This window comes from Ictidomys tridecemlineatus, chromosome 8 (genome assembly GCF_052094955.1).
Source record: "Ictidomys tridecemlineatus isolate mIctTri1 chromosome 8, mIctTri1.hap1, whole genome shotgun sequence".
Lineage (NCBI taxonomy): Eukaryota > Metazoa > Chordata > Mammalia > Rodentia > Sciuridae > Ictidomys > Ictidomys tridecemlineatus.
This window is the reverse complement of record NC_135484.1, coordinates 135,131,113-135,203,201: the sequence shown is the minus strand read 5'-3', so window position 1 is coordinate 135,203,201 and position 72,089 is coordinate 135,131,113. Positions and strand designations below refer to the sequence as shown.

At 41.2% G+C, this 72,089-nt stretch overlaps 1 protein-coding gene across 2 annotated transcripts; it reads right to left on the bottom strand.

Moving 5' to 3' along the window:
• Positions 1 to 28,098: 28,098 nt before the first annotated feature.
• On the bottom strand, positions 28,099 to 54,978 carry LOC101957938 (serpin B6). Of its 2 annotated transcripts, none has more exons than XM_005335172.5 (7): positions 54,889 to 54,978; positions 39,049 to 39,223; positions 37,314 to 37,466; positions 34,345 to 34,462; positions 32,852 to 32,994; positions 28,986 to 29,141; positions 28,099 to 28,654 (listed from the first exon to the last, which is right to left on the bottom strand). In XM_005335172.5, the coding sequence occupies exons 2-7, from the start codon at positions 39,211 to 39,213 to the stop codon at positions 28,250 to 28,252; spliced, it is 1,140 nt and encodes a 379-aa protein (XP_005335229.2). In that variant the 5' UTR covers positions 39,214 to 39,223; positions 54,889 to 54,978; the 3' UTR covers positions 28,099 to 28,249. The 2 variants fall into 2 exon arrangements, with proteins under 2 accessions (XP_005335229.2, XP_077876569.1); XM_078020443.1 differs by having other exon boundaries at positions 37,314 to 37,462; positions 39,045 to 39,223; positions 54,889 to 54,964.
• Positions 54,979 to 72,089: the final 17,111 nt, after the last annotated feature.

Below are 72,089 nucleotides of genomic sequence, written 5' to 3'. Positions count from 1 at the left end.
ACAGTGAAAATTTCAAAGCATTAGCTGAATGGCATTCTGCCGCTATGCACATGGTCGCGTGACACCACTGCTAATTATCCTGAAGCACAGGAATAGGTAGATGGAGGAATCTCTCTGCAAGTTTAAGGGATCACATATTCATCATCATCATCATTCCTTCCCCCTGTTGTCACTACTGAAGAAAGAGCCTGTGCCCAGGGGTCCTTCTTCCTTAACCTTCCCAAAGCCACTCTTAGCCACCCTCATCGGACTGCTCAGACAGCTTCCTGCTGGAGTTATCATCTTGGTCCTCCTGTTCTCTGCGTCTTCATCTTGCTTCTCACCTGCATCCTTCCCCCTCTGCAGCAGCATCTTCAGATCCTTTTCCAACTGCATTTTCTAGCAGATACTTTTCCAGATACACCTTCTCTTCTGAGTCTTCACACTCTTTTCTGGGCTTTCCTCACTGAACATTCATCATCTTCAGATAATGATCTTTCCACGCCATTTTCCTCTCCCTGTTTTCAGGATAATTTTTCAGTATTATTTTTGGAGCCATCTTCAAGTTAATTTTCAGAGTAGTCTTTAGACTTTCTGAAGAATCTTAAGACTTTTTCCAAGTACCTTCTTAGAACTATCTTTTGGGGCTTCTTTTCAGGGGCTAACTTCTTTAGCATTTTTTTTTTCAGAAGCATTTTCTTCAAAATCTCCCCATCTTCTGCTTTTTTTTTCCCCCAAGCATTTTTTTTCATGAATAGGTCCTTTAAATACCATTTACTGTGGCCTTTTGAACATCCATCCTGGATGTGCTAGGGTACCCCCAAAATGCTTTACTTTAGAAAGTCCTGCTCTTTAAGAGGTAAAGATGAAATTGGAACCCTGAATGCCTTTGTTGGCCCCAGGAGTATTAAAAGAAGTCTCCCACCCTCTTAGCTTTGCAGTCTCTTCAACCCTATCCTCTGCAGATCCATCCCATGCCTTGAGGGGAATTTCTAGCCACCAAATTACCATCCACCAAAATTTGAATGCAATGACCCAGGATGCATTCCTCCAGGATGCAGAGGTTAACCACTGAGGCATCTGCCAAAGAGAAGGAGCCTCCTAATTGACCCAAACTTCACCTAGTCCCAGGAGGTGCGCCCTCAGTATTTATTGGAGAGCAAGGGCAGCACCCTCCTTATGCATCCAGCCCTGGTTCACAGACAGCAGATTGTGACTTTTGGCAAGAGTCTAGCACCCTGTATAATGGGCATGCATCTTCAGGGGAAAGAAATTGTGGACTTCAGGCCAATCAGATATGTTTAGTGTATATTGCTTATTCCCTGGTTCTTCTACTTCAGTGGTTGCACAAACTGGCCCTGGCTCTTGATAGGGAACTGTAGGTTAGGATGACCAGGCAAGGCCAGGGAGACCCAGGAGAAATACCCTAGACAGGCCCCTTCTCCCTGTTGGCTCAGGATATATTTAGCAGCACAACTCCCCTCCCCATCCCTTGCTCAGTGGCCTGCAGCCTTCAAGAGCCTGGAAGGTAGAGAGACTACAACACCCACCCTTTAGAGCCTCATCCTGGGGTCCTTGTAGGTTGCTAGACCCAGACTATGAAGAATTAGGAAGTCCTCCATCCTCTCTTAACAACTCCAAAGTGTCAGGGTAAGAAGATGGGAATTTCAAAGGTAGGACTTCCCACTGCCATACTAGTTCCTCAAGACCTATTGCCCTGAGAGATGATGTCTTTAACTTGGCCTTGCATATGCCAAGAGCATTAGTTCTGCCTCCCAAGCAAAATTGCTTGCAGTTTGAGAACTGAGACCTTACTTAGATACCATCAGCTCATCACCTTCCTGTACTAATCACTGTTTCTTTAAATCTTATTGCTGAAAAACTTAAGAAGAAAATAACTTCAGTGTCACCAGGGCAGCAGGAAATTATGGTAATAACTGTTTGAAAAAGAAAAGGAAATGACTGAAGATTGACTGTGTAATAAAACTCCATTTCTCTCAAGCACAGGCCCCTGGTGGACTTACAATGGTCTCTTTGGTAGTTGAGAGTCTGGGTGGAGGTTGGTAAAAAAAGAGGAAGGATATGTATGTTGCTTAATGTAAGAAAGTCTCAGGAATTGGGGGGAAATTTTGGTGACTCCGGAGCACAGTTGTTGCCTTATTCCCTGGGGAGACAGCAGCAGGCATAAGTCTCAAGACAGGGTAAACAGCCCCAGAAAATCCTGACAGGTCAGGCATGAGGAAGGAGGTGGTTTGTGAGCTGTTCAACCCATCCTGTCCCACACAGCCCTCCCACTGACAGGTGTGTGCTCAGGTGACAATTTTCCCCTTAAAGGAATGTATTTCTTGGAGGGGCTGGGGTTGGTGCTCAGTGGTAGAGTACTTACCTCGCTTGTGTGAGGCCCTGGGTTCAATTCTCAGCACCGCATATAAATAAATGAAAAAAACAAAGGTTGATTAACATCTAAAAATTTAAAAAAAAATGTGTTTCTCTTCTTAGAATATTCCAATATAAGGCACTTGCCTGGTACGGTGTTAATTGGCTCAGTACTGCGGAGAGCAATCTGTCCAGAAAAAAGAGTTTGACCACAGCAGACCATTCTGTTTACAGGAATGAATTCTAGCACTGGAATTGCAGTTCAGTGGTAACATTTGCCTAGCATGTGCTAAGGCCCTGGGTTCCTCACCTAGCAGTGAAAAGAAAAAAAAAGGAAAAAAGAAAGAAAGAAAGATTCATTCTAGGGAAGTAGAAAGTAATTTTATTAATTAAATATTTTCTTCTTTAGCAATACTGTTTATAATAGAAAAAATAGCCAATGTAAATCCTTTACTTGTGTTAATAGCTCATTTAATCCTTGTAACAGCCCCATGAGCCCTATGAACAAGTTACTATCCCCACTTACAGGTGAGGCAAAGTTAGGGTCATAACTTGCCCAAGGATCATAACTATAGAGAGGCAGATGTAGGCTTTGAAAACAGACCATGGCCACCAATTGTGCTGTTATGTGGCAGATGTTATGAACAGTTATCTTTACCTGTCCTACATCGTTTCTGTTCCTTTTGATGGCAACATTCTGATCTTCCTTGGGGAATTGTCCTTTTGACAAGACACATGTTTATGGGCGCGACCTCTCCTCTGTACCTAGGAACAGCCCCTGACAGACCTTATCTATCACAGTGAAACCAGAGTTTCTCTGCTTCTCCTCGCGGGTGGGGTCTGCATAAGCCGAAAGCATCTATAGCCATGAAAGACTGTTTCTTCTTCTACCATTGATCGACATGATGCAACTCTCAGTGACAGGCTGTGCCCTTCAGTGTTGCAGCAGACCCCAGTAGCTTGCTGCCAATTTCTTCTGTTTGGGTTCTTGTCTTGTGAATTCAAAGAATGAAATCCAAAGACCCATTGATGCAGAGGAGTGTAAAAGTAGAATTTATCAAGTGTGAATAGTGCACAACTCCCACGGGCAGCAGGACCTGGTAGAGGTTGCAGCTTGAGAGTGCTAGTCTCAGGGTTCATATAGCACTTGGGTCAATGCTGTTGGTCCCTATTTATGCTAATCAGGGTTTGGGAAAGTGCTAGCTTCTGTTGGTTAAGAGTTATGCTAATCAGGTTTGGGGAAAGTACTAATGCTATTGGTTAACCCTTGAGTTCTATTCAGGTCTGCTCCACTTCCATTTTTCTCATTGTTTGCCTTCAATCCCAGCTGCCCAGGAGGTTGAGGTTGGTGGACCATTCATGCTTAGGGGTTCAGAGCTGCAAGTGTAGAGTGGGCATCTTCACCAGCCCAGACTGGGCCTGGCTACCACTGTGCAACAAGTCAGCGTTGGATCACACCCTCAGGCTCACACTAGCATGGTGGGCTCTTCATGACAGGACCCATGCTCAGTGCCCCACTCCAATCCACTCTGTCTGCCATCTCACAGCTCCCAGACAAGGGCTTGGCTTCCACAGTATTCCATTGCCCAGCAATAACCTAAGCAGACAATGAGATTAAATGCAGGGATTAATTGGATCTACTGGGCAAGAGAAGCCTTTCATGATTTGGGACTGGAAGCTGTGAAATCACATTATAGAGGGTGTCATCCTGCAACAAAAGTCCACACTGAGACAAACTTATCCAGGCTTTTAACCCCAGGAATGAGTTAAAATTGTGTCTGGTGACCCTGACATAGGTTCTGGACAATTCCTTCTTTGTTATGTGGGACTGATATGCTAAAATGCAATGCATACAGTCATTTGTTTCATGAAAATGTATTGAGGGTAAAGCTTATCAGGAATCAGATCAGGTGTTATTTTCACTCAGTTTTGACCTTTGTGCTGATTTCTCCCAGCATGAGCTAGCAGTCTGTGAGATGGATTTATTATTACCTCCATTTTACAGATGGGTGAGCTGAGACTCAGAGTTGAAACAACTTGACCAGCATCTCACCATTACAATTGGCTGATCAGAGATTAAACCAAAATCATTTTTTTCCAGAGGTTGTGCTCTAGATCACCCAGGCTAAGGAACCCGTCAGTGGGAACAAAGTCATTTTTAGGAAATGACCTTCATTGATTCTTAGGGAAGTTCATAGTAAGACCATGAGGAATCAAAGCTGCCACCTCCCCCTGCAAAACAAGAGACTAATGTTTTATGGGTTGGAGTTCTTTTGCCAAGTGGCTGGAATGGGGGGAGGGGTCCTGGGAAGAAGGGAGGAACTTCCTTTTGGTGGAATGAGAAGGACATCATTACCTTAGGTACATGTATGATTGAACAAATGGTGCAACCTACATTGTGTACAAGCAGAGAAATGAAAAGTTGTGCTCCATTTGTGCACAATGAAACAAAATGCATTCTGCTGTCATGTATAACTAATTAGAACAAATTTTTAAAGTACCTGCCAGCTTTCATTTCCTGTTCTATGGCAGACAAGGATTTTGAAAATCCCTCCCACAGCAGCATGTAAAACTTACATGCCAGAAAAAAACAGAACATTACTAAAATCATGGGAAACATCCAAGCATATTCCCCAACTTCTCACCCCCACCAAAGAAAACTAGTTTCCGATAGCAGAGTGGTAAGCAAGTGTGGAAGCTTAGGCTGCCTCAGGGTCTAATGCTGACACCAATAATCTGGAAAAATGGGAGTGAAAAGAAGATGTTGGATGTGTGTAATGTGGGCAGCTGAGTCAAGACCCTTCACGCAGGGGCTCCACGCTTATAAAGAGGTGTGAAGAATACATCTGCTCTTAAAAGGTGACAGCAGGTAGCTTGTCTTATCTCTTTCTCAGCTCTGGGTAGAAAAAAAGATCTGTATTATAGAATCTTGGATTGGACTTTATTCTACCCACATCTATGAAGTCAGGGAAAATCTAAAGAAATTAAGTAGCTCCAAATGATAGCAATCAATCATTGGTATAGGTTAAAATTCTTCCTAGAGAAAAGCATCACCTCATGCCTGTGAGGATATCCGCTGATTAAGATCAGCTTAATATAAACCCTCCAAAATTACCAAACACATGAAGAAACAAAAAACATCATGAATGTGATGCAAAAACATCAGGCCAGGACCTTCAAATATTGGTATTATGAGATCTGGAACATAAAATAACCATGTATAAAGTGTTTGAAGACATGGTCACCACCAAATCTGAAAAATAACTGAATATAGCATCTATAATTGAACTACATAAACATTGAACTTAAAGACTGAGTAGGTTGATGTTAGATTAGACACAGATGAAAAGAAAATTAGTGAAATGAAAGATCTGAATAGATAAGGAAAGAAATGAGAAGGATGAAAGATTAAGAGGCATGGAGAATAGATTAAAGACCTGATCTTGTTTTAACTAGATGTCTAGAATGAGAAAATGGGGGAGTACCATATTGCAAAAAAGACAATAGCTGAGAATTTCCTAGGATTTATCGAATACATTAGTACTCAGATTTAATATGTGATACATATTAAATGTGCTGCAAGTAGGACAGATAAAACCAATATCAGACATACATGGTAAAACTGTCTAACCAGGTGCAGTGTTGCACTCCCAGAATCCCAGCAACTCAGGAAGCTGAAGCAGGAGGATCCCAAGTTTGAGACTAGCATCAGCAACTTATTAGGGCCCTTAGCAACTTAGCAAAAACTTGTCTCAAAAATAAAGCAAAACAATCTGAGGATATAGCTCAATGGTGAGGTGCTGCTGGCTTCAATCCCTAGTACCAATAAAAAAATACCAAAACTGTTCATTGTAAAAGAACACATAGGTCACCTATGACAACAATTTAACTGACAATAAATTTCTCAAGAGCAATAATGGAAACCCAAAACAGTAGAATAGTATCATTGATATATTGAAAAAAAAGGAGAGAAATAACGATAAATCTAGACCTTTCTTTGAATTATTAGAATAAAATGAAGGTTTTTCACAAAAATAAAAAAAATATAGTTTGCTATGAACAGACATTACTAAAGGAATTCTAAAAAATTGTACATCTTTTAGGACAATACTTCTAGAAGTTGTTCTAAAATGCAAGAAAAAATAGTGAACATGGTTGAATGTATACAATGATTGTATAAAACAAAACAAACAATTTAATTCATAGGGTTGAAAATCTAATATAACATGCTGGATAAAAATAACATAAGATAGAAGCTATAATCTAAATATTAAAATAGCTGATTCTTCCTTTTCTCCGGGAGGAGGATAAAATTAAAACCCTAACTATAAGTTTTAATTGATATTTGTGTTTTCAAGTTTCTAAGGCAAACACTAAAATGATAGAAATCAAGTACCAAATTAATAGAGGGGGGAAAAATGGAGTAAAAAATGCAATCATCCCAAAAAAGGTAAGAATGAAGGGGAAAAAATGGTAAAATCAGGAGAAATTGAAGGTACAAAATATGATGGTAGAAAAAAATCCTAATATATCTATAATCACTGAAAAAGGTAAATGGACAAACAGATCAGTAAAAGGATTAGATTGTATTTAAAAAATGGAATTTAGCCGCCCACAGTTTATAAGAGACATATCTAAAACAAAAATCCAAAAGGCAAGGACAAAGAAACACTGCAAATGTAGTCACACAGCAAGCAGCACTTCAGTCCCTGCGAGACCACACATTTGACAGTGGTCCTAAGGTACAATGGAGCTGAAAACCTGCTGCTACCTAGTGACCTGGTAGCCTTTGTCAGGTTGTAGTGTAGCACTTTCCTCATGTTTATAGTGAGACTGTAGAGATTTGTGCTTTCAGACATATCTTTGGTAAAGATAGACAATTTGATATTTAAATCCATGTAAAATTTTAACTGATATGTTACCTTTTTTAGTGCTTATAGATATATTTGGATTTTTTTCCAACATCACATTTCATACCTTCAATGTATCCTGCGTTTACTATTCATTTTTCCTCCCATTCTAATCTTCTTTTGGATGATTGTAGTTGTTTTTAATTATTATTATTATTTAGTTGTAGATGGACACAATACTTTTATTTCATTTATTTTTATGTGGTGCTGAGGATCAAACTCAAGGCCTCGCACATGCTTGGCAAGCGTTCTACTGCTGAGCCACAATCCCAGCCCTGGATGACTGTAGTTTTTAAATTCCATTTTTTTCTCTACTAATTTGGCTGCCAATTTCCTTGGTCTTAGGGCTCATCTTATCTAGAAACTTGAATACACATATATCACTTGAAAACCACAGTTAACCATGAACTTTAGCCTCCTACATGAACTGCAGTTCCTGTCTACTTCACCTCCAGTCATATAAAAGTGTAGCACATACAGCATGGACAGTTGAGGGTACTTGATAATGATAGGAAACAACCGCTACTGGTTTATGTGTTTTCTATACTTTATTGTTATTTTAAAATGTACTCCTCCTACTCATGAAAGAAAAGTTTAGGAATGGGGATGTAGCTCAGTGGTAGAGAGTCTGCCAAGGCCCTGGCTTTCTTCCCTAATGCTAAAAGACAAACAAAACATCAACAAAAAAGTATTGTCAGGTAGTATGCTGTGTTATGCCAGCAGCAGCCTCCTCCATCTACATTTACCCTGTCCTTCGATTGCACCAAGAATGATGACCATAAATGCATCATCCAGGTTTACATAAGTGCACTCTGTAATTTTTGTACAATAATGAAGCCACCTAATTGCAGATTTCTCAGAACTATCCCCATCCTTTATTGGGGGTGGGGGAAGTACTGGGGATTGAACTCAGGGGCACTCAACCACTAAGCCAAATCCCCTGCCCTATTTTGCATTTTATTTAGAGACAGGGTCTCACTGAGTTGCTTAGCACCTTGCTTTTGCTGAGTCTGGCTTTGAGCTGGGGATCTTCCTGCCTCAGCCTCCCAAGCCACTGGGATTACAGGCCTATGCTACTGCACCCGGCAGAAGTACTCCCATCTTTACCAACATATTCCTTTACCAACCTACTTAACTCAAAAGAAGGAGGATAGTTGTATTAATCTGTTAAGTCCCAAGTTTTCAATTCTGTGCATATTTTAATGAAATTGACAGAGGTGCTCTAAAATAGGTGGAAAGCATAATTTATTTATTACATAATTTATTATCAATAATATTAATTTATTATTATTTATTACATAATTTATTATCATTTATTACATAATTTATTTATCAATAATATTATTTATTACATAATTTATTATCAATAATATTAATAGTGTTATTAATATTAATGAATATATCACTAATCATTCATCTCCTTTTCTCAAAAGAAAAATATATAGAAACATAAATATTGGCTGGGCATGGTGGCACATTCCTGTAATCCCAGCAACTTGGAAGGCTGAGGCAGAAGGATTGCAAGTTCAAAACCAGCCTCTACAACTAATTGAGGCCCTAAGCAATCTAGCACGCCCCTGTTTCAAAATAAAAAATAAAAGGGCTGGGGATGTGGTTAAGAGGTTCAATCCCTGGTACCAAAACAAAACAAAACAAACCATAAATACTTATTTCAAAATTGCCATCAGTGGTATGTTTTGGGGTGTTCTGTAAATGGGACAATCAGACATAATGAGTTAATATCAAACAGAATTAGACAATAGAATAAAACTATTATTAGAGATGAAAGTCTCTGTAGTGATGAGAATTTTGATTCAATTTGAAGTTAAATTGATTATAAACTCTTATCTATCTGGTAAACAGCTTTGAACTACACAAAACAAACATTAAATTGTAAAAAGAAGTGCAACAAATCCACTATCAGAGTGGGAAATTTCAACAGATTTATAATAAGTGCTAGTAAAATACATAAAAGAATAAATAGCTGAACTAAATTGATGTAATAGGTATATAAAAATCACTGCACTGAACAGTAGGAAAATTCATATTTTTCTCAAGTATTTACTGAAAAATTATAAATATTCTGACATCAACAAATGTCAAACAATCTGTAACACAGAAAATGTTCTTTGATAAAAGTTTAATGAATCAGAAATGGGAATAAAGATAACTTAAAAAAATGCCTAGCGTGAAACTTGACAACCTTCTTTTCATAACTCTTGGATAAAAGTGGACATTACAATGGAAAATTTAAAAATTGCTTAGAACTGAATATAATGAAATTACTGCATTATTAAAATGTGGACTAATCTCAGACACCCTTAAATGCTCATTAGTGAAAAATAAAGACTGAAAATAACCAAGCTGAATGTCATATTCAAGAGATAATAAAAGAATACATACACACTCACAAATAGAAAGTATTTCACACAAGATACACACATTAGATGCCACTCTAATTATTAAAAGGAAGTTCAAATTAACAACACAATGCTATACCATTCTGCATCTACCAGTCTAGCAGAAATCTTAGTTTAGACAGCCCCAAGTATTAGTGAGAATATAGATCAACAGAATTATAGAGTATTTTCACATCTTACTACTAATCAAAAATTAGTTAACCATAGGCACACATATCAATATGTATGTATTTAATAAGCAAAAAATTGAGTGAAAAATGCAGGATATAGAATATCCCTTAACAAAGAATAAACACACTTCAAAGAAAAAGCTACTCAAGGATACATACTTATGTAGTAAAATCACAAATATTCAAGATAGTTGTGTGTTGGGAGGGGACAGGCTTTTAAAGGTATTATTAATGTTCTATGTCCTTAGCCAGGTGATGAGTACACAAGTGTTCCTTTTACTGTTTTTGAAGTGATAGTTATAGAACACTTTCACACAGGTGAAATCATTTGTGCTGAGTAATAATAAGATAAATCTAGATATATGTTTTCTAAAAAAACTTTGGTTACAGAACCTCAGGTATGATAAGTGTGTGCACTACCATCAAACAGTGCACATACACATTATTTTAAAATCCCTTTGACACCAAGGCAGGCTGGAAAGGTTGCGTGAATATGAGCGAGTTGTCCCTCTGGAGTGCACATGGGCATCCTCTGGGGGTTGGAAGGGCTCTGATCCATCAAGCCACGCCCAACCCTAAGCCATACAGGTCATAAACCTCACAGTGAACCCAAACAGCAGGGTCGGAAAGATGAGTGCTACAGGCCAGGTCAGACTTTTCAATTCACGAATCTTTTGAGGTTTGGAAGCAAAAATCCTGAGAAAATCCCCAGGGGTTCTTGTACAATTTAGAGTAGGAGCAGGTAGCCCAGCTACTGAGGGCATTAGGGCACAAAGAAAATACATTCTTTGATTTCTAAACTGATAGAGCAGATGACACCAAGTGCCTTTGAAATGGGGCTGCTTTACTGTGCCATAGCCACACATAGCCAGCAGGCGACAGCAGGGCCCTGTGATAATCCGAAGGCTGTTAAGGACACTGGTTCCTCCTATTCAGGTTGAGAACACACCTCACACCTCTGCTTTATCAAAGTGCACCCCAGGAGAAAAGGGTTATAGCTGCCAAAGAACCCAGAGCTGTCAGGAGATCCTCCTCTTGGACTCCTCTAAATCAGTCATAAATAAAATCTTTAGGAAATAAACAAACAAACAAAGTCACTCTTGAAAGACTTGAAACATAACTTTGGGAATCAGGATTTAAAATAATAACAATATTTGATTCTCAACTCCAATGCTTATAAAAAGCGTAAAGCAGATTATTTTAGCATCATGTACAGTATTTTCTCTTTAGGGCCTGAAAGATCATTCTAAACCGGGAATTTACTATTTTAATTGTCATTGCCCTGGCTCACACTTCAACATAGTGGAAATATTATAAATATTCTGACTTCTGGACAGAGGATATTTGCTATTTCATCTTCCAGAAGGACAATACATTTTTCAAGGATTTCTGGAATGTAATGCTCCACATCAGGGAGAGGTGAGTGAAGGCAGAGGAAGTGGAGGAGAGCAGGGAGGAGAAAGAGGCAGCCAAGACGTGTTGCTTTGTGCTTTGAAATATATTTCCTTTAGCATTTTGGAAAAATACAAGACTGGGATTAGTTTTTAATAACTTCTAGTTAATTGTGGTTTTCTTAGTATAATGTGAGGCTTTGTCTTAAGTCTGTTTGTAACACTATAACAGAATACCAGAGACTGGGTGATTTCTCATGAACAAAAATATTTTTGGCTGATGGTTCAGGAGTCTGGGGAACTCAAGATGGAGAAGCCACTTCTTGCTGTGTCATTCCATGGCAAAAGGCAGAAAGGTAAAGACATAAAGAAATCAAAAGAGAAGACGGGGGAGGGGAGAATGAGATTGCTCTGGCCCTTTTATAAGGAAACCCCTCCCTCAGTAACAGCATTAATCCATTCCTGAGGGTGAGTCATCACATGACCGAAACACTTTCCAACAGGCCTTATCTCCACATTGAGAATCAAATTTCTAACACATGAACTTTGGGGGACACATTCAAAGCATATCAGCCTGGGACGCGTGGTTCCCTGAACTGTTTTATTATGATATGGTCACCTCCTAACTGGATGCCTAACTTCTAATAAAGTATCTTTTATTAAGAGCTACAGCAGACACTGTAGCAGATCTTTACAGGAGTCTTCTTATCCATCAGATGCATCTCAGGATCCCCAGTGGATACCTGTAGCCACAGATAATACTAAACCCTATAGATACCATGTGTTTTCCTTAGGTCAAGGATTTCCAACTCCTCACTTAAATGAAGGACTGTAGAGCTTCTCTTTGGTGTGTTTGACTTGTCAGCATCATTTCTCTTGTACTTTGAGGACATTATGAAGTAAACTAAGGGTTATTTGAACCTTAGTTTTACAACCCAAGGATTGATTGCCATGCTGTCATGTTAAGTATGGCCACTAAGTGATTCATAGGCAGATAGACTATACAGTGTGGATCCCCTGGACAAAAGGATGATTCACATTCCAGGCAGGATAGAGCAGGACGATGTGGGATTTATCATGGTACATAGAATGGTGCACAAGTTCATTGAATAATTTTCAAAGCTGGTTGACTGCAGGCAACTGAATCCACAGAAATAAAAACCATGGATAAGGAGTACTAATACACTGGTGGTTCAGATTTCTGCCACAGTGGTTCCTAAGAGCATATGATGGATCAGAGCTGAACTTCAGACAGAGCCCACTAAAAAAATAAAACCACATCAGTTATTTGAGCAGAGGAGATTTAATATAAAATTTTCTTTAGGGAAAGGAGAGAAATAGCATGAGAAAAAGAGGAATCTGTAACCTCAGGCCAATGACAAGTGAATGATGAACAGTCTGGGGTCACCAGAGACCTACGTGCACACACATACACAGACTTCAGCCTTTTGACGAGGACAAGGCTGACATGGGAACAAGCTGACCTCTGGCAAAGGCACTGACTTGAGGGCAGCTGGCCCACAGAAGCTGCCTGCCACAGCAGCCAGGTATGAGCAGGCTAGATGGAGCTGGTCTATATAAACAATTTGCCAAGTAATCATACAGTTGATTGAGGTTGCAGCATTGTGACTACTGAAATGGCCATTGCACAGGGACAGCTTGAGGGTGAGGCTAGAGATGGTCATCGTGGATTGTTGGGCCCCTACCCTGATTATTCCCTTCCCGAACCTGGAAGGGAAGTGCTTTTCCACTAGGTCTTCACAGCGTCTCAACTGTGCCCTCTACTGCAATGCTGCAGACAGAGAGTGAGTGCAGGGAGACAAGCAGTGAGCTAGTGCTGGCCTGGTCAGGTCTCTGAGTGTTGGGGGACCAGTCTGTAAGCTAGTTGTTCTAAAATCTAAACTCAGTGGTCTTGTGAGAGCCACCATCCTGTCTTGGCTTTGGTTTCCCTTTCTTCTGGTGGCATTTCTGGTGCTAGCTAGGTTTTGGCTTTTTCTGGTGACTGTTTCTGGGCAGCCTGTTTGGTGGCAGCATCAGTTTGGCCATTCCATTTTTTTTGCCACTGAACCTTTGTAGTGGACAATTGCCACCTCCTTTGGTTGCCATACAATTTATGGAAGTTTTAAATTTTTAGCTGGGTTCTTGGTCCCTATTTTTCTGTGGTAAGGAGTCCTCTTCCCTTGTTGAAGACTCCATGGACATGAGGAGTAGGAAGTCATCCCCACACTTGGTGTAGACATAGGCTCAGTGTTGGCTCGCTGGTCTTGGCTGAGTTCTAATGTCCTGTTAATGTCCCTATTTCTGCTCTTTGTGCTGTCCATCCTTGGAGAAGTGACTCCATTTCCATCCCTTTAGAGTCATACACCACAGCATACCCACCATCCTCTTTTTATCTTCTATTAAATTGCTTTTATTAGTCTAAAGGACCAAGTCTGGGATTTGGAGTGGGCTGTCAGTCAGGTCTGGTCTGCTGGAAATTATTTTCTCTACTATTTCCAAACAGTTATGCTCAGGGGCCCTGCCTCACCCACTAGGAAGGTAGCTGACTTTAGAGTTTGTATAACTTGCAGTTTTATGAGTGAATTCTCATGGAGTGACCCTTGAGATCAGGTCATTTGTGAAGTATGAGCACATGGTGACCTTTGTGCAATAGAAGCACATGGTGACCTTTGTTATCCTTCAGGGTTACAACTCAGTGTGGGACTTTAGCATTGAGTTTTTGTTGCAGTCTCAGCTTGTCAGCTTCCCTCATCAGCAAAGTAGTGACTGCGGGGGGCTCTAACTCAGGGCCCCATCTAGCTGTGACTGAGTGCTCTATCTCTGGAGGTATGTCTGAACTATTCTGCTTTTGACAACATCTGTCAGATTGGATAATGCACATTCTAATGGCCTCATTTTAGTTGAGATAGCTCTATAGAGGGTCTATTTCCAAATTCAGTCATTTTCCAGGATCTGCAGGCTCCAGGGCAGCATCACACTTGCTCCCAGCTTCTGGTGCGACCAGCAACCCTTGGTGTTCCTGGGTGTGTAGGTGCACCTCTCTGGCCCTTGCCCATCTTCACGTGACACTTTCCCTGTACTAATGTCTTCACAGATCACCTTCCTCTCTGTGTTTTTGTGTCCATTCTTGGAAGGACACCAGTCCATTGGCCAAAGGGCTTCCTACTTCAGCATAAGCTCCACTTAACAAATTATGAGGGCAGTGCCACTATTCCCAAAGAAGGTCATATATGGGGATCTGGAACAGAAACCATCCACCCCATGCAGAACCCACCAGAGGCCTCTGATCAGAGTTGACAGGATGTGGCTTATTTCCAGAAGCATCTCTCTGACTGTGGGTGCAAATTCTAATGTGTCACAAGACCCTCAGTCCTTGGTGTTCTCATCAGTACCACTTGAGTCATATGAACTAGAATAATCTTAATGCCCCGCCCCCTTCGTGACTCCTGTGCATTCCCTCTGCAGTCATTCTTGACCTGGTGCAAGCTCCAGCTGTGTGGTACATACTACATTCCCACTAGTCCAAAATGCCTATGCCAACTGATAAACATTCACTCCCAAGTATATGCCAGCATTTCTAGCTGTACTTTCTGGGATCCTCTAGGAATACTGAGGCTCTGTCACCAGATAGGAGCAAACAAGATATTCCAGTTCTGGTGAATCATTTTCCATGCTTCCATGCTTTTCTCCCTAATGTGGTGGGTGGCAGTGGCTCTTTCCTATTTACTACCTTGGTGTGAAACTTTGCACTCACTTTGGGACAGGATGGAGGCCCATGTAGTGGGGACAATTCCACTTATTGGTGCAGTGTTTTTTTTGGATTTAGCCCAACTTCTAGATCTAAGCACCACAATACATAGACCCCTTGACCCTGTCAAGAGGGGAGTGAAGTAAGTTTCCTAGAGCAGACCAGAGAGTGTGAGTGGACTCACACCATCATGGTGGCCATGTTTAGTTCCATACATCTGTACATGTTAGCCCCAGTGTTTGTCATTTTCTTTAGAATTAAAGAGAGAGACAGGTGACCTTGGGCCATGGGGCCACCAGTGCTCCTCAGGGCCAGTGCACTGACCACAAAGCCCAGGTCTTCTGCAGTCCATAACTAGGAGCTTCAGCCATCTTTATGCCTTCTGCAGCAGAGACACTGGGAGCTCAGCCACCAGGAGAAATGCACCATGAGTAAGGGAGGCAGAGCAGGAACAACTGTCCTTGGGGTGTGCTCTCATCCAGGGAACACAAGCCACATTTCTCCATGGTCCATGTACCCTGCAAGGGCTCCAAGATGGGGAACTTCCTTCTCCTCTCAGCCCAGACACCGAGAGTGTGAACACAGAGCCTTGACCGCACACAAGGACATCTCAAACAATGAGAAGATTACAAACTGTCAAGTAACTTCAAGGTGGATTAAATCACTAATCAGGGCAATCTGGTGTCACTTTCCCAGAGACTTAAACACTCAGAGACAGAAATAACTTTTTCTTTTGGAGGTTCTATGATGGCTCCTCTGATCTTAAGTGTCCACAGAAAGAGAGAGAGAGACAGCGAGAGCCTGCATGTGCTGACCCCTTTTATTGAGGAGAAGTCATTCAAATGAGGCAAGGGGTCAGATTTCAGGGGGCTGAGTCTATCTTCAGGATGTCCACTGTCACATGTTGACTGACATCTAGGTAGGCCACACCCAAGGGCAGAGTTAAGACAAGGGGGCACAGTAAGGGCATTTCCATGGAACATTCTATCCCCAAAAGGGCAAAGGGTAATATCACAAAGGAAAGCATAGCATAGCTCCACCCATGAAAGACACATTTCCATTTTTTCAACCCTAAAGATGAGGCTATCTCTCTTTGGTTACCTAAGCAACGAGATCACAGGGTGACCAACAGTGCCACACCAATCAAAAGAGGAGGCAAACTCTGGTCACATGCTATGTTGGCCTCCCACAATCCTGGTCCAGATAGTGCTTGTGGCTGGTTGTAAAATAATTGCACAACCCATCATTCGTTGTGTGATTTTCAGAGATGATTTTTAAAAACTTGTGCAGCACCTAGGCTGGAAGATGACTGTAAATAGGTGCTGCCCAAGTTTTTAAAAGGATGTCAGAGTGAAAACCACCTGGAGGTCACACTTATAGTCACTTTTACTCCTTGTTTGTTAATTATAAAATCTTCAGTTTTCTTCCCCTTTGCCCAAGGGAAGTTGGCCTACTGTGTCTTGTTGTGTCCACAGTCACATGAACACATGTATGGATGTGTACTCTGGAAGGTGGCAACAAGCTCTCCTGTCCCATTAGTGGACAAGAACCCATGTTTTCCACCTGATTTACACAACCCAGATTATGGGGTTGGTTTGCTAAGGGCCTTATAGCTAGGGATGCCAGGGAGCTTCCATGTCCCATACAACCAGCTGTTTGCTGGGTGACAGGGGATGAAGGGTGACTCTGAAAGCAGGAGTGAGAGCTGGTCAGCTGATAACACTTAGTGGGCCTCACCAATGCCTCTCTGTCATGAAATGGGAAGGGTGTCCAAATTTCGGCTTATGCCTCCCAGAAGTAAAGGAGTACTTCACCAGGGGTAAATGCATGACTGGGGAGCTTCCTGAGATGGCACTAGTCCAGGTCTCACCATTTCTGCCAGGAATCTGGACAACAGTTGGCTTTGTGAAACCTCATAGACCCAGTAACAGAGCAGCTGCAGCCCGGGAGCACAGCAAGTCTGCCACAGTGTTTCCACAGAGGAACCAGAGGCAGTGCAATGGGAAGATGGATCAGGCAAGGTCAGTGAGAAAGAGATCAAATTATTCACACCACCTTAAAGGAGGGCAGGTCTGAGATACTCACACTGCAAATGAGGCCTTGAAAATTGTTCCGAGAGCCACAGTGCCAGAAGAAAGGGATAGAGGTAGACTCCCCTAGCTAGCTTTTGACACCCTCTCCCAGGTCATCAGTGTTGCCAGAAAGCAGAGAACGCACAGGGAGCCAATGGAGCTCCATGGAGAGTAAGCACCTGCACAAGCTTTGGCTCCATGCAGAGCAGACCTGAGGCACAGGCAGGTGAGCAATGATGTCAGGCAGGGAGGCAGGGAGGAAGGAATTCTCCCATGAGGACTGGAAATTGGGAGGACAAGAAACTCCCAGAGGAGCAAATCAATCATTTTTAAAAACAATTTTTTTTTGCATAAGTAGCTTATTGACATGGTTCAAGATACAAATGCTCTGCAAACTGTCTCTCAGCCACCCAGTCTTCTTATCTCTCTAGCACATTCAATGCACATATGGACACAAATCTTTATGCTCACTTTGCTGAGTGCACAGGGTGCTAAGTCAGCACCAAGGTGAGCACCTTTCTCTTTGTCTCTTTTTCATGGTTCTGGGAGCCTCTTCCATCTTGGGAAATAGAGTTACAACTTTATCCTCAGCAGTACACCATGACCCACTGCAATGGCATCCACTATATTTAACCAGTTCCCACCAATGGATATTGAGATAAAAGATATGAAATAAGGCAAAAAATGTACCACATGGTACCCTGAGGGATCTCGATATCCTTTAAAAATGACAGAAAAGGCTTCCTGTTGGTGAAAATTGATTCAAGGATTCAGGGAAGACAGAGGCAATAGCTATATCCTCTGAGTGCATCTGGGGTCTCTGCCAACTATTCTGTAGCTTATGCCAGCAAAGAGAATGCTGGCCCATGGCATGTTCCTTGTGAAAGTTCCAAGGTCCTTCATTCACCAGGATGGATATGTGTGGTCATTATGGTTAGGCATTTGGGATCACAGACTTTGGTTTAGTTTGGTGTGTCTGACAGCACCTCCATCTGGGTTTGGATGAAATATCTGGAGATGGAGGAAGGAGGGATGAGTCCTGTCCACAATGAAGCTCCTGACCCTCAGTTCCTTTCTGTAAGTGGTGCCAGGCAATCCTGCCAGTATTCATGTATCTCAGACTCATAGAGGAGAGCAAATCCTAGAGTGAGGATGAGATGAAACCACCATGTAAGGATTCTGGCTGTGGAATTGTACAAGGCAGGGTTCCTCTAGTGAGCAAACTACCAGAGGGTAATAGGTGCCCTGTTTTCTACACTTGGAATATTCTACAGGTTCTCTGTGGAACTCATAAGATCACTAATACATGCTCAATGCCTAGCTGCTGTGGTAATATCCTTGAGAGGAGGCTCTGTGCTAGAGTCTTATCAGCCTCAACCTTAATCTCAGATACTCAGCTTTTGGGAATAAAGGAACTCTCTTAGACAACACCAATGTGTCACTATGCCTAAACCTGCCCACATAAGGGTAACTTTATACAATGATCAATATGTACTAATGATGTCAATGACCTAATGTAACCTATGGATATAAATAAAGCTGGCAGCTCAGATGAGCAGCACTTTTACTTTGCTCCTACACCTTGCTTCTATCTCCTTTTGTTTTCTTTACACCACTGCCCTTTTGGTTCACTGTACTTTAGACCTTCAGGCTCCTTAGGGATAAGTGCCTGTGCCTCCTGATTCTGATGCTGATGTATACAGCAGCAGGGGTTCCTCTGAATACCAGCAGGTAGGTGGCAACAGCAGCTCATGTAATCACCATGCTGCTGCTACCCATGCTGTGTCTGCACCTTAAGGACACAAAATATCCCAGGATCACCCATCCAGAGTCCATGGTGGGAATGGTCCAAGGAGTTCCAGTCCTTCGATGGCTGAGTATGCAATTTATGATACCAGCCCTCAAGTAAATTCTGACTAATAGACTTCTTAAGTACTGGGTGAGAATTGCCATTGCCATCTCCAGCACACCCTGGGCATGAGACAGCCGTGGGGAGACCATGGAGGCCAGGTCAAGGGGGACTGTCCATCCTGTGTCCCACTCACCTGCCTTCCAAGGCTTGCTACTTCCTACCTCATTCCCATCTCCCCTTCCTCCCATGCAGGGTGCCATATAAGATGGTTGCTCCTCAAATCTGAATTTGTGAAAAATGACAAGAATCTTTAAGGGACAAGTGTGACCCATGCAATGTTTGGGTGTTGTACATTTCATATGGCAAGACCACTGTTAGGGCAATCCGCAGGGATGGGCTTGGAGTTCAAAAGATATGAACCAGACAACAAATGTCCAGTTGGCATTTTGGACACCCCAAAGCCATCAGAGCTGTCATGTGACTCCAGCCTCGGCCAGCAGTCTACATGTGGGCTGCCTCCTGCCCTTGCCCATCTTCTGGGTGTCCGCCTTGATTCGGTCCAGGGATGGCAGTGTGGTGCTGAGGGTGCCTGGGGACTTACTGGGACTGGCAGGGGGCTTCTCAACTCCTAGACCTTACTTTTAGTTTCCTGATTTTCTGTCTTTAGACCTAATAGGAAGTGATCAGCTCAGGAGAAGATAGTCCCTGATAGTGCTCTGTGGAGCAGTGCCTAGATGGTGACACATGGCACAGAACTCACAGAGAACTCCATGCAGAAGTCTGTCCAACATCTCTTAGTTCTGATCCCAATGGAGATTTTCCTATAAACACTAGTGTTGCTCCCCTGTGCTGCCTGGAGAAATGGCTCAGGCCCAAGGAGTGTGCCAGCTGCCTCAGGGACAGTTGATCTAAGCATCAGAGCACAGCTTCAGATTTTAGCCACAGAGGGTTGCGGGCATGACTTACAGTGTCTTGTGCTTCCCTGCAGTCCTTCAGCACCTGTGTCCTGGGCATCTGCTGGCAACAGGGTGATCTGCCTGTGTGCCTCCACTGTGCTCTGCTTGCTGTTGTATGGAAGGTGCCCAAGACACATGTAGGACAGCCATCCACATGCTGGGTAGGCAGCCCCTCCCTGGGCTTGCAGTGGAAAGTGGGTGCCAGCTAACAGGGGGTGTGGGGACTGACTGGACAGGTGTCACCAAGTGACTGTGAGACCATGGAGCCCCATAGGAACACTTTACTAAGGCCCTAGTCTCACCCTAATGAGAAGCCCTTCTCCAGTCATTGCATCTGGGTCCTCTCAGCTCAGGAGCCTCCTGGGGTCCAGGCAAGTTGGCCTTGGACCTGCTAGGCTAAGGCGGCTAGAGACCAGGGCAGCAGTTTCACCCAGACAGATGTGTGAGCCCAGCTTGTCACTCAGAGTAGGCCCCACACCATGCCAGCTTCCAGAGTAGACCCCAATCCACTCACACTGTGTGGAGGTGGCTAAGCAGGAAGCAGAGGAGGAACTGTGACTCCTCTGCTAGAGGCTCTGGGTGCCCACAGCCACTCCCTGTCCTGGCTTCCTCCCCCTGACACAGGTACCCAGGGACTTTCTCTGCTTGCTTCATCCTTTTTTAACCTTTACCACAGATGCCTTTGTGGCTGTGTCAAGCACCCTGTTGAGAGCCTGGAGGAAGGATGCTCACAGCTTCAGTGGTAAAGGATGGATGCTGGGTCCCAGGCCACCCAGAGCTGCCAGCCCAGCAGAGCTTAGGGAGCATCGAATTGTGATGGACTTACAAGGAAAACTGTTAATTTTTTTAAAATTTGTTGTTGTTGTTGATAATGAACCTTTATTTTATATTCAGTGCTGAGAATCGAACCCAGTGACTCACACAGGCTTGGCAAGTGCTCCACCATGGTGCCCCATCCTCAGCCCCTAAACCATTTAATCTTTCTCTTGGTTTCCATGTAAAATTAGATAATTCCTAATTTGCAAAGGATATTTAAAGCCATGGGTTGCTGCAAAGCACCATGAAAAACTAGGCCATAGAACACCCAGAAAACCATTTGCTAGAAGAAGATCTTGGTGTAATACATTTTGGTGAATTCCTTAGCTACACTGGAATTTTTACCAGCTTTGATTTGGCTTGGAAACACAGACTTTGAGCTTCAGTACTTGCTCAGAGCAATTAAGAAAGACAAGATTTTCAAAAATAAAATGTGTCACAATATATTATAAAATTTGGTAAATAGTGAATTTGTGTCTAGAAATAATGAAGTCAAGAGTACACCATAGAAAGAAAAGGCCTGTGTCAACAATTGGGGCCATGGCTAGGGTAGTCTGCAGGTCACTGCCATGTGCTGAGGCTGGCTCTGAGATCACTTATATCCAAGGCTAAGACAGAAGCCTGGGTCCCATGAGAGCTATTACTTGACAAAAGTCAGCATAGCAGCATTTTAAAAGAAGTTGATGTTCAGGTATTACATTGTAAAAGGGTTTCCATGTGAGCCTAAGCAGGGAAGATGAACCAAGCAGAGTGGGCCCTGTCTTGGAGAGGTGGCTTGGTTTCTTTCTATGACAGGGTGATAAAAACCCAGGGCCCTCTCTGGGGAGGTGGCTGTGAACAGGTTTGAGCAAGGCAAGCTCCTGGGGCTTGAGCAAAGAGCTTTTGAATGGGTTGGGCTTGGTCATTTCCTGCTGCCTCTCCAGGAGACTGGAGCCTTCTACTCCTGGGTCTGCACCCCACAGCCTCCATAAAGCTGCTCCAACTGGCATTATACACAGCAAGGTAAAGTGCTCAAAGTGTTTTACTGAAGTGAGAGACATGCTAGAAAAATACGTGATGCAAAATAAGAGTGAGAGAAGATTATTCTAGTTTCATGTCCAAACCAATAAGAAGAGAGGACTTTCCCTCCACCTCCATTTCCAGGCCCGATTCTAGGTGGCTGCTTGTGGCTGGGCCCCAACTCCAGCCACCACAGAACACTGTCTCAGAGATCCCTGAGCACCTTGTCCCAGGCCTGTGATACAAAACACCTGAATCTGGGGCTGGAGGTGGCACCTCTCTTCCTCCCCCACTTGTCTCCCCTCCCCTGGTGTCAGCACCCCAGAAGAGGCAGGGAATGCAGGAAGGGGTGCATCTGCTGGAATGTGAGTCTTAAAAGGTGAAAAGTCAAGGGGCCAATCCACCCCAGGACCTGAGGCCTTCTGGCAGATTCCAGCATGTCAGCTCCTGAGGGCTGTGGCTGGTGATGGGTGCCCCAGAGTGGGCAGAGCTTGAACCACAGGTTAACAGAGGGGCTCAGAGAACCCTGTCCTGCAGGTTCCATCCGGTGGCATGTCTTTTTGGTTTTATTTTGTTTTTGTTTTATTGTTTTGTTTTCGTAGCCAGGACACACTAAACCACTGAGCTAAGTCCTCAGGCTTTTTTATTTCTTCATTTTTGATTTTGAGACAGGGTTTCCTATGTTGCTTAGGGCTTCACTACATTGCCGAGGCTGGCCTTGAATTTGCCATCCTCCTGCTTCAGCCTTCAGAGCTGCTGAGATAGGATGAGTATACCAGCAAGCCCGGCTCAGCCTGGTGTATTAAGAGCATACCTCTTGTCCTAATTTGTAAATGTTTCCAGGCCACATGTCCTTCAGCTTGTCGCTATGAGTCATCTCTTTTTCTAGGGAAGACTGCCAACACAGTGCACCCTCACCTCTCTTCCCTACTTCCTCCCTTTTTCTTGGTCATTCTGTTTGCAGACATTAGGTCAAATGAAAACCTACCAGGACTTTCCCACTCGTTGCTTTGCAAAGTAAGAATTTTCACTCAGGAATTCACAAGCTCACTCTTCGTCCACTGTGCTTTGTTGACATCCGCCCACCTGGCACTTCAGGCAGAAGGAGCCATCCTACGAGAAGGGTCCTTTCTTTCCAACTTGAGGCAGAGCTGGGTTCTCCTCCTCTCCAGCTCTGGACCTGAAATATGACCAGTGACAGGGGTGGAGACTTTGAAAATGTGACACCACATCCACAAGAGCTCACCCGCGTGTGAATCCAGAGTGAACATGTGGTTCCCATATGTTCAAGTGCATGCCAGATCCATGCACGCAACACAGAGGAAAGCATGACATCCTGGAAGCAAATTCAGGATGTGCCCATTAGATATGGATACAGAGCCAGGGCCTCATGCACAGACCCCTGGTGAGAAATGCCTTTGGCCATGCTGTCCTCTCTCCAGAGTTCTTCACTTACCCTCCCTCCTCTGTCCACCCTCCTCTGACTCCATTTCAAGGCCCAGGGTTCAGTGAACATATTGATTCAGCCTCCCAGCAGCCTTTCCTGAGACTCAGTCCTGTTGGTTTAGCTTCCCACACTAAGCCCACAGAGGGCAAGTAGACTTATCTCGCCCCAGATGATCCTTGTCACACAGGAATGTATCTAGTTAGCATACTAAGAAAAACAACTATTTATCATGAAAAGCCAAGCATTGTCCTAGATAATGAAGAAACATTGCCCAGATGAGCAGAACTTTGCTCTTGAGGAGGTTCTATTCTTCTCCCTACTGTGCAAGGAGTCCATGGTGGTCAGCTGTGGTCAGGGCTACAAGATAGAATCATGCACTGTTGTGTGTGGGGAGGAAGCACCCAGCTTCCCTGGCAAGGAGAAACTTGCAGGAGGAGCTCAGCCTGTTATATCAAAAGAGTTGTCCACTGCAGATGCAGCCTGGGAACCCAGGGCAGCATTTGGCCCTGGGGTAGATCATTGCTGCACAGACACCAAGTTAAGGACAGTGGGTTTTCTCTAAGCAACACAGGACCCTGTGCTAGTTTCCTAGGTGGTGATCTGAAGTGAAGTATCACAAAAGTGGGTGGCTAAAAAGTGGTAACCTGGATCCATATGGTGGATTGACATCTCCTCCCCTGAAATGCCGTGCAATCCCTGTCCAGTACCTTTCACAATTATGAGATGATTTGGGGTGAGGGGCTGTGTGTCAGGGAGTAAGGCACCCACCACTTCTCCCGGAAGGCTGCCCCTGCCCATTGCCCAGCTCTTCCTTACCTGCACACAGTACCATGAAGTTGATGTAAGAGGACTCTGAGATGTCCCCAGCCTTCTCATATGTGACTTCTCCAATAGTTGCCACTCACTCAGGTCACAACCCACAGGGAGGGGTTTTGGTCAAGATCATAGCTAAAAGTCATGACTACACTGACTCAAGGGGAGATTCCATCCGCTCAGGTCAGGGGGAGTGAGCCTGTCTGCCCTAAGTCAAAGCAAGTGAATGCTCTACACTGGCTCAAGGCAAGTGAGTTCCATCTGCACTGGCTCAGGTGTGTGAGTCTCTCTACACTGCAGAGGGAGGCACAGTGCTCTAGGCCTTGGAGAGGATGGAGGTGGGCCCCTGCTCTCATCCTTAGGCTCCACCTTTCTTTAAATCAGCCAGTATTTTAATCTTTGGAACAAGAATTTTATGATACAATTGGTCTGAAACAAATTTATTCAGAAACATCTCAGAAGAATGGGGAAAAGGACGAAGGGCAGGGCAAAGTGTCTCAGGCAGAACAGTCTGACGTCTTCCACAGGTGGAGACAGAGGAGACTCAGGCCCTGGGCTGGCATCTCCTTGCTCAGCTCTGCACTCCTTGGATCCTCGTTGTTTATGGATGTGGCATGTTTCTTCTCCTTGTCTTTGGAGCCACTTGATTGCTGACATGGCCTGCAGCAGCAGAGGCTTCAGACACAGGTAGCGGTCCTCCTCCTCACCAGCTTCCAGGCATTTCTGTGGCCATGGCCTGGGCCTGTGGGTGTATCTTGGGAGGAGTGGCTGCTGCCTGTCCTGGCCCACCTAGGGAACATCATCCAGGGATCGGACGTCTAGGACCCAGAGTCAGACTGGGAGGCTCCCTGGGAGTGGGGCCCTGCAGGCAGGAAGTGGAGAGGAATGGCAGGCAGGCTGGTGCATCTGATGCCCTTGTGGCCTGGCTCTTGAGCCTCCTCAGGCAGCTGAGTGTCAGGGGGCAAGGGGCAGTTCTGTAGGGCATGCTCACTGGCGCTCCTCTTGGGGAGGGCAGGGCCATGGGAGAGATCCTCAGGGCATGGATGAGGCATGACCCTGGGAGGCACAGGCTTCCCCTGGATGTGTCCCCTCCCACGTGGCCTTTCTGGTGCTGGAGAATTAGGTAGATTGCCAGGGCCACTTGGAATTTCCTCTTGTCCAGAAACACCCACGTTTCGTATGGGTCATGTCAAACAGGATGGTCATGATTGCGGGGTCTGGGTGTTTGTGTTTGGGTAGTGCCTCACTACAGTGATGGGGTACATATGGCTCACCCAGCCTCAGTCATGGGGGCTGTAAGATTTGCTTGATCATAGGCCCTTCTTGGGGTTTGCATTCAGTATTTTGTGGATGAGCTTTCCTGCTTTGATGGGAACAGAGTAAGGGACAAGGTATCTTGCAAAATGTGCACCATTAGAAGTCCTTTCATCTGCCTCATCACTAATAAAGTCTTCCCAAATGCTTAATTCAAATCTCCTGATTTTCTTGAACTGGACCTCAACATTCATAACAAAATCTGTTCCAATGGAGGCTTCCATGTAGATGGTGGGAATGAGGTTAAACACACAAGCAGTTACAAATGCTGTTCTGGCATTCAGACTGCTCACCTTAACCTCTTGCTGCACCAGATTCACCCTTCAGCTCAGACCACAGCACCCTACCTTCCTCACACTTCCTCTGATGATCTTTCCTGAATAGCCTGCCCCCATGTAATAGAAAAGCAAACTTTTGATTCAGAAATGTTAGGAACAAAACTGAGCCAAGGTGTGGGAGCACTTGCAGGCAGGGCTTTAATTGTGGAATAAGTAGGATTTCCACTGAAGGGAAACAGCACTGATGGAGGAACCAGACAGCTTCCCTAACAAAGGGAGATGGAAGGTTTTAATTGATATGCTGGGGTGGGCTAGGGTCTGGTAGTTTAGCACTGGCTCAGGGCATAGTTCCTGAAACTATTGTTTGAATGAGACTCAGACACCATGTAGTACCAGTAGAGTTGTACCAGGATCTGTTGAGCTATGCTTGAAGCTGCCACCATCATCCTGTACAAATGTCCTGTCTTTGTGGCTTGATCTGGGTCTTAGAATAGCACAGAAGGACCTTGGATGCTTGTACTGCTACAGCTGGTGGAAAAGCACCAGGGTTGCAGAGTAGAAGAAAACACATAGCAGCTCCCACCACCAATCAGTATGTCTACAAGCAGAGGTGAGTGGAATTGACCCAAGTACTAAGGCAGCAAAGGGGGCAGAGATTAGTATGAAGACAGAGATAACCAGCCTCTTCATTCCATCCCAGTCACCTATCAGACACCTACTGCAGGCCCAATGAAGTCAATGTTTCAACAGAAGTGGCCCTCAGGTCCCTGAAAAGTGACCTAGGCCACCTTTATCATTATAACCCACATCAGAGGTGTTATCTACAGTAAAGCTACTAGGAAACCAATAACGAATCCACTCAGTTGTGTGATCTCCAAAATTAGTGATTTTTAAGTTGACTAGGAACAGGCAAAGCTAGAGGCTTGGCTTCAGTTATTCCCCTAGTAATAATTCCATCTTGTGTAAATATTCAGCTTCTGTTTTCATCAGTCTTGATGATAGATCTGTGTCAAAAGCACACAAGAGTAGAGAAAATATGCTATGCTACAAAGGGTGACAGTTTATTGTACCCAGGTGTTCGTTATTGTCTCATGTTTTGTCCCCAAAGTTCTCAAAATCATGATATAAACTGATCACACTCCCCCATGAAATCCTTGTTCCAGTGCCCTTATTTCTTCAGAAAATACCCAGAGTGTCATACAGAGGAGGGAGAAGGATGATATTGTTTGATGTGATTTATCACCACAAAGGTTCCTGTTATGGAGGCGTGGTCCTCAGTGTGGAGATGTTGAGATGGAGGGAAGCTTTAAGAGGTGGGGCCTCACAGGAGGCAATCAGGTCATGAGGGCACCAACCTTGAAAAAGATTAACACAGGTCTCAGGCAACTGGGTTAGTTCCTGTGAGAATGGGCTGTTACACAGGAATCTGGCACCTCCACCCTCCACTTGGCACTTATACATATGCTCCCAATGCTATGTTCTGAGTCACCATGAGTCCCTCGCCAGAGCCAAGCAGAAGGGAGCACTCCGCTCTGGGACTCCAGAAATGTGAATTAAAGTCCCGCTTTTTAAAAAATTCCAGTTTCCAGTCTCAGGCTTTCATTATAGCAACAGAAAACAAACTAAGACAACAGATGAGTGTGAAACCAGCAAGCCCTGTCTTCCTACCCAACTTCTTTTCCTCACCTCAATCCTTATTTCCATGTTCCATGATGTTCAACAATTCCATTCTGTCGCTATAGCTTGGGCATCATAGGGAAAGAGGACCAGGTGCAGAATGAGCATGAGACTAGCAGCAGTAAAGTCAGAGGTTGACAGTGTTCGTCCTCCCCATCATGCCTTGAAAAACAGAACCTAGCCCCTCAGTTTCTATGCTGAATGCTACAACTGCATTGCCAGCAAGTAACGCAACTGGCTGCAGAAAACTTAGCCATTTTTTTTTGTAATAATATTTGCCATGAAGAAATCAACCTGGTATGTAACCACACAGTTGTTGTAAACCACCTTACTGTGAATGGTTAGGTATACCTCTGACCCCTGGGAGCAATTTAACTTTACAAGGCAGGGGGCAGTGTGTGTGTGTGAATATATCTATTCCCCATCACAACAGAGGAAAGTAGAGATGCATGTGGAAAAGGGACTGATTTCTCACTGGCCCAAGTTATCCACTCTCCCACCTCCATGGAGTCTTCTGGAGAGCTCACAGAATTTGGGGATTTTTGAGCTCCCCACAGGAAGTTCCTGAGATGAGCCCTCACCCCTCACCCCTCCTCACAGCTCTGCATTCTACTCTAGACTCCCACTAAAAATGGGATGAGATTTTCATGCCACAGTGGAGAAGAGAGAAGCACCACTTATGTTCTTATACCTGGAGAAGGGCCAATGGTGATGGCAGTTATCTGCCCACAGTGAAGCCACAGGGTCCCTCCCAGCTGTAATGGGATGGGTGACAGCATATCCAGGCAGGGATGAATGAAACCAGCATCCAACATGACCACAGACCCACAGAGAGGGGCAATTTCAGATCCTGGAAAAACATCTCACATGCAAACAGTAGTGAACATGGGACACCAAAATGGGCCTTTTATTTCTGAATTGTTACACTGCACTGATAAGGTCACTTGGGTCACAGGCACATGGTGAAGTGTCGGAAGAAAAGTGGGTCAGAGGGTGAAAGCAGAGGACTGCACCCAGGGATGACTGTTTCCTCACGGAGAAGAAACTCGGCCGCAGAACAGAATCCCTCTGGTCCTGCTGTGCTGGATGAAGAAGAGGAAGGGGTGGTCTGCGCAGAAGCGCACAGTGAACCCCACGCACCTCATCCTCATGATAGTGCCAGTGGCGGCTACAGCTTCAGTACCCTCCTCATTGACCTCCACAAAGGACTTGTGCACGACCTTGGACAGATGCAGGTCTCTTGTGGATGACATTCCAGAAAAGTCTGCCCTGGCCTCATCAAAGGCATCAGTCATGCCCAGGCTGCGAAGGACTTCCTCCAAATCATAATTTTCCTGTAGCTTAAACCGAGGGAGGAAAACCTCCACTTCCTTTTTGTACATCTTGTCTGGGCTGGTCCACTCTATGTATTTCTCATAGGTAAGTTCCTTCTCCACCTAGAAGGGAGTTGAACGGGTCAAGGCCTAGCACATGCTGTCACACAGGGCCACATGTGGTTATACAGATGTTCCACATTGTGAGTGGGAGCCTCGCCTTGGCCAGAGGTGGTGCTATTGGTAACCAAGGTAACCAAGGGACAGCTCAGCAGGAGAGCTTGCCTAACATCTGCAAGATCCTTGTTCTACCCCCAACATAGACACAAACAATATAATTAAATTAAATTAAAAAAAATAAAAGGCTAACGGGGAACTGGGGAAAGCAGCTACACCATTAACCCAATGCCCTTCCCCTGCCATCACGGCCTCCTTATGGCTTAGTGCTCCTTACCGTTTTCAAGTCAATGTGTTCATCGGGCAGCATGATGATCATACTCAACTCCTCGCTGACGTAGGGAAGGACCAGAATCTTGGTGCATATTTCCCCTATATAGGTCATTTTAAAAGTAGACCTCTTAAACATCATTTGCACAGGCTTCTCCTCATTCTGGAAGGAAATGGACAACTGTTAAGTAGAAACATGACCCAGCTGGCACAGTGGACTAACTCCACAGAGGCAGCCCCTGTGGGCCCCAGGAACACTCTTGACCCAGCTTCTAGGACAGGTCATGAGGTTCCTCCTGAACCCTGTTATGGTTAGACACCAAGTGTCCCCAGAGGCCAGCGTGTTAAAGGTTTTATCTACAGTGTGGAGCTATTGGGAGGCGGTGGAACCTTTGAAAGGCAGGGCCTAGTAGAAGTTAGGTCCTTGGGGCAAGTCCTTGGAGGGGACTCTGAGACCCAAGCCCTTCCTCTCTCCTTCATTTCCTCACTCAGGTGACCAGTTTTGCTTGATCAACTGCTCCCAACGTTGCCATCCACCACCCCCATGCCTAAGAGCAAAGGGTCTGCCTCATCATGGATGGGAAACTTAAATTTTGAGCTCAGATGAATCTGTCCCTTTATAAGTAAATTATCTCATTATTTGGCCCACTGAGAGAATGCTGACTAACAAACCTCCCAACACCAACGTGCCCAGACTCATATCCAACATGTTTCTTGGTGACTTCACCTCTTCTTATTACTTTGAATTTAATCTACGAATTTACAGTTCTAGCCTGGTCCTCTCCCCTGGACTCCAGGCTCATGTATAATACTGGCTGCTTGACACCCACACTTAGACCAACAGAAAGTCCTAGTGTCACACATGACTGTGGGCTTTTTATGTCCCCTTCCTGCTCGACCTACACCTCTGCCCATCACAGTTGGCAGTGACACCATGCATCCAGTTGTCAAAAGCCACGGTGTGTCCTTGCTCATGTCTTTCTCTTACACTCTGCATCTCACTCCCTAGCAAATTATGGTGGCTCTACCTTTGAGGTAGAACCAAAACCTCATCTATTGTTCTTTCTTCCACTGCCATCACCCTATCCCTGGAATACAGAGATGCTCCATCCCTCAGAGGGATCCCAGTGAAACATAAGTCAGATCACACCCCTCTGACTGGACACCCTGCCATGACACCCCTCTCTTAGGAGCAAGATCTGAAGTGCTCAGTACATCCTATAATCACAACAGCTCATCTCCCATTCCTTGTCTCTCCTCACCTCCTACTACTCTCCCTCTGCTGGTTCCTACACTCACAGGGGTCTCTATGGAAAATCAGGGTCATTCTATCTCTCCTCTGTCCACTCATCCCTAAAACCTAGAGGGTACAGCCTTTCCTCTTCCTGGTCTTTACTCAAGTATCACCCTCTCAGTGAATGCTTCCTTGTTAGACCTGACCTGCAACTGTACCTGCAGCCACAGCTTCCTGTCTGCTTCCTTTGTGTCTCTGCAGCACGTACCACTGCCTAACAACTACTAATGTCTTATTTAAGCTTCTGGTCTCTCCCAAAAGAAAATGTAATTTTCATGGGGCAGACATGTTCAGCTAGTCAATTCCTGGCACATAGTAGGCACTCAATTAACATCAGCTGAATAAATGAATAAATAAACTGATGAGCAGAAGTAGCCAAGGGCCATCCTCAGACCCTGAGAAAAAGATAGAGGACAGTGACCACATCCTACCCTACAATACTGCTTAAGTCATGAGTACTCCTCAGTTTGATACCAGCAGCTTCTATGAAGTTGTTTCTAATTCCATGCAACAGGAACAGCTGAGGGAGCTCCCTAGATCTCTGGCACAGCACACCATTCCAGATCAAATGCAGTAAACCAAAGACATATCTGCTGTCACTTTCTGTGTCCACCTTGTCGATCTTTCCTGAACTAGACCTCAGCCCCAACAGTCTCCTGCCCTTGGCTCCTCAGCCATGTCCTTGGCCAGAACTTGGCACACTTTTTCCATAAATGGGAGGACAGTAAATATTTTGGCATTTGTGCTACAGAGAGTTTCTATCATAACTACTGGATTCTACTGTTGTGATACGTATAAACAAGTAAGTATGTGTGTGCACCAACAAAACTTTATCTGATAAACTTGATATGGGCCAGCTTTGGCCCACAGGCCTCAGGGTGCTGACCCCACCTTATTTAATTTCTCTGCATTCCCCTCCAGGACCCATGGTCTCTCCAATCTTATAATAGAAAAGAATCCAATCTTGGTAATTTAATGACTCACTAAATACATAATTATGTTAGTAAGCTTAATCACCTTTAGAAATGAGGAATCCAAATGAAAATCCTTATCAACTCAAAATACATGCCCCTGGAGACACTCCTGCCACACACTCTGTGGGCTGGTACAGTCAACCCCTGCTGCAGCTCCACCCTCTCTCTCTCTACTGCAGAAAGCAAGGTAAACTGCTTCACTGCTCTGTATCCAGCAGAAGCCACATGAGAGCAGTTCTGGTTTCCCTCTGAATACAATGGCAGAACTTTTAAAGAAGGCCTTTTGCTCGCCATCATCTGTCCTTCCTGCTCCATCCTGCCTGGACAGTGGAGGCTGTATCTGAGCCCTCCTGTGAGCACAAGGAAGAGGCCACAGGCTGAGGGGGCAGAGCAGGGAGAGCTGATTCCCAAGAGCCTCATCCCAGTGCCACATCAGCCCTGGGTTCTCCTCTCCTCTGGGCCTCCTGGGTGGTGAGATGAGCTGTGAGCTAAACTGCAGAGATCTGGGGTTTCCGTTGCTTACAGTTGAATGAAGCCCTAACATACATCTTGTTAAAGATGAATTTCAAGGAGAAAAAAATCATATTTTAGGGGAAAACAAGACAGTTCGTTTCAGAATACATCTCAGCACAAAATGTATGTCTTGAAAAACTGAAGGTTCAGATCCAAGTGGACAAGGAAGATCTAACTTATGGTCAGTGATCAAGAAAACATTAGTCCACCCTGTCTGCTCTGCAGCATATCAACAAAAAAAACCCTCGGTAATTAAAAAGACTTTTTAAAAAATGGATTCTGTGAGAGAAAGACACCAGGCTATCTGCACACATGTTCCAAGCTGAAGGTGGTTAAACTGAAGAGTCTAATTCTGTGTATGTTTCCCTTTGCTTGTTTTTAAACAAAAATATGTACTGGTGTTACCCTTACAAACAAAGGAAGACTGAAGATCATGATTGATTCAGTATTTCCTGAGCACCAGCTATTATAACTCCTCGATAACTTCCAACTGCCTACAGGTCAAGCACTTATATGACAGCCATCTGCCTTGAGATGGTTTTTCAACAAAAGTAAAAAGTCCTTCAACCACTGCTATGTCTACTAGAGACCAGCAGGGGGCATAGTAACAGCTTAGATAAAGGGGCAGATGCCTGGTGGGGCTTCCAGTGGGGACACAGCAGTTAAGGAGTGTGAAGGTACTGAAGCGAATGGGGAGGATCCAGGTCTACGAGGACCCTCATACATGAAATTTGGAGTTTGAACTTTATCTCAAAAGTTATTTGAAGCCAAGAAAAACCTAAACTTAGCCTGAGAGCTACACCATCAGATTTGCCTTGTAGATTAACACACCAGAGAAAGTAGGACAGGTGACAGTGGTGCCGGGCGGGGCGGGGGGGGGGGTAGGGGTGGGGCTAAACAGAAGGGAACCCTTGGTGACTTACAAAAGGAGGGAACTCTTGAGAGAAAGGCACCAAGGCATGGGGATTCCTTGCTTCAGGGCTACCCTACACCATGCAAGGCACAGGTCCATGTGGTGGCCTTCATGATCTAGAAACCAACAAACACAGGCCCTATGTCTGGGAATCTCCGTTGTTACTATGCAACATTCACCTTGCTGACTTTAAATGGTCTCTCCCGGGTGAGCTGTTTGTCAAACTGTTTATCCCAGTTTCCTTTGAAGTAGATGGCATTCACGAGAACCAGTTTGGTGATTTCATCCAATGAACCTGGAGACAGCAACTCTGTAATTTTATCTAAAAGGAAGATTAAAGAACCAGTTAGCTGAGAGTTTTCTGATGGGTGTTTCAGTGACGATACAGAGAGGGACCCACCTCCTCAATGGTCAAGCACAGAGATAAAGGATCACATATTCTCCAAGTAATATAAATAGATACTTGTCATCAAAACAAAGCAATATCCCTGATATTGAAATACATGTTCTAGGAAGAAACATACCATCATTTGAATAAAATGTAAAAGGAAAAAGTAGATCTTAGTAAGCGAATTCATACCACATGAGATAGAAAGAAATAATTGGTGCCTACAAATTAAAGAACTAAAAATATTGTTACAAGAAGTGATTATAAATTTAAACTTAAATGTTTGAGATGCTAGATATGTTCACTCTGATTTAAACATTACACTTACACATATATGAATTGAAGCATCATGTATATTTTTGTTATTATTTCTAGTCCAGCATATTGAACAATATTATTTTTGTACAATATATATGATTTTGTTATTATCAACTAAAAATATTTCAGATTTTAAAAAGATGATCTGTTACAAGATGCTCTTTACAAATGTAAAGCAAGGTTTAGCCATACATGGTGGTACATGCCTGTAATCAAAGAGGCTTGGGAGGCTGAGGCAGAAGGATTGTAAATTCTAAGCCAGCCTTAGCAACTGAGGCCCTAAGCATCTTCACAAGACCCTGTCTCTAAATAAAATATTTATTTAGGACAAATATCCCATTACATTATTTGACAATGTGGCTTGGTATTTAAGTCCCTCTGGTTTGAATCCCTGGTACCAAAATTGAAAAGAAAAAACAAAACACACAGTTTACATTGAAAACCACAGGTACATGATGATACCACCAAGCAACTTGCAGCAATGCATGAAAACTGGGGTGCATGAGCTCACACTAGAGAGGACGCAGCTGAGACCTGTCAGGTTAATTTTTCTTTATGCTATTGGTGTAAAGAAGAAACAAACAACAGCAAAGACATTACAGTGTGGATTGTTCTAGAAGAGGGGTGCTGACTATGGGGAAACATCACTGATACACTAAGAAGAGCAGGGAAGAGCTAGAGAAAATGTCATCCACTGACAGTATTTCAGAAGCAAACTTTTAAAGTCTGAAATTATTTTGAGAACAAAAACATCATTCCTGTTCATATTCGACAATCTTGTGAAGGAACTGACAATAAGACTGATGCAAATACTATTAAAAACAGAACAACAGGCTGGGACTGTAGCTCAGTGGTAGAGCATCTGCTCAGCATGCCCAAGGCCCTGGGTTGGATCCCCAGCACTGCAAACAAAGCAACAATAATCCCACCATCAACAGAAACAACAAACAAAAACTATGCTTTTACCTTCTGTCTCTTTAGCTACCCAGGTGTTTATATGTTTTCTGGACTGCTCTGTAGCATTCAGAAAATCAAGCTCTTCCATCTCTGTTTGGTAGAAATTCTCGCAGGAATCTTTAAAAGACTAAGGCAGAGCAACATAATTGCATGGTTCCAAAATAATTAACAAGTGTACTTCTTTCATGTACCAAAGAAGAAAATAAAAAAAATGTGCTGATTTAAAGATGTTATTTACAAATAAATATGTAGAATAAACATAAAATCAACCTACTCAGTTTGGGCCATCTTTAATGTCCCTAATATCAAATAAATTTCATGAATGGCTGGAACTTTATGGGAGTTGCTGAGCCTCAAGAGGTAACTGGGAAGAAGCTGAACTGCAATAACTATGGAGAGAAAGTTAACCCAGCAAGAGCTACCACTCCTCTGCACTCTGGAATAAGGGATACTGAACACAGAAAGTAGACCATTGGAAAATGAGCCATTCTGCACCACCCTGCCACCACAACTTCCTGAGATAACAGAAAAATGAGCACCATCAAAAATGGTATCACAGGTGACTACAGAGCACCTGAGATCAGGTCAGTGCAGCTGCAGAACTGAATATTGTCTTTTATTTTATTTTGATTAATTACATATGTCTAGAGATTGCCAGTGCTGCTGAACATCTCACTTTGGGGTAGTAAGCAATTCTCAAAAAACAAAACAAAACAAAACAAAACAAAAACGACCAGGGGTATCATTTGGCTCAGTAGTAAAGCATTTGTCCAGCATGGGAAAATCCCTTTGTCCGATCCTCAGAATCACAAAAAAAAAAAAAGAAAGGAAAAAAAAGTTCAAAGTGTTTTACTAATATATCCTATGAAATGATAATGACATTGATAAACACATACATTCTACCATGTTAAAATAGAAAATTTGTGGAATATAAGTGTACTTAAAACTCATTATATTGGCAATGCACTATGAAATTATTTCCTAATCTTCCTTTTGAACAACTTATGGCTCCATATTTAATTTCTCGTTATAAGGCAAGATTTCACATTTCTCCTTCAGTATTGCACAGACACAGGTGTTAGGAACACAAGTTCTTTGATTTATTAGCTGAGTGGCCTTAAAAAGGTTAATTAGTGTCTCTGCCTAATCCTTTGCCTGTAAATGAGGCAGCACTGGCTGTATGAAGCTCCCAGAGTTACTTTGAGGCCCAGCTGAGTTACTTTCAGTATATATGTTTATGTAATGTTACTGAATTCTCAACATATTGTGGGCACTTAAAAGGAGAACTTCCTGTATCATTCCATTTCATTCTCACAGAGTTATTACTTTACCAAATTCATTGTTCTGTTTCTGAAAAATTTTAAATCTTTCAATCTAAAAAAATAGTCTGAAAGCAAACCAGCTACTCAAATATTGATAACTTACCACACACTTGTGAGTGATTTTTACAACTTTTAAACATCCTAGGAAATAACTACCTGCTATTCAAGAAACTCTTATACAAACAATGAAAAATCAAACTCAAGAAATATGTAACTATACATCATGGTTGGTATTCAATTTTTGGAAGTTTAAATTCATGAATGGAAAATATTTCTAATTTCCTTATTTTATATACTGATATAAATTTTTAAATATCATTAGTTTTCTTAAAATATCCAGAAAAATAACATGAAAGAAAATAAAATCAGCCAATCATGTGAGTGTGTTGGAATTTCTGAACATATAAAAGACAGATTAAACAGATTATAAAAAATCATACTGTGAGAATAGTTGGTACCAATATTTGAACCCATGCGTGTTTATGTTCATTTTATAACACTTCCTTTAAAACAATTAATGTAATTTAAAATAGGTTTGAAAAATGAGGGAAAAAACATAGAAAACATTGAAATCCTATACATACAAAAACTCTTATAAATCAATAAGAAAAGGGAATACAGATCAATAGAAAAAGGTGCACAGAATATGCAAATAAACAATGTGCAGAAAACATATACAGGTTGAATATCCCAAAATGTACATGCGCTGAAGTGTTTTACATTTTGGCACTTTCCAAATTTGGATTTTGGAATTATGGATACTCAGTTTGTCCATGCTCAAAGGGCTTAAGTTCAATCTCATAAGTAATCAAGACTCAAAAGCTACAAACATGCAGTGTTGATCATGGTAGATGGAAACCAACATTCTGCTTATATCCCTGAAAGAAACAGATACATCACTTTGGAGAGACATTGAGTAATATATATTAAAATCTCAATGCTCTATATCCTTCCTCCCTCCACAAATCCACCTGGGAGCAGCACACACACACACATACATGCACAAAAGTCACAGTCAATAACACTGTCTGTAACAGCCCATACTGGGTATGACCTAAAGCCCATCCATGAGCAAATAGCTTTCTATGTTACAATGTGTCCAACTTAGAATTATCAGATGATGTTTCATAATAGTGATGTAGGGCTGGGGATGCACTCAGTGGTAGAGCTCATGCTTATTTATATTTGAGGTCCTGGGTCAATCCCCAGTGCCACATAATGGTGATGATGATGATCATGATAACAACACTGAAGTAGATCCACATACACTGAGATGGGAAGAACAAGAGACATGTATTTCAAAACAACGTGTTTTGGATAAAGGCATAATGCAGAGAAAATTACTACAAAACAAGATCACTACATGTGCAGGAGGATACATATCAAATCTATGAAAGCTCTTATTTTGGGCGGGATGATGGATTGTGGGAAAGAGGTTAATGTGGCTCTTGCTTTGCTGGCTTTATTGCATTCTGCACAAAAATGTACTCACCTGTGACTTGAGTAGTTTCTTGATTTTTTAAATGAAAAGGTGTGAACAAATACATGAGTAACCAGAAACCTGAGTGAATTCACAGCCCAGGCTCTTTCAGCTGCACCATGAGTCCCCCTCCTCCCCACCACCTTGCTTCATCAAAAGAAGTGAGTATGACTTACTGAGAGAAAATCATAAGTCTTTTCTCCAAAGAGCCTGTTGGCTGTTCTAAGCAAGTACTGTGTGTCCCTCTTGTTCAATTCGGTGAGAAGGGACTGGAAACCCTGGTGGACATCTCCACCTCCACTGCTGCTGCTTTTATTTAAAGAAAGTGCCTGAAATCAGAAACACAACAAAAACACACCATTGCAGTAGGCACTGACTACAGGGAACAAGCAAACTATGGTACACTTGGCCTAAGAACTGTGCAGATTCTAACCACCATCCAACTAGAGACAAAAAGTATCTTGAAACCCTGCTGCCATGATGGAAGGAAGTCCAAGGTGTCCCCTTGGAGGATGTGCTACCACACAGGCTGCGTTGCTGGGAAGAGAACCAAAGCCCCAGCCAATACCCATCACCAAGACCCCACATGTGAGAGAAAGCCTCCTCGGACCTTACAATCCAGCTGTCTATTGCAACAGTAGCCTGAGTGACCCCAGCTGTCATCACAGGGAGCATACCAACTGCCTCTGAGGCCACTGGATCTGAGAAATAATCCACCATTATTATTTCAAGCCACTAAGTTTGGGGATGGTTTGTTTTGCAGCAACAGATAACATGTTCAGCAATGCAGAAGGGTTCTGTCATAACAAAAATAAACAACTTGATGCTGGCTTTGAACATGCGCGGTTGACAGAGGCTGGAGGGACAGGGGTGACATTACTATCGCAGTCTGCACTGTAGCAAGAGGTAAGATAGGACATGTTCCCCCTGAATACCCACAGCTGTCTAAGAAGTGCATATCTTCCTTGTAGCTGCCTAACTTAGAGTGTGGGAAGAGAGAGATGAGCTAAAGAAAGAATTATTGCATTTGCAAGCAGAATTTCAAGGAACTATTTCTAACCCAGGTCTTGATGGGTAGAACATAAAGGTGTTTCTTATCTCGGAGCTCCCTCTCCAGTTGAAAACATAATTCTCAACCTAAGAAATGGCCTCCAGGTAGAGCTCAGATCCATGGCCTCAGGACCAAGATGAAGATCTACTTTGTAAAAACCTTGGGACAACAAAGGCAGCATCTCATAGACCTGTAGACAAAGGGGCTTCTTAACTCACAGACATTGCCCCACAGCACCCTTACTTCCAACCTGACACAGTCTTGTCTCAAACAGGCTTGTGCATGTGGCTTGGTCCAGTTCAGAAGGCTGAAACTTGAGACACAGAAATCCTACAATGGTTTAAGGAGTTATAAAACCTTGTAACTAAAAGGTGAGACAATTCAAAGTGAAGAGAGGCCCTTGAAACCCAACTCTCTTTTGGTAGGAGGAAGGCTAAGAGAGCAACACACTTCAAATATGACCCATTTCTTCTGGAAAAAGTCGGGAGTTGTCAAGCACTAAGCCCAGAATGCACAGGGGGGTGCCATGGCCTGACATGTGAGGGACCAGGAATGAGTCCCAGGAAACCCAGGTGGAGCCAATCAAGAAATATTCCCACCCTGAGGGCAGAGGAACCTGGCACATGCACCTGGCTGGATTTGGAAATTGCTACAGTTCAAGGACTTCAATGTGCTCACAGGGGTGCTCAGCAGGGGTGCTCAGCAGGGGTAGCATGTGCTTCTTGTCAAGTCTCCATCCACACCCCTCTGATACCCTCTGATGTCCATCCACAGCAATCCCTTTGGGATTTGAAGTGTGGAGAATCAGCTCAATTGATAACTGTCAGCATTTACTATTACTCCCAAAGGACACCAGGTACCTGAGCCATCTGGACTGCGGTGGTTCCCTTTGCCCCCAAGAGGACCATGGCCAGGGCCGAGGAGATGCTGATGGGTGAATAAAACACATTTTTTGAACTGTCTTCCCCCAGCCTTTTCAGAAGGTTTAAGGCAAAGGTGCTGGTGGCTTCCAACAGAGGATCCATGATGGCGAGCCTGGAACAATGGACTTCAGATCAGTATCACATGAACACAGGCTCACAGGCCAACTGCACTTTCCCTCCCGTTAACACCACTGCTGCTGTGGTGCAATAAGCAAACAGAAGCACACAGAACTCTGAGGGTCTTTTTGGGGTCTCAAGATTATTTTATGTCCTAATATTAAATGAAAAAGAAGAGTAAAATTTAATTCTATGATCCTGTTGTGTGAAGACCTGTATAAGCACACTTCTTTTTGTGTGCATGGGCAAAGTCCGGTGTGGGGGGAGGACACAGGCACCACATTGCTGCAGTCACTTTCTGGAGTGGGTAAGAGAAAGGGTGATTGACTTTGGCTTCCATGTCTGTATTCTTTGGTGTGTTGTAAGAACTTATTGTATCACCATTTAATTTGAAAATCATTTAAAATTACAAATTTATTTGCAAAGTTACAAAGACAAGATACACAAGTGTTTTTATAATATGGGAGAGTTCCCCATTTTAGGGTAACCTGAAGCCTTAAAATAAATTTGGGAGGTAAAGCCACATGAGACCTTTCTCTCCTCTGAATTAAATACCCACCCATCTCCCCCAACAAATGAGGGTGCTCACTCAGGTGTGCTCAGCAGCACAACATTTAATCCTCAATTCTTCTAGGGAACCTATGCATGTGATAAAGCCAAAATCTAAGGCCATATTAAGGGCCTATGCTGTCACAGGCAAGAGCCCTTGGCCCATGTGCTCACAACTCTTCCTCATCTCTGGTCTGTGGTGCCTACCCATGTCCACCTCCACACATTCAGAGCTCAGGGGTGTCTAGAGCTTTTCCAGAAGCACATTTGGCAATACCCTGGCTGCCCTGGCAAGGTCAAGGGCAGGAACACAGTTAACCAGTCAGAAGTGAGTGGGGTAGAGGTGTCTTCAGGCCAGTTGGAATCACAGCATCACAAAATGTTATGTAGCACAGCAGGACTTCAGTGATCCCTATTCACAGTTTTCCATTTTCAACAGGGATCATGAAGTTCACCAGGGTGAATTGATTGCAGCTGAGGAGCAGTCGGACTGAGTCTTTTTAATACACTTTGAGAAGTCATGAATTTCAGAAAGAGCCTGGAAGGAATCAGGTGAGAGGACAAGAGGAAGGAAAGGGCTCAATCAGCCAGGAAGTCTACACATGCAGTGGAAAAGGCCAGGTGCACTGTGGGCACAGGACCTGTCTGTTCCAACATGGTTCACAGATGTTTACCAAACTCATTTCCCCAGCAGCAGAATGCCAACGTTCTAAGACAGTCCCCATGACTTCCCTGAGCAGTGGGTGGAAACCCTCAGAACAAGAGGAAATGAGTGTTTCAGAGTACACAGGAGTGGGAAGGTGTACCTAAATAAGGGACTGTGACAAGGACATGAAGCATCCCTTTGTATAGTATCCCATTCATATAGCTGTGGTCCATAGAACAAGGTCCCCAAACACATCTAGGTCCTAATCCCTGGAACCTGTGAAAATTCCCTCATATGACAAAAAGAGACTTTGCAGCTGTGATTAAGAATCTTCTGATGGAGAGAATATCATGGACCATTCAGGTGGCTCCCAAATGTAATCATGTAGTCACACGTAGTTTATAAAAGAGGGGTGTCAACATGAATAAAAAAGGAAAGAAATTCAGAGAGAGGCTCTCTAGGACAAAGATTTACATTGAGATTAGCAAAGGGTTGCAAACCATGGTGGACAGACTATGAAAATCAAAAACTCATGGGACTGGAGAGGATGAGACCAAGAGGGAACTTGTCAGAGCTAAGCAGCCAGGTGCAGTGGCACATGCCTGTAATCTCAGTGGCTTAGGGGGCTGAGGCAAGAAGATCACAAGTTCAAAGCCAGCCTCAGTCACTTAACAAGCTCTTGTCTCAAAATAAAACATAAAACAGGATGAGGATGTGGTGCAGGGGTAAATTGCCCCCAAACTCAATCCCTGGTACCAAAAAAAAAAAAAAAAAAACTAAGCTCCTGAGCAAATATTATTTTATACCCATGCTTTAATGTGATGGTTTCCTGGGATTGAATTAACTTCAGGGGACCATTTCCTGTCTACAAAAACAAAGGAGCAGGTCTTACTGGTTCATGGTCATTGTGTCCCTCCTCCCAGCTTTGCTTGACAATGGGTGCTCACACTTTTTATAATCAAGCACATTTGTCTAGTTAGTTGATCTCTGGGCTTCAGTCTCACTTTCAATGGTATCGACAAGGCCTTGGCCAAACACCAAATTGCAATTTCTTGTAATTTGTGTGTTGCCTTAAAGGAAAGTAATGTTTGGGTTTGTCTGCATCTGAGTTGCAAAGCTTGCAGTTCTAGCACATACCTTGGCTCTGAGTCTTTTGGTTTAACTGTTTATACCTTTAGGTTGGTTTATGGACTTTTCATTCACTGGGAACCGGTAAAAATTAAACTGTTTATACAGAAATCCTAGATGGAATGCAAACATCACTGAATTCTGTTACTTTTTATTTATTTTTAATTCTAATTTGTTATATATGACAGAAGAGGGCATTGAAATTTATATTATACATATAGAGAATAATTTTTCACATCTCTTGTTTTATACAAAGTATATTCACAAAATTTGTATCTTCATACATGTACTTAGGGTAATGATATCCATCTCATTCCACCATCTTTTACCCCCTTTCCCTCTCCATTTTCCTCACACCCCATTGCCCTATCTAGAATTTGTCTAACCCTCCCATGGTCCCCTTCCAAACCCCATTATGTATCAGCCTCATTATATCAGACAAACCATTCCACATTTGTTTTTTGGGATTGGTTAACTTCACTTAACATTATCTTCTCTAACTCCAGCCATTTACCTGCAAATGCCATGATTTTATTCTCTTTTATTGCTAAGTAATATTCCATTTTGTATATATACCACAGTTTCTTTATGCTTTCATCTATTGAAGGGCATCTAGGTTGGTTCCACAGTTTATCTATTGTGAATTGTGCCTGTATAAACATTGATGTGGCTATGTCCCTGTAGTATGCTATTTTAAGTCCTTTGGGTGTAGACTGAGGAGAGGAACAGCTGGGTCAAGTGGTGGTTCCATTCCTAGTTTTCCAAGAAATGTCATACTGTTTTCAATATTGGCTGCACCACTTTGCAGTCTCATCAGCAGTGTATGAGTGTACCTTTTTCCCCACATCCTTGCCAACACTTATTGTTGTTTGTCTTCATAATACAGGCCATTCTGACAGGAGTGAGATGGAATCTGAGTAGTTTTGATTTGCATTTATCTAATTTCTAGCATTGATGAACACTTTTACCTATATATGTTGATTGATTCTATATCATCTTTTCGGAAGTGTCTGTTCAGGTACTGGGCCCATTTATGGATTGGGTTATTTTTGTGTGTGTGTGTTTAACTTTTTGAGTTCTTTATATAACCTAGAGATAAGTGCTCTATCTGATGTGTGAGTGGTAAAAATTTGCTCTCAAGATGCAGGCTCTCTATTCACCTCACAGATTGTTTCTTTTGCTGAGAAAGTTGGAGTCCATCCCATTTATTGATTCTTATTTTAATTCTTGCACCAAAGGAGTCTTATTAAGGAAGTTGGGGCCTAATCCCACATGATGGAGATTAGGGCCTACTTTTTCTTCTATTAGACACAGGGTCTCTGCTTTTATTCCTAAGTCCTTGATCCATTTTGAGTTGAGTTTTGTACATGGTGAGAGATAGGGGTTTAATTTCATTTTCTTGCATATTGATTTCCAGTTTCCCCAGCACCATTTGTTGAAGAGGCTATCTTTTCTCCAATGCATGTTATTGGTGCCTTTGTCTACTATAAGATAACTGTAGTTTTGTGAGTTATTCTTTGTGTCCACTATTCTGTACCATTGGACTACCAGTCTGTTTTGGTGCCAATCCCATGCTGGTTTTGTTTCTATTGCTCTGTATTATATAGTTTGAGTTCTGGTATAGTGATGCCACCTGCTTCACTCTTCCTGCTAAGGATTGCTTTATCGAATCTGGGTCTCTTGTTTTTCCAGATGAATTACATAATTTTTCTATTTATAAGAGAAATGTCATTGGGATTTTTATTGGAATTGCATTAAATCTGTATAGTGCTTTTGGAAGTATGGTCACTTTGATAATATTAATTCTGCTAACCCAAGAACACAGTAGATCTTTCCATCTTCAAAAGTCTTCTTTAACTTTCTTTATTTAGGGTTCTATAATTTTCATTATATAGATCTTTCACCTCTTTAATTAATTGAATCCCAAATATTTTTTGAGCCTATTGTAAATGGGGTAGTCCTCCTCATTTCCATTTCTGAGGATTTATCACTGATATACAGAAATGCATTTGATTTATGGGTGTTGATTTTATATCCTGCTACTTTGCTGAATTCATTTACTAGTCCTAGAAGTTTTGTGGTGGAATTTTTAGTGTCTTCTTGGTATAGAATCATATCATTAACAAATAGTGCCAGTTTGAGTTCTTCTCCTATGTGAATCCATTTAATTTCTTTTATCTATGTAATTGCTCCATCCACTGTTTCAAGAATTTTGTTAAATACAAGTGGTGAAGAGGGCCCCTGTCTTCTTCCAGTTTTTAGAGGGTATGTCTTCAATTTTTCTCCATTTAGAATGATGTTGGCCTGGGGCTTAGCATAGATAGCCTTTATGATGTTGAGATATGTTCCTGTTATCCCTAGTTGTGTTCTAGTGTTTTGAACATAAAAAGGGGTGCTGCATTTTGTCATTTGCTTTTTCTGCATCTATTGAGATGATCATGTGATTTTTATCTTCAAGTCTATTGACATTATGAATTACATTTATTGATTTCTGAATGTTGAATCAACCTTGCATCCCTGGGATGAATCCCACTTGATCATGGTGCACAATATTTTTGATGTGTTTTTGTATCCAATTTGCCAGAGTTTTATTGAGAATTTTTTGCACCTATATTCATTAGAAATATTGGTGTGAAGTTTTCTTTTTTGATGTGTCTTTGCCTAGTTTTGGAATCAGGGTCATATTGTCCTCACAAAGTGAGTTTGGAAGTGGTTCCTCTTTTTCTATTTCCTGAAATAAATTGGAGAGTATTGGTATTAGTTCTCCTTTAAAGATCTTTAGAACTTACTTGTGTATCTGTGCAGTCCTAGGCTTTTGTTGGTTGGTAGACTTTTGATTGTGTCTTCTCTTTAGTCACTTTAAATTGATCTTTTTAAATTGTGTATACCATCCTGATTCAATGTGAACAAATTATATGACTCTAGAAATTTGTTGATGCCTTTGATATTTTCTGTTTTATTGGAGTGCAAGTTTTCAAAATAATTTCTAATAATCTTCTGTATTTCTGTAGTGTCTGTTGTGATATTTCCTTTTTCATCACGTATGTTAGTAATTTGAGTTTTCTCTCTCCTTCTGTTTGTTAGCAGTGCTAAGGGTCTGTCAATTTTATTTATTTTTTCAAAGATCCAATTTCTTCAATTGATTTTTTTTTGCTTCAATTTCATTGATTTCAGCTCTGATTTTAATTATCTACTGTCTTCTCCTTTTGATGTTAATTTGTTCTTCTTTTTCTAGGTGTTTGAAATGTAATGTTAAGTCATTTATTTGTTGACTTTTTCTTCTTAGAAAGAATGAACTTCATGCAATGAACTTTCCTCTTAGTACTGCTTTCAGAGTGTCCCAGAGATTTTGATATGTTGTATCTGTTTTCTCATTCACCTCTAAAATTTTTTTAATCTCCTCCTTGATGTCTTTGCAGCACATTTTTGTACATTCAGTAACATATTATTTAGTCTCCAGGTGTTGGAGTGACTTTTATTTCTTATTTTATCATTGATTTCTAATGTCATTCCATTATGATCTGATAGAATGCAGGGTAGTATCTCTACTTTTTTATATTTGCTAAAAGTTGCTTTGTGGCATAGTATATGGTCTATTTTAGAGAAGGATCCATGTGCTTCTGAGAAGAAAGTATATTTTCTTGTTGAAGGATGAAATATTCTAGATATGTCAGTTAAGTCTAAGTTATTGATTGTATTATGGAGTTCTATAGTTTCTTTTTTCAGCTTTTGTTTGGAAGATCTATGTAGTGATGAACAAGGTGTGTTAAAGTTACCCAAAATTATTGTGTTGTGGTCTCTTTGACTCTTGAACTTGAGAAAGGGTGTTTGATAAACGTAGATGCTCCATTGTTTGGGGCCTATGTATTTATAATTGTTAAGACTTGTTGGTGTATTGAACAGTATGCAGCATCCTTCTTTATCCTTTTGTAGTGACTATAGTTTGAAGTCTACTTTATTTGATATGAGAATGGAAACCCCTGCTTGCTTCCAAAGTCCATTTGAGTGCTAGGATTTGCCTCAACCCTTCACCTTTAGTCTGTGGCTGTCTTTTCCTATGAGTTTCTTTGAGGCAGCAGATTGTTGGGTCTTTTTTATTTCATCCAATCTGCTAGTCTATGTCTCTTGATTCCTAAGTTTAGGTCATTAACATTCAGGGTTGTTGTGGAGAACTGATTTGTGTTCCCAGCCATTTTTGTTTATTTTTGGTATTTAACGTGACTTGGTTTCTCCTCTGATCAGATGTTCCTTTAGTGTAATCCCTCCCTCTGCTGATTTTCATCATTGTTTTTCATTTCCTATTCATGGAATATTTTGCTGAGGATGTTCTCTAGTGTAGGCTTTCTATTTGTAAATTCTTTTAATTTTTGTTTGTCATGGAATGTTTTTATTTCATTGTCAAATCTGAAGCTTAGTTTTCTGGGTATAAGATTCTTAGTTGCCATCCATTTCCTTTAAGATATTGGTATATGTTTTTCCATGATCTTCTAGCTTTGTGGGTCTTGTGGGTTGAAAAATCTGCTGTGTATGCTTTGGTCTCCCTCTACATGTGATCTGATTCCTCTCTCTTATAGTTTTTATGATTCTATCCTTATTCTTTATGATAGGCATTTTCATTATAAAGTGCCTTGGTGTAGATCTGTTGTAATTTTGTACATTTGGTGTCCTATAAGCCTCTTGTGTTTGGTTTTCCAATTTGTTCTTTATGCTTGGGAAATTTTCTAATATCATTGAAGAGATTGTGCATTCCTTTGGTTTGAAACTCTGTGCCTTCCTCTATCCCAACAACTCTTAGATTTTCTCTTTTGATGCTGTCCCATAAAATTCTTGGATGTTCTGTTCATGGTTTCTTACTATCTTTACTGTGTGATGTACTTTATGTTCTAGATTGTATACTTTGTCTTCATTATCTGACTTCTTTTTCAAAGGTATCTCTTCTGTTTTTTTATGCTTTCTATTGAGTTTTTTATTTTATTTATGTATCCTTTATTTCAAGGATTTCTGACCTTTTTTTCAGAGTCTATATCTCTCTCTCTTGAAGTAATCTTTTGCTACCTCTATTTGCTGGCTTATATCTTTCTTGGAGTTATCAATTTTTGCCTGTATTTGCTCATTTAGGTCATACCTTAATTCAAAAATCATTTTAATTATGAACCTTCTGAACTCCTTCTCTGACACTTCATCAACTTCACTTTCCATGGGTTCTGTTATTATAGTGTCCTGGTTCGTTTGGGGAACTTTCTTCCCTTGTTTTTTCATGTTGTCTGTGTGTCTTCCTTTCTTGCAGTGTGGATCTGAGATATTACATTTTTTTCTTATATTCTTGTAGTACGCATGCAGATTGTCTGAACCTCACCTTGATGTTGTGCTTGCAAACCCTGCAGGTGTCCCTCAGTGTGTGCTACTGTATCTAAGGTTGGTGGCGGCAATGACCCAGGTAACTCGAAATAATATTTAAGGTGTTCCAAGATGGAAGCAATATCTTACACAGATGAAGCTGCAACAGTGGACCTCACACTCCCTTTGGGATGCCTTCTCTGAGATGCAGCTGCTTGTAGGCCCTGTCTATTGTCAAAAAAGTTAGGGGCTACTGTATGAGGAAGGCTATGGTGATGACTCTAGTGTCCCAAGATGGAAGTGGGTTAGACTTAGTCTCCCAGGTGGGTTTAGGGGGTGTGAACTCAGATCTACACTGGACCTGGGTCCTGCACAAATCAATGTGGACAGATCTGGGCCAGACCCGATATCTGCAGTGACTACTGATCGGAAGAGGCAGTCCTGTGCTGGAAACTGGGCTGCAGTAGTACCTGCTGGTGGAGGGGTGAACCCAGGCCTACCATGAGCCTAGGTCTTTCCCAGGCAGGTATGGGTAGATCTGGGCCCCTGGGCTTGACCTCAAGTGGTAGTTTTCTGGTTGAAAGGGGCAGTCCTATTCCAGAGGCTAGTCTAGCAGGTGTCTGCCCCACCAGTGGAAGGGTGAGCCTGGGCCCTGTACAGGCTGGTATGGAGTATACCTTTTAACCCCACATCGTTGCCTGCACATTTTGTTTTTTGTATTCTTAATAGCTTCCAAACCCTGCAGGTGTCCCTCAGTGTGTGCTACTGTATCTAAGGTTGGTGGCGGCAATAGCCCAGGTAACTTGAAATAATATTTAAGGTGTTCCAAGATGGAAGCAATATCTTACAGAGATGGGGCTGCAACAGTGGACCTCACACTCCCTTTGGGATGCCTTCTCTGAGATGCAGCTGCTTGTAGGCCCTGTCTATTGTCAAAAAAGTTAGGGGCTACTATATGAGGAAGGCTATGGTGATGACTCTAGTGTCCCAAGATGGAAGTGGGTTAGGCTTAGTCTCCCAGGTGGGTTTAGGGAGTGCGAACTTAGACCTACCCTGGACCTGGGTCCTGCACAAATCAATATGGACAGATCTAGGCCAGACCTGATACTCTGCTGGTCTGAAGAGGCAGTCCTGTGCTAGAAACTGGGCTGCGGTAGTCCCTGCTGGTGGAGGGGTGGACCCAGGCCTACCATGAGCCTGGGTCTTTCCCAGGCAGGTATGGGTAGATCTGGGCCCCTGAGCTTGACCTCAAGTGGTAGTTTCCTGGTTGAAAGGGGCGGCCCTGTTCCAGAGGCTAGTCTAGCAAGTGTCTGCCCCACCAGTGGAGGGGTGAGCCTGGGCCCTGTACAGGCTGAAATGGAGTATGCTTTTTACCCCACATCGTTGCCAGCACATTTTGTTTTTTGTATTCTTAATATCTTCTATTCCAACTGGAGTGAGATGAAATCTTAGAGTAGTTTTGATTTCCACTTTTCTAATCCTAGAGATGTTGAATATTTTTTCATATATTTGTTTGTTGATTGTATATCTTCTTCTGAGAGGTGTCTGTTCAGTTCACTGGCCCATTTGTTCATTGGGTTATTTGTTTTTCTGGTGTTTAGCTTTTTAGTTCTTTATATACCCTAGAGATAATTGCTCTATATGATGTGCGAGTGGTAAAAATTTGCTCCCAAGATGTAAGCTTTCTATTCACCTCAATGATTTTTTCTTTTGTAGAGAAGAAGCTTTTTAGTTTGAATTCCCCATTTATTGATTCTTGATTTTTAATTCTATCACCAAAGGAGTCTTATTAAGAAAGTTGGAGCTTAATCCAACATGATGGAGATTTGGGTGAATTCTGTTACTTTTTAAGCCTTGTTTGCCTCATCTGAACTGATTAATGGACTTAGGGCTTTTTATAAACAATATATTTCAATTAACTGACATTTTTTCTTGGTGCTCAAATTGTCCTAACTTGGCTAGTGGGGAGCTTTTAAAATTGGTTATTTCATCCCCAGCTGTTGGTCTCAAATATCCTTGCTTTATGGCAACAACAGGGCCTGATGGGCACATGTTGAATTGTTCTAGTCCAACAATGTGGTATTGAGATTGGATAGAAAAACTAAAAGATAGGTAAAAACTGGACAAAAGGAAGGACAAAGAGAGATTAAAAAGAGATTTTAATCTGAAAGTCTCATGCCTGATGCTAAAGTTTTGCATATGTTTCTTCCCAGGTCTGTCACTCCCCAAGCCAACTGGGCTAATTCCACTCCCAAATTTCTGGGCAATCTTACAGTTATTGGAAATTCATTCAGTTATGAAAATTATTTTGTGCACTGTAGAGTGTCTTATGTAAGAAACAGATTAAGCAAAGAGAGAGAGACAACATTTTAAGAAACTTATAACCTAGAGTACTTTCCAGTGTGATTTATTGGTCACTTAACATAGACCACATCAGTCTAAGAATCCATCCTAAATCATCTTGTGATCACCAAACTGATGTCATCCTCAAATACTTTCCGATGTTCACCCCTCACCAAATTCCTTAAAAAGAGACTGAGAACTCCCAAAAACATCTCTGTCAAGATGAGTCACATTCTTAATCAATCTCTGCCTTAGACATGTTGTTCAATTCATTTCTGCACATTTATCAAGAACCCAATTCACACTAAGTTCAGGACCACCTCTCCAGAAACTCCTCAGACTTCTTCCAGTGACACTATAACCTATCTCCTGGTTTCTCTCAATCAAGGATTGTGAAGTACAAAATCTGAATACTCGAGAAGCAGATGAGTACTGGTGCTGATAGAAAATAGAGTTGATGCTGTTGGGCACATCAGTGGCAAGCTGGGACAGATATTTCCCTTTTAGTCCCTGATGTATCATGCTATAAATTAGATCACCACTGAAAGATGAACCTGACTCTACTAAAACATGAATGCCCTTAGCAGCTTTCATCAGGACTCAACTCTACTCTTCTTTCATTACACCTATGTGTTGCACCAACCAGTGTTTAGCAACACATTTCTGACAGGACTTCTTTATGGATCCATCTTTCTGTGTACTGCCCAGGCCCCTGGGCAGACTTATCCCTTAGGCAATAACATCCTTCATTTTGTACCCAATGTCTTCCTGCTTCATGGCTGCCTCTCTTATTTTGATGGAAAAAAAGGGCCCAATGGCTTTCTAAGAAAAAAGACAGGTGTTTTGATTTATTGCATGTCTAAAAATGTCTTTACTCTACTACTCCATGCCAATGAGAGTTAGGTAGGTCTATAATGAGCTGGAAGGATTTTACATCCAAAGATTTGAAGTACCAGTTCATAGCTTCCCTACCTCCAGCTCTGTTGTTAAGAACTTTCCTAACATTCTGACCCCAGCTTCATCTATCTCACAACACCCCGACTCTTTGAAGCTTAGGAAATCTTATCCACATCCCTGATATCCAGAAATGTCCCAGTGATGTGTCCTTTTCTGGACCCAGTTCACTCTTTTTGGTGGAGATTTGGAGGGCCCTTTCAATGTAGCAATTTAAACATTTCTCCTTTCTACTCAGGGAAAACAAATTAAAGTGATTTCTCATTTCCTGCAGAATCTCTGTTCTCTGATTTTTACTTCCTGTTTGTCAGGCACTAAAACTCTTGGAATGAACTCATCTGGGACTTTCCAACCTTCTGAATGTCATAGCACACACAAAGAATGATACTAGTACTACAATTTGGGACAAGGTTACTTGCTGTAGAGGTGTCCAGCTCAAATCTCCAGCCACCAGGCTTCCCCCTCCAGCTGCCCTGAGTTGGAGAGGTCAACACTTTGACAATGCCCCAAAACACAGTGAAAAGTTCTACTCACACCTTTTACTTTGCTTGCCTTTTTCATCACAATTACATTTTGTTCCATTTTCTGGAGAAAGGCCATTGTCCTCCAATCTTTCTATTGATTTTTTTTGTTAATATCAGTTGTTACACTTTTTAATTTCCAAGGCCTCCCTGATTCCAATTATCAAAGAACATCCACTACAGTTCTCTTGAGCTTCTTTTGCACCCTGCCTTGTCTTTCCCTTGTGTTTTGCTATTGTTGTTGTGGTGGGGGTTGGTGATTGTTTTATTCTATGTAGGTTTCTCTTTCATGCTTAGTATTCCCAAAAGTGCCCACCAAAGCCTGGAAATTCTGTTTACACAAGTGGGACGCGTGTGCTGTGGGCTTTCTGCTGATGTGATCAAGGAGTCACAATAGCTTTTTCTGCTGAAGAATGGCAAATAGAAAAAAAAAAAAAACCTGGTCTGGCTGCTGGCTCTGATGTGTAAGTAGCTGGAGTGGGGCCTGGGGTGCTTCTGCTGGATTCCTCTCCCCTCATTTCAGCCCAGTGCTTTTCTCATCAGTTCTTGCAGGGCTGAGACCTGACCTCCTATCAGGCGCTTCTAGAAAAGAAGGGGGCTGCCTGGTTTCCAAAGCAGAGGGGATGGCATCTGAGGTTCAAGCCACTCCATAAAAAGACTTTCTACCAAGGGCCCTGCTGCCACCTGCATTTCACTCCCCCTCTCCAGGGACTCCAAGTTTGAGACTGTCAGCTCCTCTGGGATGCTCCTACCTCCTGCCTCCAGAGACACTGAGCTCCTTCCTCTAGCCACTTTCCTGCTCAAAAATCTGCTGGCATTTCTTGTCCTCTGCTCAACTCCTCTCTCCTTGTCTTGTCCTTGGGATTAAGATTAAAAAGGCTCTTTGTCTGTTGGGTTAGCAGGGCTTTATGTGCAAGAAGATGACTACATATAGCCACAAATATACAAACTATTTTTGTGAGCAGAGTAGAATATATGTGAATGTTTAAAACCATATTCCTTCTGGTATTACTTAGTCTCTCTTTTAACTGTGAAACATGTCTAAGCATTAAATTCCATGTGTTAAAATCTTTATTTGTCCTGAAGCGTGAATTTGAAAATAACCTTGCACTACTATGTAATCATAAAACAATTTTCATTTTCACCTTGCAATAACATATAAATCCATAACAGTCAGTTAAAAAAGGATTGGAGAGTTCGAATCCTGAAAAAAGAATCCAAATTAAAAATTTACTAATAACTAAAATATTCCAAATAACAAAGGAAGTCATTAACCTAGTAAGATTTTTTAATTAAGGTCTTTCTCTTACCTATTGATATGCCAGTAACAAGGATACATATTTCACAGATCGCATTGCAAACCCAGTGCCTAACAATGGCCTTCCAAGTGCCTACTTCTACAGCTATAGAAAATAAGATGTGGACACTTCACACACACACATACACACACACACACAAAATTTATTATGCAGTTCAAAATTATTGCTTTGAAAATAGTATTTCTTTTACAAATAAAAATGTAATCATTGACAAAAAGAGATAAGTTTTTCTTAATGAAAAATATGTATAATTCTATACATATTTTAAAAATCTAATAAATCTATCCTAGGGTCATTTTATTCCTTGAATCATAACCAGTAACTTTGAGCAGTTCATGTTCACAACTGAATTTATTCATCTGATCAAGTCTAAAAATTTTTAGGGTGTCACTTTTTAATTTTTTCTTTACTTCTTTAACTAAGGATGCATTCATTTCCTATAAAGTGTAACCACGAAAAGGGTTGGTTTAAATGTTATTTTATAACACAGTATTTATATACTATATAAACACTATGTGTCATAAACTGGGGTGAGGTTGATCTTAGCAGGCACAGGTTCTTAAGGAAGATCAGCAGCATGCCTCAGAATGGAAAATTGGAAATTTTAAATGGAAACTTGGGTTCCTCCTTTGTCTCTGCTTTGCTTCTTGAGCAGTTATAGGTGTGTCTGGGTATGTGTGGCTGAGTGTAACTTCTCTGAGAAGCTGATACCTAATAGGTAATAAGTATACATAATTTTCTTCTGGTGTTTTCTTGGCCCAATCTATGGTATAGCAAGCCTGGAACTGTAAGGTGTGTGTTCTTCCATGTGATCCTACAACATCCATGTGGCTAACCTTATGATCAGATATAAGGAGGATAACATTGATGCTGTTTGTTCTAATTTCATTCTGCTGTTACTGGTCTGAGATAAATGTAATTTGCTGACCTGTAAAAAATTGCCTTGGACTGGAGTCTTAAATACAGTAATTACTACGTATCTGAGGGGCATTTGTTCCAAGACCTCCATGCAAACTAAAGTCCTCAGATGCTCATTTACTTATTATAAAATAACATAATATTTAATGTAACCTGTGAACATCCTTCTGTAGTCTTCAGATCACCACTAGATTACTTATGACAGCTAATACAACATAGATGCTCTATAAAGAGTTGATAAACCATAATGTTTAAGGAATAACAAGAAAACAAGGCTGCATATATTCAGTAGAGTATCAGTCCCCGCCCCTGAATATTTTCCATCCACTGTTGGTTAAGTCTGTGGATAGGTAACCTGCGGATATGCAGCATCAACTATATTTTGTTTATGGAACCAAGTACTCCCTTTCTCTGTCAAGGCACCAAATCATAACAGATGCAATTACTAAAGAGTAGTTATGAACCACTGGTAGACCCCCAGTATCTACTGAAAACTGCAGTCATTTAGGGTAATCCCAGTGTATGTCACTGAGCCTCAGCACTGAAATACAACCCCCCCACCCTGACCCTGAATTCAAAGTTATTTAATTCATCTGAATTTTTCCCAGCAATCCTAACCCACAGCAGGAAGGAAGCAGACAACCAGGATCATTTTCTTTACAACAGTGCAATGGCACCCCACCCAAGCAACAAGGTGCCAAGCAGACCCAGCTTCCCTCTGGCATCTGAGTATTCCTGACTCCATGTAAATGTCAGTCTTCCATAAACTCTGTCAAAATTGAGCTTAAAGGTGAGTAGAAACTAAGTGCCAATTTCATCCAACACACAAACCCCAAACAGAAGTAAAACTTTCTAAAAGGACGCTTGCAGAGTCCATGCAAAATCCAAAGACCAGGCCACACACCCAAACCTCATGCAAGAGATTTGTTGTCAGTAGCACAAAGAAACCAACAAGGCTGTCCCTCTGAGGCAGTGAACCCTACCATGCAGGCACTCACACAGCAGCTTTATAACTCTCAAGAGATTTTTCATAAGATGCTTAGGAGTTGTGTCATAAACTGGGGTGGGGTTGATCTTAGCAGGCACATGTCCTTAAGGAAGTTCAGCAGCATGCCTCAGAATGGAATCTTTGGAGCCTCTAGATAAAATGTGTCCTGACCTAAAATGGTGAATCTGATGCCAAAGTTGATCTGATGCCAATACTTTCCCCATATCATCTTATCCTTCAATATGCCAAATCTTATAACATTTTGCCTAGAGTAAATTTAATTAAGAAAAAAAAAAAACAGCCTTTTCAAGTTGTGAAAGGATCCTCAAGATTATCTTTGCAAGCTTGAAAACCTCAAAACCACACGCCCTGTGTGTGTTAGAACAAATGTCTAGGTGTGCGGACCAGGCTAGCATGAGAGGGGACACCATGGCTCCTGCACAGAAAAGGCGGCACAGAGGGAGCCCGGTGCAGCCACCCTTGGCACCGACCCCTTGGCCTCTAGGCACCCACCTCTCTAGCCTCCAGCCCTCTGGGTTCCCAATGCCCAGCTCCCTGCTTCAGGACCCAGAGGCCTCCAGGTCTCCAGGAGGTAGCGATCTCCCCTGGCGGCAGGACAGGCGGGGGCACCTACAATTCGGTTCTGGGAGCTGCTGCTGGGGCTTCCCGCCCACCCACCCTGCTGCAATAGCCTCACCCTGTGTCGCTGAGCCTGCACGACCCGATCCCGGTGGTCAAGAACTGGCCGCGGTGGCCACAAGGTCGGAGGCTGCCACAGTGATCCAGAAGGTAACCTGAGCTGGGGCCTGGTGCCCAGCCCTGCCCCTCTTTTCCAGGCTCCGGGTCTCTGTGTCCCAGCCCCGCGCTTTCCCAGCTGCAACTCCCGACGCAGCGTCTCCCGAGTTGGAGCGGATAGGCCACCCCCAAGTGCCACAGGGATTCCCGTCAAACATGTACCCCAGATTCTCTGCGCAGCGACCCACAGGGAGCAGAACCAAAGGAGGAAGACCCAGGGACTTCCTGGCTTCAAATACTGGCAGGATGTGTATGAGGGTGGGGCACTGGAAAGAGCCTGCGCGCCACTGGGCCAGCAGCTGCCTCCACAGAGGGAGGCCTGGAGAGGGAAAGAAGGGAGAGGTCCAAAGTGTGCACAGGTAGCCACTGCGCTTTTGTCTTTTGCATTTGTTCTAATTAGTTAGACATGGCAGCGGAATGCATTTGATTCATTGTATGCAAATGGAGCTAATAACTGTTTATCTTGTTTTTTCCATTCCATATGCTATGAAAATCCTTCTAATCTGGTAAAAGATCTTTCCTCTTCTGTTTCCTGAGGGCATAGTATTCCTCTGCCTTTTGGAGTGTTTCCAACCTTTTGTCTGTTTAAAATAATGCCACCATAAGTAACCCAGTGAAACTCTCCTCAGACTTTAGGGCACATGCAGATCATCTGAAATGTTGTCAAAATGCAGATGCCAATAAGTAGATCCTAAGATTGGGCATTTCTAACAAGTTCATCTCTGACTAGCATCCTGCTGGTCCACAGACCTAACTTTGAATGGCAAGCTCTTAATGTTAATATGATTTTGTAACAGTGGAGAATTATCCACTAATCCAGATTACCAGTTTCCTAAAAGGAAATTTTCAGGTCAAAAGATAAATACTCATGTTTTAAGTGTCAAATTTCCCTTCATAGCCTGGCCTGGTGGTACACACCTGTAATCTCAGCAGCTCAGGGGACTGAGGCAGGAGGATTGCAAGTTCAAAGCCAGCCTCAGCAACTTGGCAAGACCCTATCTCAAAATAAAAATGGCTAGGTATGTGGCCCATTGTAAAGCACCCCTGGATTCAATCCCTGGTTCCAAAACCAAAATTTCCCTTCACAGAGGCGGTGTCATTTTGTTCTTAACAAAGATTATCTGCTTGGCCAAATCTTACTCAGCCTTCTGAACTTTCTCCTACCTTGTCAAATTCAGTTTTAACCAAAATCCTGCCAAATCAGTTTAGCCAGAAATCACCAACTTCAATGTCTATGGTTAGATCTTCAATGTCTATGCCTTGATCTGAACAGTTTCCTTAGTACCTGTCTTCAACAAGAATCCTGTTAGGTCAGTTCAGCCAAAATACCCCTTACCCTGATTTTTCCTCCTAGGAATTTTCCATCCCCAGCCTCCACACTACTCTAGACTATAAATACTCACTTGCACATGCCATATTCAGAATTGAACTCAATTTCTCTTACTCTACTGTACAACTCCGTTGCACTCATATCTAGTACTTAATGGATAAAGTTTTTCTTTCCATGTTTTACAAATATCATTGAATACTCTTTTCTCCAACATTTTCTCACCAGCTGTATCCCCAACCTTACTAATAGAGTTACTGTCAAACTTCTTGATTTTTGCCAACTTGATAGCAGAGAAATAGTAAATCAGTGTAAGTCTAGTAAACATTTTCTTTTTCTTTATCTCTTAAAATGATATTTATTGTGTTGGTGCTGGGTATTAAACTTGGAGTCTTTCACAGGCTGGACAGGGACTCTAGCACTAAACTCCCACCCCAGCCCTAACATTTTGTTGTTAGGAGTGAGAATGGGCCAGATGTGGTAGCAAATGCTTGTAATCCCAGTGACTGGTGTGGCTGATGCAGCAGGATAAGGAGTGTAAGGCCACCATCAGCAATTTAAAGGGATCTTGTCTCAAAATTAAAAAGATAAATGGTGATGTTGCTCAGTGCTAAAGCATCTTGGGTTCAATCTTCAGTCCTGGGGGTGGGAAGGATTGAACAACTTTACATTTTTTCATGTATTTAAAAAACATCACCTCATTTCTGTTTATCTTTCCTTTTGGGTTATTCCTGACCTATGTTCTCTTTTAAAAATTATTGCTTTTCTTTTGGTTCCTAGGATTGAAGCTGAGGTGCGTAACCACTAAGCCACATACCCAGGCCATCAGCCCATTTTTTGCTTTTGTATTTCTAAGAGAAAGAGTCTCATTAAATTGCTTAGGGCCTTGCTAAATTGCTGAGGCTGGCTTTGAACTTGTGATTCTCTTGCTTCAGCCTCCTGAGCTTCTGAGATTACAAACATGTGCAAGAATCTTCTTTGATACTTTGTACATCCTTATGTATAAGTATATTTAATGCTTTGTCTGAATCACATACTCCTCAATCCCCATCCCACAAGTCATCTCTTTTCTGATGTTGCTTCTGGTGACTTTGGCATACAGTTTTTCATGAAATCACATTTAGTGACTTTCTTTTATTGTTTCTGGATTTGAGTCACAGTTAGAAATTCTCTGTCTAGATTGCCAAATTCATCATTTATTTCCCCCAGTATACGGCTTCACTTTTTATATTTAGATTGCTGGTTCATTTAGAGTGTATTCTGACTCATCAGAAATAGAAGTCTGACTTTTAACTCATTTCTAAATGGCTTTCCAGTTTTCCCATGTCTGTTTATTAAAAAGATAATATTTTCACTATTAGTTTGACATGCTGCTTTCTTACATGCCAAATTGCTATATATACTTGAGTCTGTTTCTGGACTTTATATTTCATCACACTCTCAATTTCAGAAGTTTAAAGATATGGCTTAATATCTCAGAGCTAGTCCCCTTAATTGCTCTTCTGTTTCAGGTTTTTCTGGCTGTCCTTTCTGCCTTTTTCCCCCCACACAAACTTGAGAGTCAACTTACTTAGCTCTAGTTTAAAACGAGAGGGGGGGGCTGGGCATGGTGGTACATGCCTGTAATCCCAGTAATTTGGAAGGCTGAAACAGGAGGATGTCAAGTTCAAAGCCAGCCAGATGTGGTGGCACATGCTTGCAATTTGTGAGACCCTAAGCAACTCAGCAAGACCCTGTATCTAAATAAAATATTAAAACAGGGACTTCATACATTACTTTTTACATATACATGTATATATACATGACTTTATAAATTTCTTTTTGTGAATTAACATTTGTACCTTAATATAGCTGTTCTAAGCAAGGTCTTCTGGGTATATTGACCAAATAATTGGGGGAAGGAAACTGTGTCTATACTGAGAATGTATATTATAACAATTATCTACCCAATATTTACATTGTATTGGGTATTAAAAGTAACCTTAAGTGATTTAAATACATGGGAGAAGTATAGACTCTGCAAATACTATTCCATTTTATATAAGTGACTCAAACTGATGCAGATTTTGATGTCTGCAAAAATCCATGAAGGACTGGTTCTAGGACTAGTTCTAATTTTAAAGACTGATTTTAATTATTTAAATTAATATTTTCAAGTCACATAGGTGAATAACATGAAGCTCAGAAACCTTCTAAATTTTTTTTTTTAGCATAAAGTTGTTTTGGCACATTTTTCCCCACTTTTAGTAACACAATCCTAAAAGGCTTAGAGTATAAAACAGAATCAAAATCAAAAGTAACCAGATTTTTAATCATACATGATAGTAGTACATAGTTGGAGAACTATTTTAGTGAATAAGTGGTTCTGGTGTTCATGTGATAACAAGGCCTAGGTCTATGGTTGTCTATAACCCAACATGAAAATCAGTTTGATGTGACACCATCAGAGATGCGTATAAGGCCTTTCTTCCTCTCTTTTTGGCCATTTACTACAGAAAATGGTGTGGTGATGGTGCTGGATTCTCCATGTTTTTCTGTTTTGTTTGCTTTCTTTATTTTCATGCTGGGGATTGAACCCAGGGCCTCCTATGTGTTAAGTGCATGCTCTACCAGTGAGCTTCACTCCCACAGTTGCTGTGCTGGCAATCTGTAATCTGACTCTTGGCAAATCAGTTTCCATATAGACAATAAAAGTAACCACTCACAATAAAGACTAAATGCTATTGCTTACTGTCTCAGAACTTTTCTGTTATTCTTTTCTCTTTCCCTCATGCTCGTTTAATGAAAAACATAACAAATGGTAAATATATTCCTTTCCTTCACTGGGATCTAGAAAGATGAAGTAAAATCATCAGGAACAAATCCATGAGTCAGACCCAGCCAGGCGGTCAGAGGAGGAGAGCAGCCCTGGCCCCATGTGTGGAGGAAGAGAGTGACCATGCTGAGGCTTGATTAAATTGAAAATGTTTGGTCTTCAAGCCAATTCTTTGAAAATTTTAATAAGGGCAGATCCATATTTTAAGAAAATTTATAGTTCAAAACATAAAAGATGGGCATGGTGGCACACATCTGTAATCTCAGTGGTGCAGGGGAATGAAGCAGGAGGTTGGTAGGTTCAATGCCAGCCTCAGCAACTTAGCAAGACCCTGCCTCAAAATAAAAAGTAAAAAGGGGTTGGGGATGTGGCTCAGTGGTTGAAAGCTTCTGAGGCCAAACCCTGGTACAAAAATAAAAATAAATAAATAAAATCATAAAAATCTAGATTCTGGTGTTAAGTCTGAGATTAATTTTATTTTTTTGACACATGGAGGAAGCCTCTTAGAATACCCAGGAAATTTAGCTGTGAAGAATGAGAGCTGGACTGCCACCCAGAGCTGGAGGTGGGCTGGAAAAAGGATTGTGTTTTAAGGACACAACAGAGTTGAGCATGTCATTTGTCTCATTTCTCAAATCTTAAACTACTAACCCATGTCCTGCATGAGCGATGAAAGTTGGGTTTCCCTTGCGTGAAATATGCTGGCTGAGAAATATGGCAAAAAATCACATGACACAATAATTTTGAAAAGTGAGGGTGTGACGGCTTTGGCACTTTAGGGGCCCTGCATCCTTCCACACTGAAGGAGAGAGAGAGAAAGAGCAAAGAACCCGTGTTTTGTTTTGTTTTTAATGCAAGGGGGATTCAAAGGATTTCAATGGAATATTCTTTTGCCAGATAAGGTAGGAAGTGGGCTGTCTAAGCCTAATGGGTAACACCCAAGTCGGGAGCTACAGAGCAGCATCTCTAGCTCTGCGAAGACTAAGGTCATGTGCTTTGCATTATAAGCCACAAAATGACTTGCAATGCCAGACCCAAATCTCCTTAGATCCAAGGCCAAGCTCAAAGGTGGCCTCAGACATTCATCAATACTGACATTCAGAAATAACTAGCAAAATACTAGGAAATGAGTAACTTGTCTGATTTAAAGGAAAAAGTAGTTACTTTTTCGAGAGTACAATGGTAAAGGAAAGCAATGCTGTTTATTTTTATGCTAACAAGTTTTTATCATTTTATTTTTATTTTTTCAGATAGTTTGCTTTGAGTTACATCCCCAGCCCCCTCACCTTTAACTTATATCACCATTAATCCAATGGCTTCAATCACCTTTCCCCACACCTTTAATCATCTTGCTTTTTTTTATCCCACAAATGCACCTAAAACTCATCCTCAGGGAAGCATGTTTGAGGCTTGGTCTTCTGGTCTATGCTCAGCCACTTTGGGAATAAATTCTCTTTTGCAAAAACTCATTTTTAGGCATTCTTAGCTGTAGAAAAAAAACAGACCTGGTTCAATAGCAGGATTATCCTTCTCTTTCTTTTTCTATAATAAAAGACACTCATCTTTTTAATCTGGACTAGAATTACTGGGTGATCCTTTTAAAAATGCAAGTGGAGACCCAAGTGAGCCAGTGCCCACTGGATCAGGAAAGGACAGGGCAGCTTTGCCCTACAGTTCTAGGCCACTGCTCAAGGGAACTAGAAAATTTACTAAAGAGCTCAAGATCCATAATTTAAAAGCCCAAAGTAGAGAGATCTAACATGAGCTGGGAATGGTGGCACATACCTGAAATCACAGTGACTCCAGAAGCTGAAGCAAGAGGATTGCAATTTCAAGGTCAGCCTCAGCAATTTAATGTGACCTTAAGCAACTTAGTGAGATCCCCTCTCAAAATTATGATTGAAAAGGGCTGGCATGTAGGACAGTAATAAAGTGCCTTTGGGATCAATTCCCAGGTAAGGGAGAGAGAGAGAGAGAGAGAGAGAGAGAGAGAGAGAGAGAGAGAGAGAGAGAGAGAGAGAGAAAGCCTGTCTTTTTGACCAGAATAGTCCTATCCAGGGCCCTGTGACAGTCAAATTCCTGAAACTAAAGATAAAGGAAACAAAACCTAGTGAGAATAGGTTCAAAGATTATGATACAAATTTCAGTTTTCCTATGGTTTAAAGCCATAGAGCACCAAGCCCCTCTAGACCTTGCCATCCCTGCACTGTGGGTACATTTTGAAACTTGAATTCTAGTAAGATGGTCTTGATCAGGGTGGCTCAGAAGGGTGCCTCCTTGATCAAACTCAATGCTGCCCTTGACAGGATCTCATTGAAGATGTGTTTGGATTTGACACGAAGGGTAAGAAGTTTAATTTCAAATTGCAGGCTTGGGCATTACTGAGTGACCAAAGAAGGAGGCACAAGATCAACATGTTCGTTATTCTTCCTTGGTTAAGGGTGGCCAGAATATTTTCATCTTTTTAAACAAAGGTGAGCAGCTCACTTTCTTTCAATGTTTCTGTTTTAGTCTATTTACTGTTGTTTGAACTGAATAGCTGAGTCCAGAAACTTTATACAGAATAGGAGTTTACATAGCTCATGGTTCTAGAGGTCCAAGGTAGTGGGGCTGTATCCACTAAGGGATGGGATTGGTAGAGCTGGAGTCCAGGGCACCAGGGACTGTGAGGAGCTTCAAAGAAGGATCACTTGGAATGAATCACTAGGGCTCCAAGGGCATAAAAGAGGGTCAAGTGAGAACTTTGGTACACCATACTATTAGATAATTGAGATCTCCCCTTATTAGGATGGCCTTAGGCCTGAGCCTAAGCAACTCCATTTTAAAAACTCCACTTTGAAACCTGCAGTTTCACTAGACACACCCACAGAGCTCTCCAGTAGGGCCTCAAACAAGTTACTTCCCCTCATCCTGATAAAAAGAGTAAAGACCCTGGCAGGCTCTTCTTGCCTGATAAGAGGGAAAGGCAAGAAGAAAAGGATGTAGACCACCAGATCAGATGTTTCTGACCCTAGGGTAAATGATGTCACTGGGAAATCCAGTGGTAGCTGATAACAATTAAAAGGGGGGTCAAAGAACCCCAAAATTTAGTATAAATAATAGAGCAAATGAACAGGGATTCAGCCAGATGAAACAAGGATTCACTCAAGCAGAAGAGCCTGATGAGGACCTGACATTCAATCACTTGTCATTGTTTCCTGATCTCTGCATGATCCTCATGGCTCTCAGACTCTAATGCCTCATCTGGACCTTGGTGAGAGCCTCAACTTCTCCCTATAACCCTCTCCTCAACTGGCCATCCACTCCGTGCCAGGAAAAGCCTGCCTTGGTTCCAGACCTGGTCATCTTGGTCTGAGTGAGTGTGCATCTGCTGGACATAAAGCCTAAGGCTTAAGATTTTTGAACTTAGCATGCAGAGGAAATGTCTGTCATTAGCCTATCATGATTAAGTGTTTTTTACAGTACTTATAATTAATCTAGAATTGTTTGCTTTGAATTAATTAATCTAGAATGTTTGCTGTGAATTTATTATGTCTACTGCAGTGCCTAGCATTAAGGATTGTTGTTTTCTTGTTTAAGAACCTATAGAGTGGAATTCTATTGAGTAATTTGTGTGAATAAAGCATTGAAAGGGGCAGAAGCGTGTGAACATTATTTCTCCCTTGACTGCATACATCACAATTTTGCCCCTTCACAACACCCCTCCACCATAGACCATTTTTATAGAAGTTTCCAAAATAACAGAAGATATAAATAATTAAACATCAACAGGAAAGTTTCCAGTATCAAATGCAGATCATTAAAATATTGTATGCATCCTGAAGTTGTAGTCAGTCACTTTAGTGTATTCTTCTCAATGTGTGCCAAATAAATATGGTAAAGCTTACTATTCACCTTGGTTGGGGAAACAGACCTCAAATTCCAGAGCTGATCTTCCTGTCTGGCTGCTAAGGTTCCTAACTAAACACCCTGGGTGATAAAACATGACTTGGGGGCCCAAGTGCATGCTGGAATTGGCCCAGAGTTTTCCTGGATCTCTCTCCATCTTTTATAGTGTTCTGTGAATGTTTGGATCCATAGTGTAGTTGAGTTGATCCCAGCTTTCCATTTTAAACAGACACACCTTATTTATTTATTTGTTTGTTTGTTTGTTTGTTTGTTTTGAGCACTCTTAGGTCCACAGCAAAATTGATCCCCCACCCCAGAGTGGAACATATGCTAAAGTGGATGAACCTAAATCCACACATCATTGTCAGCCACAGTTCTGGAAAGCTTTTTGTGTTTTTAGTATTAACTGGGAGGTTTTCCAGCCCACTAGAGCTTCCCTTATGGTTTTCTAGTGGGATTAGCATTCATGTATATTTTAAAACATTTTCTGTTTCAAGGATTGCAGATGGCAAAGCTTCAAATGCTTGCTTACCATCTTGCCACAGAATTTTTCCATTGGGTTTTTAATTCTTTAAATGTGAGCCTCTCCCCCTCCACACCAATCTCAGCACAGAGGACTGCACTATATACACTTTAAAAGTGTTATAAATACAATATGTGTCCTTGTAACAAAGTCAAGAAATCCTGACTTACAGAAAGTAAAGCGTGAAATGTGCCTCTCCTTTCTCCCCCAGGCACCCATGTGTACATTAACATATATATTTGTAGAAATATCTACAAACATCTATAATATTTTCACAAAAATAAAACCAAATTATTAGCAAAGGAAGTGTTGGTGGAAAAAAATCAACCTTGGACACAAAAACAACTCCAATAGCAAGTGAGATCCCTTCTGACACAATCCTGAAAGAGTTTTACTTTTCCCTGGCAACAAATGATTTCACAGAGAATGATTATCATCTACTGTGGCCCTAAAAAATATAATGATGATGATAATAATAATAATGATAATAATAATAATAATAATAATAATAATAATAATAATTTAAAGAAAATATGTATGTATAACCAATGAACAATCAAAAAGACAGGCTCTATACATTTGTACTAAAGAAGGAGAAAATGTAACATCAACAAAATTCCCACAATTAGCCTCTTGGATTGAGACATTTAAATGTGCACAAACACACATATTCATATGTGTGGGTTTGCATAGACTACAATTTATTTTGTAGTCATTTTTGACATCAGCTTCCCATTTGAATCTGTTTCCCTCATTTGTTGATAAGTTCCAGGACTCCAGGGGAACAGGTGGCCAGGATCTGCTTTTGTTGGGCAGTGAGTTCTCTGGGCCCCAAACAGTGACTGACACAGTAAATGACTGCCTGAATGAATCTTACTGATCTGAACCTTCTACAATGATCTTTTTTTTAAAAAATAGGTTTGTTGAATTTAATATAGCATGTCTAAGATCTTGTAATTGTCAGCCTCTGAGATAGTATAGTATAGTGGTGGTCTTCCTTCATTCCAGCTTTGTTTCCATAGTCTGGAATTATTTGTTACTTTCTTCTCTTTTGGTTCACAAAGATACACAACTTCTAATTTTTTAGAACAAAAAAGACTTTTTCTAGTAATACTAAATGCAACATAATGATATATGCAAAATATTTCTTAAAGATATTGTAAAATAATTGCTATAATTTTCTATTTTTGGTGTGAAGGCACAAAACGATTTTTTAATTTTGTAATACAAGACCAAGATTTGACCCAGAAAATAGACACTTTTGTACTAATTTATACATTGTCCATGTCTAATCGAGTCTCGTTTTATCAATGGATATGAAAAAATAATCTAGATTAATATAATCCATCTAAAAATAGAATAATAGCTGATGGATTACCAAAAATAAATTCTGTATTAGGGTTTTTTGAAAAACTTACAAAAACAATTTTGGGTAAGATCTTAGTATTACTAAGACTATGTTCTTAAAACTCACAGCATATACAGTGACATAAAATAATAGAAATTTTCCCTATGCAGTGGCATATACTTGTAATCCCAGTGACTCCTGAGGCTAAGGCAGGAGGTTAGTAAGTTCAAAGCCAGCCTAAGAAAATTTGTGAGGCCTTAAGCAATTGAAGGAAATTCTGTTTCAAATAAAAAGTGAGGGGCTGGGGGACTTTGCATGTGTCTCAGAGATTAACCACCATCTGGGTTCAATCCCTGATACCAAAATAATAATAGTTACACAAGATATTTATTCTTCTAGTTCATAATTTTTTTTATACTAGTGATTGAACCCTGAAATATTTTACCACTAATCTATCTCCTTAGTCCTTTTTTCAATTTTTAGTTTGAGGCAGGGTCTCACCAACTTGTTGAGGGTGCCTACAAACTTGCAATCTTCCTATCTTAGCCTCCCAAATTGGTGGGATTGAAGGCATGTACCACCACACCCACCTAGTTCCTAAGATTTTCAAAAGCAGAGATTTTCATGTAATTCAAATTTTATACATAATAGTTATTTAAATATAATTTTTATTTTGGAATAATTTTAGAATCCCAGAAAAGTTGGAAGAATAGTTCAAGGAACCCCCATATTCTCCCAATGCAATTTCCCCTGATGGTCACATCTTATATTGCCATGATACCTTTGCCAAATCTAAGACACCAACATTAATTCATTGTTATTAACTAATATTCTGACTTCATTTGGACATCACTAATTTTTCCATGAATGTCAACATAAGTCTTTTAAAAGTCATCAGCAAAAAAGATTCAATTTTTTTAGTGATAATTTTTTTTTAGTTTTTTAGTTCTAATCAGTTATATGTTACAGTAGAAAACTCTTCAATTCATTGTAAATGAATTGTTTGCTTCTCTGGTTGTACAGGAAGTAGAGTCACACCATTTGTGCAATCATACATGTACACAGGGTAATGATGCCCATCTCATTCCACCATCTTTTCAACCCCCTTATTCCCTACGCCCTCCCCTATTCCTCATCCAAAATTTCTCCACTTATCCCATGCCCCCCCCCACATTGTGGATTCACCTCCACTTATCACAGAAAACATTCGGCCCCTGGTTTGGGGGCATTGGCTTATTTCACTTAGCATGATGTACTCCAACTCCATCCATTTACTTACAAATGCCACAATTTTATTCTCTTTTAATGCTGAGGAATATTCCATTGTGTATATGTACCACAGTTTATTTATCTATTCATATATTGAAGAGCATCTAGTTCAGCAATTGTGAGTTGAGCTGCTATAAACATTGATGTGGCTGCATCGCTGTAGTATGCTATTTTTAAGACCTTTGACTGAGGAGTGGGATATCTGTGTCAAATGGTGGTTCCATTCCCAGTTTTCCAAGGAATCTCCATACTGCTTTCCATATTGGCTGCACCAATTTGCAGTCCCACCAGCAAGCATGAGTGTGCCTTTTCACACACATTCTCACCAACACTTATTGCTGCTTGATTCTTGATAACTGTCATTCTGACTGGAATGAGATGAAATCTTTAGGGTAGTTTGACTTACATTTCTCTAATTACTAGAGATGTTGAATTTATATATATATATATATATATATATATATATATATATATATATTTGTTGATCAACTGTATATCTTTTTCTGAGAAGTGTGTATTCAGTTCCTTAGCCCATTTATTGATTGAGGTGTTAGTGGGGTTATTTTTGTTGTTGTTGTTGTTGTTTTTGTTTTTTGGTATTAAGTTTTTGTTTTGTTTTTTACTTATTTATATATCTTGGAGATTGATGCTTCAACTGATGTGCATGTGGCAAAATTTGCTCCCAAAATGTAGCCTCTCTCTTCAGGAGAAAAGTAAGCCCAAATCATTATCATGATGGACTAGACGCCAACTTCATTAACAAGTCTCCTAAAACACAAGAAATAAAATCAAGAGTCAATAAATGAGATGGATACAAACTAAAAAGCGTTTTTTTGTTCCTATGCGGCAGAGGGTCTCTAATCTAATTTCTAGGTCTTTGATACACTTTAAAATTAAAACCCTATCTCTTATCATGCATGAAACTCAACTAATTTTGCTACATATGGATTTCTAGTTTTCCCAGCAACATTTGTTGAAGAGGCTATCTTTTCTCCAATGTATGTTTTTGGTGCCAGTAAGAGATAACTGTATTTATATGGGTTTCTCTGTCTTGCATTTTGTACAATTGGTCTACATGTCTATTTTTATGCCACACCATGCCATTTTGTGGGGACAAGTGCATGGAGTACTGCATACATGGCATATGTTAAAGGGCATCTGAATGGCAAACCACCCCCCCACCCCATGCTAGGCATGTGAGTGGCAAACCGCTTACCCTCTAGGCACAGCACTGGATGTGAGGCTGCATGTTGTAATCTCTGCACTTGTTCCACAGCCCACTCCTCTATTGGTTGCTGCAGGGACAATTAGCCAGAAATTGTATTGGTGGCTGCCTGTAATCTGCTTAGCTACTGCCTGAGTATATATACATGGTAAGTGCGCAATAAAATCAGACCTGCTTTCTGCTTGGTCTCCGGAGGTCTTGATTAGCAACTCCACTGCCACACTCTTCTCTACCCTGTTCTGTGGACCCCCTTGCTGAACAACAGACAGCCCATGCACCATTTTGGTTACTATAGCTTTTGAGTACCCTTTAAGTTTGATAAGGTGATGCCTACTGTTTCACTTTTCTTGCTAAGGATTGCTTTGGCTATTCTGGGTCTCTTATATTCCAACTGGATTTCATGATTGCTTTTTCTATTTCTATAAGGAATGATGTTGGGATTTTAATTGGAATCACATTGAATCTGTATAGTGCTTTGGGTAGTATGGCCATTTGACTGTATTAATTCTGCCAATCCTAGAACATGGGAGATAATTCCATTTTCTAAGGTCTTCTATTTCTTCCTTTAGTGTTGTGTAGTTTTTATTATAGAGGACTTTCACTTCTTTTGTTAAGTTGTTCCCAAGTATTTTATTATTATTTCCATTGAGGCTATTGTGAATTTGTAAGTTTTCCTAATATTTCTTTCAGAGGATTCATCACTGATGTACAGAAATTCATTTGATTTATGGATATTGATTTTGTATCTTGCTACTTTGCTGAATTCATTTATTAATTCTATGGGTTTTCTGGTTTAATTTTTTGGATCCTGTAAGTATAGAATCATGTCATTGGCAAATAATAATAGTTTGAGTTTTTCTTTTTCTATTTGAATACATTTATTTTCCTTGTCTGTTAAATTGTTCTAACTAGAGTTTCAAGGACTAGTTTGAATAGAAGTGCTGAAAACAAGTAGTGACTTGTTCTAGTTTTTAGAGACAATGCTTCCAATGTTTCTCCATTTAGAATGATATTTGCTTTGGATTTAGCATAAATAGCTTTTACAATGCTGAGGTATGTTCCCACTAACCCTAGTTTTTCTAGAGTTTTGAACATGAACTTGCACTGTATTTTATCAAATGCTTTCTCTCTATCAATTGATATAATCATATGATTTTTATCTTTAAGTCTATTGATGTGATGAATTATGTTTATTAATATCCATGTGTTGAACCAATCTTGAATCTCTGGAATAAACCCCACTTGATCATGGTGGAGTGTCTTTTTAATTTTTTTTTCTGTATTTGATTTGACAAAATTTTATTGAGAATTTTTGCATCAATGTTCATCAGGGATATTGCTCTGAAATTTTCTTTCTTTGAGGTGTCTGTCTGGTTTTGGTATCAGAATGATATGAGCTTCATAGAATGAGTTTGGAAGGTTTCCCTTCTTTTCTATTTCATGAAATAACTTCAGGAATATTGGTATTAATTCTTCTCTGAAGGTCTTATAGATCTCAGGTGAGAATCCATCTAGTCCTGGGCTTTTCTTCATTGGTAGTCTTTTGATGACATCTTCTATCTCCTTACTTGAAATTGATCCGTTTAATTGTGTATGTCCTCCTGGTTCAGTTTGGGTAAATCATATGCCTCTATTAATTTGTCACTGTTTTTTTTAATAGAGAGGGAGAGAGAGAGAGAGAGAGAGAGAGAGAGAGAGAGAGAGAGAGAGAGAGAGAGAATTTTAATATTTATTTTTTTAGTTTTCAGCGAACACAACATCTTTGTTTGTATGTGGTGCTGAGGATCGAACCCAGGCCACATGCATGCCAGGCGAGTGCGCTACCACTTGAGCCACATCCCCAGCTCAAATTTGACCCTGTTTTCAGGATCTTCTATTTTACTGAAGTCTAAATTTTCAAAGTGGTTTCTCATTGTCTTCTTTATTTCAATAGTGTTTGTTGTAATATTTGCTTTTTCATTATGAATTTTATTAATTTGAATTTCCTCTCTCCTTTTCTTTAGGGAAGCTTAGGGTTTGGCATTTTATTTATATTTTCAAAGAACAAGCTTTTTGTTTTGTCAATTTGTTCAATTGTTTCTCTTGTTTCAATTTCATTGATTTCAGCCCTGATTTTAATTATTTCCTGTCTTCTACTAATATTGGTGATGGTTTTCTCTTCTTTTTCCAGGGCTTTCAAATGTAATATCAGGTTGTTTATTTGTTGACTTTTTATTCTTTCAGTGAATAAGCTTAATATGATAAACTTTCCTCAGAGCACTGCCTTCATTATGTCCCAGACATTTTTATATGTTATATTGGCATTCTCATTAATCTCTAAGAATTTTTTTTATCTCCTTCCTTATGTCTTCTGTTACCCATGTGTGACTCAATACTGTATTGCTTAGTCTCCAGGTGTTGAAGTAGCTTTTATTTTTTTCTCTTATCATTGATTTCTGATTTTATTTCATTAAGATCAGATAGAATGCAGGTTATATATATATATATACACACACACACACATACATGTTAAGACTAAATTATTGATTGTCAATTATTGAGTTCTATATTTTCTTTACTTATACTTTGGAAGATCTATCCAGTCGTGAGTGAAGTATGTTAGTATCTCCCAGTATTATCATGCTGTGGTCTATTGATTCTTGAAATTGAGAAGGGTTTGTTTGATATACATAGATGCCCCATTGTTTGGGGCATAGATATTTACAATTTTTATATCTAATTAATATATGATTCTCTTAAGTAGCATGAAAATGACCTTCTTTATTCCTCTGACTAATTTTGCTTTGAAATCTACATTATTTGCTATGAGGATGGAAACCTCTGCTTGTTTACATGGTCCAATTGAAGGGTATGCTTTTCTTCATCCTTTCACCTTCAGTCTGTGGATGTCTTTTCTTATAAGGTGAGTCTCTTGAAAGCAGCATATTGTTGAGTCTTTTTTTAAATACAATATTCCAGTCTATGTTTTTTAATTGATGAGCTTAGGTGATTAACATTCAGGGTTATCATTGAGATATGTGTTGTATTCCTGGTCATTGATTTATTTTTGTTTTTTCACTTGACTTGGTTTCTTCTTTCATTGGCATTTTTTTAGTATAGTTCCTCCCTCTGCAGATTTTCATTCCTGTTTATCATTTCCTCTTTATGGAATATTTTGCCAAGAATGTTCTGTAGTAGGCTTTCTCGCTGTAAATTTTTTTAACTTTTCTTTATCAAGGTTTTTTTTTTATTTCATCATCAAATATGAAGCCCAATTCTGCTGGGCATAAGATTCTTGGTTAGCATCAATTTTCTTACAGAGTTTGGTATATGTTGTTCCAGGATTGCCTGAATTTGAGGATCTTGAGAGACCTAACCTGATCTTTTCTTAAAATTGGGAGCCATTTCGCCACAAAGCCATGAAAAGATAATTTTGGCTTTACTATAAATTACTGCAAATTCTGAACCTTCTTGGAATGCCTGCCCATGCCTTGAACCCACCCATGCCTGTCTCTCTGACCAGATAGCAGCCCTCTCTGAAACTTTAGTGATGCCTCACAAATCTTGGCCTTCCCACAACCCTTTCTGAGGCTCTAATGACCTTCATAAATTCTGATGTCAGGGCCAGCAAAAATGTAAACTGCCATTTGTGTTATGCTTGTCAAAGTTTTGTTATCTGTAACCCCCCTTTGTCTAACTTTCTGGGCTATAAAGCTGGGCTGCAGGAAAGCTGCTGTGGCTGACTTGTTCTCGTGGTTTGGGGTGGGAGAGGCACCCTGGCCAGTCGAAATAATAAGCTTGCTTTAATTTGATTTTAATTGGAGTCAGTGGTCTTTTCTTGCGTCCCAGTCTAACAGATCTGAGTTAAAATATCTGCTCAGATATGAATTGGTCTCCCCCTATATATAATCTGATTTTCTCTCTTACAGTATTAAAATTCTATCCTGATTCTGTATGCTAGGCATTTTCATTATAATGTGCCATGGTGTAGATCTGTTGTAATTTTGTACAGTTGGTGTCTTGTGCTCCTTTTGTATTTGATTTTCCAATTCATTCTCCATGTTTGGAAAATTTTCTGATATTATTTTGATGATGAGATTGTGCATTACTTTGGTTTGTATCTCTATACCTTTCTCTATCCTGGTAAGTCTTAGATTTGTTCTTTGGATGTTATCCCATTATTCTTGAATGTTTTGTTCATGGTTTTTTACCACATTCACTGTGTGATCAACTTTATTTTCAAGGTTGTACATTTTGTCTTCCTTGAATGAGTTCTGTCTTTCTACTGATCTAGTCTGTTGGTGATTCTTTCTATAGAGTTTTTTATTTGGTTTATTGTTTCCTTCATTTCAAGAATTTCTGAGGTTTTTTTTTTTTCAGAATCTCTATCTCTTTCTTGAAATAATCTTTTGCTACTTTTATTTGATCTCTTAAATCTCTGTTGGAGTAATCAATTTTTGCCTGCATTTTTCTCTCTTGGGTCATTGTTTAATTTGCAGGTCATTTAATTATGTACCTTCTGAACCTCTTTCTAACATTTTATCTACTGTTCTATCAATGAATTTTATTATTATAGTACCTTGGTTTGTTTGGGGGAAATTTCTCCCTTGTTATTTCATATTTCTATGTCTTCCTCTCTTCCCTTGCAGCTGTGAGGTATCATAGATTCTACCCTATAATCTTGTAGTGTCCCTTCAGGTTACCAATACTTCATCTTTAAAGTGGAGATCAAGGTTTATACAGCACCCAATGATGTAGGGCATGATGTAACATGTGGGGCATGTTGCATCAGAAAAGATGAAACCTAACTTGCTACCCACTTTCCTGTCAGTCCTGGGGCCACATGTGGCTAAGATAACTCCTGGTGATCAGCCAGAAGGAGTTGCTGAGGTTGTGACGAAAAATCTGACCACCTCTAAGATAGGCTTAGAACACTTCTGCCTTCATGCCTGTAGGATGGGTATACACATGAACTCTCCCCACCCTGTT

Coding starts and splice junctions, on each gene's coding strand:
- LOC101957938 (XM_005335172.5), bottom strand. CDS start 39,213: ATGGATCCTCTGTTGGAAGCCACCAGCACCTTTGCCTTAAACCTTCTG. Junction 37,467..39,048: donor CCGCAGTCCAGATGGCTCAG/GTACCTGGTGTC, acceptor TTCTGATTTCAG/GCACTTTCTTTAAATAAAAG. Junction 29,142..32,851: donor GACCATTTAAAGTCAGCAAG/GTGAATGTTGCA, acceptor ATTTCCTTCCAG/AATGAGGAGAAGCCTGTGCA.